Genomic DNA, 70,941 nt, shown 5'->3' on the forward strand with positions numbered 1-70,941 from the left:
GGCTCGATACCTACTTTGATAGAATGCAAGAAATGTACAAGTCTGAAACTTTAAGTTCCAGAGTCAAGTTCATGATCTTGGATGTCTTTGATCTTCGTAAGAGTAAGTGGACTTTAAAGCGTGGTAACCAACCTGCTCCCGCCACCATTGCCCAAATTCACGAACAAGCCAAGAAGGCCAGTGAAGAAAAGGAAAAGGAAAACATGAAGCGTTCCGGTAGCTCTCGTGGTAACTCATCTCATCCTGTCTCTCGTCAAGGTTCCCATCGTGGCGGTGGACGTGATATGCAACGTCAAGGTTCTCAACACAACAACAATGCTAACCAAAACTATAACCAAAACAATGGACCTGCTCCCGTCTCCGATGGTTGGAACACTGTTCCTGGTAGTCCTACTGCTGCTCCTCGTGCCAGTGGTCGTCCTAATGAACTCAATAACTTGGGTAAGGCTGAACGTTCCAAGTCCAGAGGTGGTAACATTCTTGGTCCTTCCACTAGTCCTTTCAACACTTTGGCTCGTACCAACTCTAAGGCTGCTACTGAAAAGAAGGGTACTACACCTACTGAAGCTCGTAGTGCCAGTCCTGCTACTCACATGAATATGTTCAGTGCTTTAGGTGGTGATGGACATGAAGAGGAGCCCACTGGTGAAAGAAAGAAGTTACAATTATTACCTCGTGGTGGTGCTGAAAACGCACCTGCATCTTCTGAAGAGGAGAAGACTGAAGAAAAGCCCAAGATGAGTGATGATGTTGTTGCTCGTAAATCTAAGAGTACCATTGAAGAATATTTCAGTCTTCGTGACAAGAAGGAATTAGTTGAATGCGTCAAGGAATTAGATCACACCGACTACCATGTCATTTTTGCAGGCAAGTTATTAGATTTTGTTGAGAAGAAGACCGAAGATGTTCAAGTTGTTTGTGACATCATTGCCGAACTTTACAAGGAAAACTTACTTACAAAGGAAGAGTTTGTCTTGGCCTTCAAGAAGTTCTGGGAAGGTTATGAAGATTTAGTTATTGATGTACCTCAAGCACCCAAGCATGTTGATATGCTTCTTGCTGCCACGGGTATTGAACGTTCAGAAGTTGAATGTGAAGCCCAAGATTTTTAAATACTATATATACAACCAATTAACTAAAATTTCATAAAAATTAACTGTAATATTTCCCCATCCCACACCTTTTTCCCATCCTCCCACTTTCCTCCCTTTCCTCCCCTTACCAAAATACAATTCACTATTTCCTATTTTTGTTCTTTTATTCACCCCTCCATATCATACATATATATATATTTTTTTTTTTTTTTTTTATGTTTTATTAGGCCTGCCCCGGTTGACCCGGCTTCTTCAGGGCAATAAAAAAAAAAGTTTATGAAACATATTTCGGTTTACATTTTAGTCTTTGTTCTGAATTTCAGTAAAGGGGCTAGGATTTCTAAAGGACCAGCCTTTTTAAGAAATTCGTGCTATATGACATAATAAACAATTAATATGTGTTTACAATGAAAAGTAGAAAAAAAAACACATGTTATATAATAACTTACGTTAATTAATTCCAAAGAATTGGCACGAGATCTTACATCCACACAGAGACAAACAGCCAAGAAAGATTTCAACTCACTTGATAATCTTTCGGGATTCTTTAAAGTTGGTGTACCATTGGTGGCAATCAAGTATAATGCTTTCAAGGGTTCTTCATCAAGATAAGGAGGTTCATTTTCAATCATCTCAATGGCCATAATACCAAGAGACCAAATATCGACTTTCGCACCGTATTCCTTTTGCTTCACTACTTCAGGAGCCATCCAATAAGGTGTACCTACCATGGTGGCACGCTTTCTTTTCTGATCTGTCAATTTAGCACAGAAACCAAAATCACTGATTTTAACATGACCTTGTGCATTTAATAAAATGTTGTCGGACTTGATATCTCTATGAATGATATTTTGCGAGTGTAAATGGTGAAGACCGGAGACGGTCTCAAGACAGACAGTGGCAATCTGTTGTTCGGTCATTTTACTATTGTTGTCAATAACATCGGTTAAAGCACCACCTTCCATAAATTCCATCACAACCCATAATTCAGCATTGCCAATAAGGAAAGAATCCAAATAATTCACAATGTTGGGATGTTGAGACTCCTTCATCACTAAAATTTCATTTACGATCAACTCTTTACGTGGTTGGTGAGCTAAATCCATTTGCTTCACAGCCACTTTAGTGTTGGTAGCTAAAGAATTGGCAACATAGACAGAACCAGAAGCACTAATAATAATAATAATAAAAAAAGATTATTAAATACACATGTATATCCAACAAGATAATCTATATTTACCCTTGACCAACTCGCTTGATCTTTTTATAACATTCGGTAGGATCACCCTTTGAAACTACTGAACGAAGCTTTTCCATGATTTGAGCTTCAGACATTGTACTGATTCTTTGTTCAACCTTCTTCTTGGAAGACACCTGAGCAGCAGCCTTCTCTCTTTCTCTTTCACGATGTAATCGCTCTCTTTCCTTTTCACGCTCCTTCTCCTTCTCGGTCTCTCTATGATTTTGTTGTTGTTGGTAATAGTCTAAACTAGGCTTCTTTTCTTCAGTTGTTTCAGGTCCTAGTAATTTTTTAAGCTTCATGTCCTTTGTGGACTTGCCAGTAGGGATCGGGCTTCCATTTGGATCTCTAGATGGTAAAGCATAATTTCCCTTTTTGAAGAGTTAATTATATATTTTTTTTTTTTAAATAGCAAATAAATTAAAATAGCTTACGGGTACAGCTGGTGTGATTAAGTTCGTTTTATGCGTGGGTCTTGGTGGTGGAGGTTGATCCTGTAATTTCATATCGGCTAAGCCCGAAGTAGGAGGAGGAGGGGCAGGTCTCATTGGTATAGTTTTTGGTGGTAATTTGACGTTGGGTTTCATTTGTTGTTGTTGTAATTGTTGTTGTTGGTCCTTTAACTGTTGTTCTTGCATTAATTTAGCCCAATTGACGCCACTCATACGTTCTACGGCACCTTGGAGCTGAGAAGCACCATATTCTTCCTCTTCGCGTTTGGTTTGTTCAGCATAAAATTCGAGTACATCAATAACAGCTTGAGGATTTTTGGCGGCGTCTTCTGCAGTAATAGCAGAGCCTTTTAATAATCGAGTCCATTGGTCGGGTAAGCCCTATTTGAATAATAACAAAAATAAATTAATCAATGTATATTTAGGGTTTGTTTATATGAAATTTACTGTAAATGCGCCTGTTATTGGATCAAATCCCACATGGACCTTGTGTACAAAATTAGTTGGGCCAGACGTTCCAACTGATGACCTCTTTAAATATTTATTAGTGTCCTTTCTTTTTTTTTTTTTTTTTTTTTTTTTTTTGTTCCTGGGATTTCTTACATTGTAAATTTCGTCCATCCAACTATATAATTCTTCATCATTTTTACAAGAAACGAAGTAAGTCTTGTCTTTAGCTGCAATTTCAAAGCAGTATGGTTTCAAGTCAATTCTTGTTACTGAGCCAATTTCCTTCAAAAACAACAAGCCAATACATTGTCCTGCCTAAAATATTAAAATAAGAATCGAGTTAAAAAAAGAACCTCGTGCCTCTCCATTGCATTTGAAAATCACCTCATTTCTATGGAATGTTAAAGACTGGTCTCGAAGTACACAATATCTCTTTGACCAAATCCATGCTCGTAGACCTTCTTCTTTCAAAGAAAGATAACCTTCTTTAATAATTTCAGGCATAATAAAATGTAAGGAGAGAGGAAAAAGAAGAAGAAAAAAAAAAAAGAAGAAAGAGATAATGAAATAACTTGGTTTTATTCGGAGATGAGCTTGCGGGGCGGTGTTGAACCTCATTTTATAATAAAAAAGAAGGAGGTAACAGCTTAACCAGGCTTAAAGCATGTATTTTTCATTTATTTATTATTTATGTTTAAAATAAAGGGAATGCTTAGACTTCATATTCTTACACTTTCTAATGTTTATCTTTTACACATTTGACATGTTTTGCATTATAACAAGAAAATAAAAGATCATGTCTCTCAGATATTAAGACGCTAAATATGGCATAGACGCAAAAAAAATCACCGGTCGGTGTGTAGAGTACGCACGCACACACGCGCGCGCGCGAAACAGAATAAATCGGATCAACAAATCATAAAAGTTTGTTTGTAATTAAAAAAATAAGGTCAGTGGCAAAAATAGAATGAACAAAAAGGGGGGATTAAAGTTTTCTCGATAATCATATGCATACCATGTGTACGTTATTGTCATTGAGAAAGTCTACTTTTTTTTTTAATTTAAGCGCAGTTCTCATCATCAAAGGAAATGTCGACGATTCACGCCGGTTCCGCGCAACACTCGTCATTTCACTTCCCCTTAAAATAAAAATTGCCACAAAAGTGGCTCGAAATGCAACCAATGGATAAATCTCACACTTTTCCTTTTTTAGAGCCTTCACACTAAAAGCTGCGGTCATGGAATTTGAGGTCGTGCAAAGACTTCGTATTCCGTCTGTCCCAAAATATGAAGTCTAGTTCTTTCATCTCTTTATTTTTTTGGAAGTTTTCTGTTGATTGAATTGTCAAAGAAATCCTACAGCCAGTGTTGATCTTCCCTGTTATTAATATAATAGGCTCTCCTACTAAAAATAACTAGACTTCTAAAAATAGGATCCTATAATTCTGTAACTGAAGAAAGGAATAGCGCTTTGCAATAAGTAATATAGTTCGATTTACCCTGGTAACGAAATTTATTCGGCATGGATACTTAGAAAAAAAATAAACCCCTAAATGCCTGTGGGGCTGCGAGACAATTACATATTTATATCCTACAGAGAGATGGGAGTACATAACATTACACAGACCCCCTGAAAGCGTCATTTTAAGAAAAAGAAAAGGTTAGGCCAATGATCTATTGGAATGGCGTACATATACAAAAAGATAAGGTTGATAAGCGTCTACATTCTGTTTTTCTTCATACTGCAAATGATAGTAAGTGGAGAGCGTATATTTACATGTCTTACCGTTTTTGTAAAAACTAATTTAATTTTCTACGCATCGAAAACAAGCATAAATTAAGATGGGTATTAATTCAGTGCGTTAAAAAAAATTGACGGTTGTGGAAAAGCAGTTTGATGGATGCATGAAATGTCAATATGAGTTAAGTACATTGCAGACCCTACATTATCCAAGTATAATAGGTTATTTTTTTATGTAATGCACAAAGTCAATAATTTAACAAAACAGGTTTTTTTTTATTGCACCTGTTTTTATATGGATAAAAATCTATAAACATATTGGTCAAACATTGACGCAAACCTAATTTTATTAATCATAACGGATGGTAACCCCTGCTCGTATTTTCTCTCTCTTCATACTTATTCCAAAAAACATTACTCTCAAATCAGAAAGTTAATTTATTATCAGGAAATAAGGCAGTTTTTCAGACTGTGCGCTTTCATACATTCAATTGCATCCTGGGTACTTTGTCTCTCCGTATACACAAGCTTTATCCGATGACTCTCCTTTCACCCACCCCCCTTTTTTTTAGAACGTCGTCCTCCGAATTCAAGAAGTGACGGGTAACAATATCTACCTGTAAAATATCATGGATTTAATTTTGGGTTGAAGAGCGCATTCTTGAATTAAACTCTATTATGTTGACTAGGATTCGTACGACATTTTAAACAAGGACATTCATAACTAATTAAAAAAGAATTCGGTACATATCACAGCCCGAATTGCTTGTTTATTGACTTGCTACGACTGTTCATCCTTGCTCTTCTTCTTCATTTAGGAAAATAAGGGAGTCATCACGATGAAAAAATTCGACAATAATTGACTGCATAAAAAACTTTGCTTAGAACATATGCTCATGATGTCCTTTACTTTTTAGACCCAACTTGAGATTTTACGAATTTATTAAATTATATTGATAAAAGCCAAGTTGTTTTATATTAGCCTTGTGCCTATTCCAATAATCAACACAATTATTATCTCTCGCTGACCCCACTATAAGTGTACATTTATTCACCACGAATTTAACTTGCTACACATTTTACTTTGTCTTCTTTTTGATTGATCATTAAAAAATTAGAATTATATTGCCAAACAAAAGAAAAAAGTACGGTATAGCCCTTTTTTAAAATTGAAGTGCATTTTATACATACAGCTTTTTTTTTTTTAGAATTTCCAAGATTGACATAAGATTAGATACTTGTCGTATACAAGATTTCCCTAAAAAGGGAAAATCTTAATACTGTCTTTCTTTAAGCAATTCAAGAAGGATAATATACTGTTAAACTTATGTCAGTCGGGATCATCACATCAATACACATTAAGCGTATCTTTTACCTAATTCCAAAAATTATCTTGTAATTTATACCAAGCAGTATTCCCTCCGTCTTTTTTTTGCTGTCTGTTATCTTTTATATTTTTACAATCACAGCATCTTGCAGAAACTCATTGAAAAAAATATTTTTCTTTTTACATCTAAAAGCACTATATTCTCTACTCGTCCTTCATTGTATACTGCTGGATCTGCATCTCATTTGTCCTATCCAATATGACGTCGTTTGAGATCACTTTCAGAGTTTTTCTTTCTTTTATAAACAATAGCTAACCTGAGCTGACTAATTGAAGTCTGGCACTCACTATCACATGTTATTTAATAATAATTGTCGCTTTTCTACATTTAAATTCGTACTAACGCTATATCACTACTACAAAGAAAATTTGATGCAGGGAAAGAGAACATCCTTTTCAAGCCCAAAATGGTTACAAGTTATACCGGCGAAGAAATATCCAAGCGGTGACATAAATGTATCTTCAGTAGACTTTACTGAAACATTTGGCTGGAGACAAAAGAAATCAAACGCTTTTTTAAGGGCAATGGCAATGGATGACGGTTGGTTAAGCCCATGCTTCCTAGATCAGATTTTAATTATTAATGTTTAAAAAATAAAATAAAAGTAATGAAGGCTTGAAAAAATATATATCATTGATGCATAGACTCGTCGTCCTGGGGGGGGGGATGGGCAGCGAGAACCAATGGACTATCGTCCAAATTTTGATGAAGATTTACTGTAGGATAACGACCCGATATAACTTCTTTTGTTTTTATTAGGGTTGAACCTGGACGTAGTCTATTTAAAGTCTCTAACGTAGCCTCCTTTTGAATGAACAAGGGAGGTATATCTGCACCAGGACCAGTGATAATACCATCGGTACGCAAAGCTTCGTATAAAAGAAGTATCATTTTCCCAAATTGGACCTTGTTTGTGCACGCAGTGTTTAAACCATCCCAGTTTTGTAAGAAGTATAAACTCACAAGAAAATCGAGTTTCTTAGTGGAGGGGCCTTGAGAAACATCAATGTCATACATTGGTGTCGTGCTCGCAGCAACGGAAACGGAGAAAAGAAGGCTTGCTACTCGATATTCTGACCGACCATAGTTGCTATTGTAAGATACAGGCTTACAATGTCTATAACGGGTGATGGGAAAGTCTTCATTATACAGAGGATTCTAGATTAAGCCGTGATCATAAAAAATGTGAGAATGTCCCTTTTTTTTTAAAAAAAACAAAGTTAATATTTTAGCGTTTTTTTTTAAAAGCAAAAGTTGTTATTAACTAACCTTTTCACAATATTTATTACTTCTTGTTAAAAAGCTAGTGTTATACAGGATATACACAAAAAGAAAAAAAATGAAAGGAAAAAGCGTTTACATGGCTTTTATTTGTAGACTGATAAATAAGCGCTCGTATACGTCATGATGATTCAATTGTTTATTTAGTCAGAAGATTGTGTGAATGAGTTTTATTTATAAACTGATAAACAAGAGCTGGCTTAAGCCAGGATGATTTAATTGCTTATTTATGTATTTATATGTTTGAGCCTTCACATACTAGAAAACAGGCGTATTCATAGACGTAAAAACAGGCGCATAAAAGAGTACGCAGAAAATAAAGGGCCGTAGATACAAATTATAGCATCTGTGTCACAATGCTCTACAACATTTTTACAGATAAGAAAACACATTGGTTAATCTCCATATGCAAATTTAAAAAAGAATTTCGATTGCTCTTATTCCATTTACTATATGCGTTGTCTATGCTTTAAAAAGATCTCAATCCAGATGAGTAATCTGTTTGATTAAAACTTAAAATTATGACTATATAAAAAATTGAGTATGTGGGACAGATAACAAAAACTTATTTTCTGATGTTGTGCTATCACGTTGGCAAGCTTATCATGAGTTGTTATGTACAATGTTGAACAGGCGAAAAAGTTATACTCTGTGGTTTATTATTTGTAATAGTTTATCAAGATAGTCATTGTGTGATGGAAATTAAAAGCGCATAAATTGATTAGCTGCCACCAACTTTCATTGGCTTAACAGCTACTTCGAATTAAACATGCAATCGATTGTTTCCACATTTGTGGGAATGGTTTTCCCTCATACTTTAGAAGTAGATAACGATAGTAATAAAGTATACTTTTTATTATATGAATCATTTTCAGCGTAAGTGACCATGTATGACAACGTTGATATAAAATCAAAAACTTAAAACTCTTCATATTTTTTAATAGACGTTATAGTGTAAAACTTATTTCCGATAAAGACATTTTGCTAAAAGCTTTCCAAGATTATGATTTAACATGGAAGATTGACAATATGAAAAACAAAAAAAGACCAATTATGATGATAGCAACTGGGGTGATGGAACAAAAAACAGCGTTGAATGCATTCTTAGGAAGGGTAGTCGAAGAAAAATTCCACATGAAGCCCCTCTCAATGTCTGTAATCCCATGTGTACCACTTATATCCAACAAATTAAAATATATGGTCCATCCTGAAGTCGGTCCAACGCAGCTCTCTGAGGGTGTGAAAGAGGGATATTTCCATGTAAACTTGTCTGCCACTCAAGATTTTGAAATCGGCCCCGATTTTTTCGAATCAACCTTTGGTGTGAATGATGATTTGGGTATATGAAATCCTTGTAATATTTTGCATTATTCTAACATAATCCAAACTCTAAATATCTGGAATCCTTAAATAATAATATGCATGATCGTGATCAACCCACCGTACGTCCAGACGATGAAGAAATTCAAAATCCGCAAGAAAACAATTCCACTACTACTCCAAATGTACACAACGACGTGGATGAGGATGATTCAAGCGATGAAGATCTTGAAGGGGATCAAGCTGCCCGAGAGTACTTTCGTTCCGGAAGAAGATTCTCTGATTCCAGCAGCGATGATGACTTCGAAATGGAGTCATCTAAAAAAGACGCGACGCCGGTATTGCTCGATAGCGACGGTGAGATCGTTGATGAAGAAATAGATCGTATGCAGGAATATGTGGATGAGGTAGAGCAAGAGCTTTTAAAAAGACCAGACGGAATGCAACAAAAAGGTGATTCCGCAAATGGAAGAAATGAAGAAAGGGCAGCAGAGAAGGAAAAAAATATTTCAGATTTAACTTCGCAAGTGGAAAACGAAAAAGCCACAGAATGTGGTACAAGTTCCAACCTTAAAAGTAATACCACCACAGCTGTAGAACAAGGTAAATATATCAAAAAAAAAACAATCTTTAAACATGACGAAAATTAGGACGAGTTATAAGAAATACTTAACTGCATTCAATTTTAATTTCGATTTGTAGAATACAGAACCAAAGACAATATTCAACCTTCAATTCGAAAAAGAAGAATTATCAAGCCAGAAACCGATATCAATGAGGATAGTTCAAACACTTTGGATACACAAATAACGCCACCAACCAATACTAATTCAAAAGGAAAAATGCCTGATCGACAAAATGTAGAACCTTTTCGTTTAAATATCAACCATCTTTTGACCCTTTCTTCGGCAAATATTGCGCCAACAACATCAGCAAGAAAAGATAATTTGCAAGCGCCTTTTCACCCTTTTTTTAGAAAACGTAATGCTTCCATGTCTTCAAGCACATCTGATATTTCAGACAACTCTGCAAGTACACACGCATCATCTGACACAGATACCAATATTGATAACCGTAACACGTAATTTTCTATAAAACAAGAATATTATGATTTACAAATTATTTTTACCTTAGGTCCAACAAGCAAAAAAAGAATGAATGTTGCTCTTGATAGTGGAAATCACCCGCATACAATGGTAGGATAAAGGAATTAATCATATCTGAATTAAGTAAATCTCATTTATATAATTTAATAGGGTAAAAAAGCTAAACTGGATTCACCTTCAAGATCATCCAATGAGTCTGACACTGACACGCAGCAACAAGAAAAACGAAAACCTGGTAGACCAAAAAAAAAGGGAGAACCATCTAAAAAAGGGATCGCTGATCAGCTACCAGATATCATAAAAAAGGCAAGAGGAAGACCGAAAAAAGATTCAGACAAGGAACCATCAAAAAGTAAATAGAACGTGATTCTCTGATATCAAAACCGGCTACTTTACGTATGCCACGCATAAATTTAAAATGAAATATTATTAGTTCTAAATATGACGCCACAACACCTTTTTTTTTATTTGATCATAAAATACGTATGTTTTTGATAAAACTTCCAGCCTCATGCGACATCCCCAGTTTTCTTTATTCACTTAAACATACTCGCTTCAGGCCAATTTTTTTCTATTAAACAGTGTGTATCCAAAAGGATTTTTTCTGACCTGCTTTGGGGAAAGTGTTTCTATTTTAAGTAAAGGTCCAGACATTATGAAAGATGAAACAAGTAATTAAATCATCCTGACATAAGCTCTTGTTTATCAGCCTACAAATAAAGCTTGTTCGCACACTTTATTCTTCTCCTTTCTTTTCCCTTAACATATTTCTTTTATCGTTTTTGAAAGTAATCGATAATGTACAAAGGTTAGTAAATAATGATTCTTGTTTCTTTCAAAAGACGCTAAATAAAAAAAAAAGAAATATTGCGACTGCAGCTAGTCTTTGCTATAGGAGGGCGACCCCTATAGCATGGACCTTGAGTTTTTTTTAGGAGCTCATAGGCTGTGGATAGCCGTGTTTTTACTGTGGATAGCAGTGTTTTCACTATGAGTAACGGTGTTTCACTGTGAGTAACGGTGTTTCACTGTGGGTAGGATTTATAAAGGGGCTAAAGCTTTAGTAAGTTTTGAGAGTGAGAGATACTTAAATGTTCTATATCATAAACTCTTTAAAATATTAGGCAGATTCTAAGACTGATACTACGATCCATGCGTTTGATGCTGCACAAAAAGCTACGGAGTCTGCTTTGAATATACTTGCGAAATCTTTTAATAATTGTCAAAAAAACCAAAATAGTAGCACCGCTACAAGCAATATTGAAATTAGTAACACAGCTTCTGATGACGATGAAAATGAATATATGTCTTGGAGCTCATTGAAAGACGACGATGAGTTGAAGTTCCATTATATTGCACATAAAAAAGTACTTTACATAAAATGCAAACACGCTTTGTTTACTAACCGTTATTATTTTTAAAATAACAAACAGGCCGAGTTTGGATGTAATGCCGAAGAAAAAAAATACTTGACAGAATTTAAAAGTAACGGAACCCCAAGGTCCGATCTTTATAAATTGTCCGCCATATTACTTCTTAAAGATAAGCTCACCTTCCAGGAGGAAGCACTTTTAACGTAAGTACAGAGAATACTTGATGATCGTTTTAATAAATCTACGGGTATATATACATATATAGACTTTGTTTATCCGGTATCTATAATTATTTTCATCCGTTCACAACAGCCATGTACACAACGTATCTTAACCGACCAACGCCTCCAAAACTTACAAGCATAGCCAATCAAGATTTGAACCCAAATTTGACAAGCATGCTTTTAAAAATAATATCAAATAATGATATTAATGAAATACTCGGCACAATTCAAGAAGAAAAATCAAAATTAAGCAAAGCAAAACAAAGACATGATGATTTGTACGTTATGTTGTCCATTATTGAAAAAATGTAAGTGCTACAGTAAAATGATGGCGGATTAATAATAATATTATATATACTAGCATTGAAGACACAGAACATTGGAGTAATGAACAAAGTGAACAAGAAATCACTTTCTATCGAAGGTTTGCAAGTTTATTAGATTCGTTATTTAATAACTGTGAAATTAAAATGGCTGAGTAAGAAGACTTATATAAAAAGAAAAAAAAAATTAGGTTATCTAACCGCATTTAACTTTTTTTCTTAGTGGAGAAACAGGATGTGAGAGCTCAAAAAAACATATTGAAGTCAACAAGCGCCTATTCAACACAGACGATAATTCTCCTTCGTATCCCAGAAAGATAGATCTTTTACTGAAATATGATGACAGAAGAAATATTGAACTGTGCTCGAATGAATGGAAACGAGCCAAGGTCACCAAAGGCACCAAAGTAAAACAGCAATCCAAGAACCTTCGGGTCAATGCATCAATCATTCAAAATCTCCAATTGGAACATGGTCGATGTTTTGATACTATTCTTGCAATGGATATAATAGGTAACTATTTTTTATATAATAGGCATTTTTATTTGATGTTTATTAATTTTTATATACTATACAGTGCATCTATTTTACAATGAACAATTTTCGTTAAAACGGACATTTTCAGAACTTAAAAGTCGGATTTTTAGACTGGTGATTTTCATATTTTTTGACAGAGAAATCTAATTTATCGCGGGAAAATGTTTAACCGGGATATATCCGTTGGATTTTTATGAATTTTTGCACTGTAAAACACCTCCCGGACATCTTTGGGTCTCCCCACTGTAAATGGCCAATTTTGTTTTGCCATCTGTAAAAAATTTTGTGTGAAAAAAAAAATTCCGGCTCTATTAGTCTGTGGAGAACTCTCTAATAAAGAATGTAATAGAGCCGGATTTTGGATACCTGTTGAATTCATCGAGGAGATAGAGTTTTTATTTTTTTTTGAAAAATCGGAGCCAAAAATTGTTCATTGTAAAATAGATGCACTGTAAAGGATCAAAAGGTTACATTTATAGTCTTACCAAGCATGAGGATTACTTTGTCGCTTCTCCATATTCAACAATCGTTATACCTATGAAAGTATCCGATATCTCTTTCTTGAAATCCACGTTGGCTTCTCTTTTTAGTTTTAAAGTAATGTATTTTATATTTTGTGTTTAAAATGTATAAAAGTTATTAATATTATTTTTTTGAAAAAAAAAAAAAAAAAAAAAAAAAAAAACTACCACAAAAATAGAGCTTCTACACCTCCCTCATTCCAAAACTACGAGAAAAAATTATGCAACATGAAATCAGTCATGATTTGGACGATGTTTGGATTATAGAGCATGACAATCAACTACAAAACAATACCAACCTCATTTACTTTGAGTCAAAGAAAAGAAAGTCTATCGATGATAATAATGATGGTCATCAAAGTAAGAGAGGCTCGAACCGCGTCTGAATGAAAACCAAGACAGTCTTTAAAGATATATATATATATATATGCTATGAATGTGTAAAACCCATATATTATCTACTTCGAGTTCGAGAGCTATTGTTGTGTATTTATTAAATTATGAGATCTGTCAAAAACTAAAAAAAGATGAATATCATGCTATCCTCAATCCGTTAACTTGGTACACAGTAGCGTATCATTGACAATTATCAATATAGAGACCCATATAAAGTAACTAATAGAAGCATGAAGGATGGTATAAAACTATACTTTATATGGATTTCATTGGATTTACATTTTGTGGAGGAAAGAAGAGAAAGTGTGTACTTCAGATTTTAAAGCACCAAGTATTATGAAATCTCGATAACCTATCTTTAACATGTTCTCGATGTCAGAAAAGACTTTTGCATCATTTTATATGTTACATCGTCTATGAAAGATTATGAGAACCGTGGGATTGGATCTTCTCCTTTTTCTAACGTATAGTATTGTAATGTATTTCAAAAAAGTCAACCATTCAAAGAAACAATAATACTAAATTATACTTAAAAAGAGAGATTAGGTAAACATATGGAACAACATACTTGGATGTATATTTAATACAGCGAAAAATGCCAGAAAATCTGATTTATAATTGCTCTTTTAAATTATTAATTATTTCTTAAAAGAATATGTGTGCCATCTATCGTTCACAAGGAAAAACAATGACTTATCATTGGGGTATGCCAATTAATGTATTCCAGGTTGCTGAATATTCTAAAGTGGTACTGACATTGGTACTTCGTTACTTTATGCTGACCTTTGGATGGGTACACATCTCAATACTCCGCTTCATGTCTAAAGAGCTAGTTATTCACTCATTTAATATTCATACGAAATTTAATAAATTGCAACAAGTGCTCACTGATTTTTGTATCTTTTGTTTCTCTAATATTAAATGATATTATTTATTCTTCTGTCATAAAAAACCAACAAGTACAATGATAACCTACTACCTTTTCTCTTCAAAATATAATCTGTCGGTGAAGCTTTTTTTTTTGTCTGTTCAAGCTCATCTTGATAAATTATTAGGCGCCCGCTTTTTATATTTTCTTGGCAAGCCACACATTATTTCTGGTAGAGCAGCATTTATTCTGACAGAACCACTTGTATGTCGTACCAAACACAATTGTTATCTGAACCATACTTTATTTTCATATTCAATAAATTATTTTTTACTTTTCCCTTAGATCTTTCTAAGCCGCGCAACATGGAATAACCAGATCTGATCAATAAGCTGAAATAAATGAGACAAGAAATAGCACATGAACGAATATTTACAGAAGCTCAGGTCGAACAGATCATTGCTGAAGTCAGAAAATGAGGTCAGGAAACACAAATTGAGGAAGCTGATCGATCTCAGGAAGAAAACCAATTGCCAATCGAGATATTTGAAGATTTGGAAGAGTATTCAATCAATAAACTACAAGGAGCATTACAAAAATTAAAGCACTCAACTCACAGATACAATAGAAGGCAATAGGTTACTCCCAAAACAATCAACCCAAACTTTATTTATCAACTTAAGAAACCAAAGTCGATATTGGACGGCTCGTCAACATCAATTACTGCCTTACCGAGAATACACGTTTTCAGGCTAGAGCAGCAACAGAAATATATAAATACTTCAAGTACATCTGTGATAAAGGATTGTCGCAACTATTCCTAGATTCAATTAAACAAACCAGTCGAATAACAGTCTATGGATTTGGAATTGCAAAACAATAAGAGGATAAAGCGAAGGACATTACTACAAAGGCCCTTAAACTTCCACACAGTCTTAACACCTCGAGACGCAGATTGGAAAGAAAAAATACGCCTTCAATGAAAAATTTGTTTCACAGTACTACGATAAAACATATGGACAAAAGCTTACAAATGGATCTTTTAAATCAAAATTAACGGAGGGAAATTAATTTCAGAGGAAGGGGATTGAATGGATTTAGACCCAACCATTTTTTTTCAAAAAGAGGCAAAGGAAGGGGTCAACGAGGACAAGAAGGGAATACCACCAACCCTAATCCCAACTCTACCAGTCAACTCTCCACTTAGGGGAGCCCAAACTAGCAATAAAATCTACAGAGAGCACAAATCAGTGTCCTGTAATTCTAAAACCGGTTCAACAGCAATTACAGTCAACAGATTCCTTTCAACAAGGGATTAAAACTCAAACAACCGATTATAGCTATTCAATACCTCAGGGTAGTATTGTACCAGATGGTCACCTATCTCAATTCATCCAGGCTTGGAAACAATAACTCAACATACAAGGGAATAGTCTACCAATACACATCTCCGGCCTTTGGTCTAAGTATTGTATTTTCAAAGATCATGAGATATGCTTTAGAGCCTTTGAGGTAAAAAGGATTTATTATCTGGACGACATTTGTATCCCTGAACAAATGGAAAAGACAATCACATTACTAATCTCATATCTAACAGTATTGTGTCTCCTAAAATGATCCTTAGTTTTTTACAATTTCCTCGACAAATAAAACGGTCGGACCAATACCATACTTTCCACCACTCTTTGGAATATATGGATTTCCTACTGGAAATACATAATTGACCAGGTATCTTTTCAACATACCACCATACTGTCCAAGATCAACGCTCAGATAAATCAACTACTTGTCTGTACAGAACTAGATTAGCAAACCATTTATAACATCTTCCTCCTTTAGTTTAAATACTCTATATCCTAACTTCCTCTAGTCATAATAGTCATATAATCAAGTTTAACCTCTCCGCGATGTGGGACTTCTAAAAAGTTAAAAAAAATTGTGTCTGTCGTATTTGGGTACGATCCACTTAAAGAATAATTAAGCAAATCGTCTAAATAAATAAACTATGAAATTAAAACAACCTTTGATGTTGCATATCAGCATACGCTTGTATACTGCTATACAACTTCTCCTACTTCGAGTACATACTTCTATATAAAAGATTGCATGATTGGCCTAAATATGATATACAAATGACAGTTTGATACATATTGCTATACCACTGAGTTACGATATCACCGATCGAGAAGAGAAACTTCTCGGATCAAATCAAGAATTATACGAAAGAGAAACTTAATATTAACAGTTCTCTCAATGGATTAGCTACCCATAGAGAGAATAGAACAGCTATTAATATACATGGTTCATTTACTTATATATTGATATAATTATACTGCTGATAAAGAGTATGACGAAATAGTGTATGAATTAATGGATACCTATCTTCTGCAACCAAATATTCAAATAACGATGAGACATTTTATAATTGGGATCGTATTTTATTCATTACAAAGATAATGAATAAATGATCAACTATTATGTTCTATTGCCAATTACACTTGACAAACAAGTATGCATCTTCTACAGTAACCGTTGCATGATCTGATAAATAAGTGTCTCGTAATACTAAAGATTTATTAGAATACTCATGCTCCCGTTTCACTGGTATGGGACAACGTTAACTGGAAACAATTCTAACGAGTAGTATTAATTTAACCCAAGGCGGGAAACAAAGTATAGATCTAATCCAAAACCAGAAAGGTAAACTCATTAAAACTCAGGAGAGTTGTGCAATATAAAAAGGATCAATTATTCCATAGCAGCAGAGTTCTTTTAGTCTATTTTATCCTTCAATAAAGATATACTTTTATCTCATTACTTTTCTATTGTAACTATTTTGTCAAATACCACAGTAGTGCGTGTAGGGCACCTAGTTGACGCTATCGAGATAAATTTAAGTCATCGTGACGCGTGAAATGAGGATCAACACAGAGCCGATATCATGCTTAACCGAACGAAGCTCAAAACGATTAATTTATCAGGGTGGACGCAACACAGAGATGGTAGATTCTGTTTTTAACCCCCACTGTCACTCACTCTCTCACTCATTGTCAAGATCTTTCGCAATGTCACTCACTCTCTCACTCCTTGTACTATGAAATGTCGTGCATAAAAAAAAAGCTTTATTTTTAAAAAAATCGTACATAGTACGCCCACATTTCATCTGCCCCAAAGACAGGCACCACAGGCAGTCTTTCCTCTCTGAACAATTCTGGTAAATTGAGCGTCTGCAAGTATGCCCCATACTCGACCAAAATAGCAGCAGGGGCTCTATTTAACTTTGCCGGCGGCAACAAGTCAACCAACATCATGGCCGTAATGCCGGCCTCCTGGGCCAGAGGATGAAGAAATGCCCCCAGTTTTAAAGCCCGACGGACAGCTTCCAACTCCATCCGAGTAGGGTGGGGGGAGTGGAGCACTACATTTTTGTTTGATAAAGATAGATAAGTTGAGGTGATTTTTAAAAACATCATCGAACAACTTACAGCCAAGTTCACGCACGGAGAGTGCACCATTGTTCATGGTGTGAAGAATGGTGGCCAGAAGGAGGTTTCTTACATGTTGGCCAATCATATTTTCCCGCAGGAAAATATACTCACTGACGATGGCATTGAGCTCCAAACCCCGTCTTGCCACGCGAGCATCGGACATCCCCATCGCCTGGGTGGTGGTGGTGATAACGTGCAAAAGAGAACCAGGAAAACGTTGATAGCGGTAAGATACTAGAGACATGTTTATATGTTATTTTTAAAAAAATCTAAAGAGTTATTGAAATAGTTGATAAAATACGAGACAGAAAAAAAAAGTGAATTTTATTAAAATAGGATAAAACCTGATATTTATACCAAGCTCGGAACTTCGAATATACCTGAAAAAAACTTACTTCAATCAAGTAATAGTAGACGCATGAACGAATGGCCGTCTGGGTGTAAGTATCCGTTCAAATCTGGGCGGATAACCGCCCTTGAGCGAGTATCTATTTATTTTGGGTAAATAAACAATGTAACTAAAAAAAATAAAATAAAAAAAAACTTACTTGTCCATTCATTATGATTAAATAATAAAGGTAGCACAAAACTTTAAACGTCTTTATGCGTTCCATTTACCTGCAGTAGACGAGTATCCGTCTATGGGCGAATACTTACTCACATTGAGTAAATAAAAATATCGTCCGTTCCACTTACCTGCAGTAGACAAGTATCCGTGTCGTATTTGGGTACGATCCACTTAAAGAATAATTAAGCAAATCGTCTAAATAAATAAACTATGAAATTAAAACAACCTTTGATGTTGCATATCAGCATACGCTTGTATACTGCTATACAACTTCTCCTACTTCGAGTACATACTTCTATATAAAAGATTGCATGATTGGCCTAAATATGATATACAAATGACAGTTTGATACATATTGCTATACCACTGAGTTACGATATCACCGATCGAGAAGAGAAACTTCTCGGATCAATCAAGAATTATAAGAAAGAGAAACTTAATATTAATAGTTCTCTCAATGGATTAGCTACCCAGAGAGAGAATAGAACAGCTATTAATATAAATGGTTCATTTACTTATAAATTGATATAATTATTTTGCCGATAAAGAGTATGACGAAATAGTGTATGAATCAATGGATACCTATCTTCTACAACCAAATATACGAATTTCAATAAGTCACTTTTTATTTGGAATCGTATTATACTCATTACACAGATAGAAAATATCACTATGATCCAAGGTATGGCAGTTATTACCAAAATCTGCATAAATTCAACAATTTTTTTTTGCGAACCTATGATATCTCGTATCAGATCTCTATTCACTTCTATATTTTTGGTGCGAAAAAAAAAAAGTAGCAAAAAAGACATAGTTTAATTTATAAACTATTACGGAATAGTTTCCTCAATGCACACGAACTTTTAAAACGAAAGTTTTTTGAATTTTGGAAGAGTTACAGCCGTTTGAATTTTTTTGTTTTTTTTTCAGCTTCAGGAATTGGTGATTGATATGCATACCAGCGTTTTTCCACCAATTTTTAGGTAAGGGGTATGTGTAACCCGACCGATTTTAGGGAGGTAGAACTGAAGTTCTCTTTTTTTCTTTTTTCTTTTTTATTTTTTTTTTTTTTTTTTTTTTTTTTGACCCTCTTCATCAATGTAATGTTGTTGACATCTGAACAATCATTGTGTGATCCCGAACTAGGTTTCAATTTGAAAGTTAAAGATTTATTTTAAAAATATGTGGATATGGATAAGAATATATGTAAAAAAAAAAAAGTTTGTGTGGATAAGAGATAAAAAAAAGCATGGGTTGGTGTAGAAGAATAATTAAATGTGTTTTAGTTGCCCAGCACTTTGTTTTACGTTTTCGTTGAAGATCTTGTATGGTGCAACAACTTTATATTCAAGTGAATTGGGTGATGACTGGACCAAACCTACTTGATGTTGGACGTCGTTGAGGCTGATCACAGCATGTTTTGTTGTTGCACTATCGCTGTTCATTTTTATCGTCGGTATAGTATTGTCATAGTCGGCAGCGTAATGTTCTTTCATTACTTCAACAAAAACCAAGAATTGTGCATTTTGAGGATCGGAGGTGTTGTTGTGCTCGAAGTAAAAAAGCACCGCCCCAATGTACCAACAAGTTTTGCTACATATAATTGGTAAGTAACCTACACATATTTAAGAAAAAATTGATGCTTACGATTTATAACTAGCATTGAATAAAACGAAGTGATTTCCACGGCGATGTTCCGATCGGATTCTACGGTACATATTGGAATTTATTACGAGGATGTACAAACGTGCGCGGGCAGCAATTTTGAAGTTCATATTGTTAATGGTAATATAAGAGAGAGGCAATGTTGTTGAACGGCCATAATAAATTTTTAGCTCTCGAAGAAACGTATCAATGGGGACCGATTCGACCATGTCTTGAGAAAATAAGGTGAACGGTCTCCATAGCTGATGATTTTGGCTGTGGATTGCTGTAAGCGGCAGCTCTATAAAATCATCCAGTGATGTTTTTATTGCCGTGATTGTATCCAACAAACTGACTATGTCTAAAGCCAAATTTTTATATCCACGAATCGAGAGTCTTTCCACCATATTCCCAGCGTTTTTCCCAGCGTGTACTTTGCTTTTGATCAATTTGGAATATTTGCCTATTGTTCTTTCCATAGATCTTGCACTATAAGATATCATGCATCCCACTTTTCGCACAATGTAGCCGATATGAGAAAGATAGTGATTGTTCGTAATTTCCTGATCTAAAAACACATACCAACTCTCGAAGCAACTAGGGAAAGCATTAATTTAATAGGTTCATGAATATATCTAATAAATGTAATTCTACCTTTCCATCTCCTGGATCAAAGGACCCGTAAGCTCCCACTGTAGTGCAATCGCACAACCTCTAGAAAGCATAATGAGTGCTTTTCTTACCGCAGTTCTGGCAAACAAAGGTACCAACAGAGTTGGAACCACGTACAACAAAAAATCCAAAAAGTCGATTGCCCGGGCTCCGTCAATTTTCTCGATTAAGTTGTCCCAACTTCCCTAAAAGACACAGGAATACTGGCCCTGGAACTGGTAATACAAGTTCCAACCAGATCAAGTTGTGCTTTTGAAACCTTAAAAGTGTAGCCATCCTTGTTAAAAATATTCTGTTTCTTGGCGTAATAACTTGTATCGTTGGTTTTGTTGACCTTTACAATAATATCAAAAATGAAGCGTCCAATGCATTGCCCAAGCAAGTGCATCTCATCCAAACCATAGAAAGAAGAGCCAGAGAAGGAAGGTAGCACGGAAAAAAGGTTGGCCTTTTTTAATTTGTGTGCCTATTATATGATTTTTAAATTATAGGCTCATTATCATAGATTGAAGAACTAACTTGATCTCCGTGCACAAACTGGGAAACTGTTCTTAACGACGCAGTTCTGTCTTGAAAGTACATGCCATAACCGGTGCATTCACGTTTTTCTCCTTTAGACAGGCAAATTCTGCAGCCGAAGGAAGCCATATGCCCGGCATGACCTGCAGAAATAGCTGAGTATGATTATGACCTTTCTTTTTTTCTTTTTTTTTTTTTTTCTTACCTGAGGGATGTCCCCGGTGGCCATGACCAAATGCACTTTTGCTATTACTCTCTCACCATTCCATCTTTCGACAATCAAGCCATGTTCACCCGGGCTTTTTATCTCATCAACAATCGGTAAGAGGAAGGAATCTAGATCCTTAGGCTTACCAGGAGTAATGGCAAGTTGAAACATGTACTGATCTGTATACCTATCATTTATGTCAATAATCACTTCTGAAAACGTAAAGCTAACCTTACCTTATAGATGGGTCAGAATTAAGTACCAGTACATGCACAATTGTCATTTCTTGCTTCGATTTTTTCTGATTGACAAATCCATCGACAAAGAGTACCAGAGCAATATCTTCGGTAGACTGAAAAAGGTTGGCAGCTTTTAGAGCCTTGTAGTCCTCACCATGAAAGTAATCAGAAATGATTCCTGGATTTTCCTTGCGATCATGACGGTAGCGTAACTTTTGTCGTGTTTCCTCATGGCTTAAAAGTTTAGAAAGCTGATCACCAACGGACATCATCTTCATTGTTTGGACTGGAATTAAGGCGGAACCAGGAACCCCGCTTTCGTATCTATTTTCTTTACATACAGAGCAAACTTTTTTATCTTCGGTAATATCAAAGAGCTGACAAAATTTTTTGCAAATATCATACTCATGCGCTTTGATTGTTGTTCTTTCCTTTAGAAGAGTAGACACAGGACCGGCATGAAGAATATGGGGGTTATATTCTGTGATTAATAGAATATTTAGTACTGTTTGTATGTATGAATATGGGTGTATAAGAAACACTGTACCTTGGGCTAATTTTTCATGATCTCTGATAACAGTATTCAAAAGGCGCACAATTGGACGATGGCTTTCAGAAGAGACTTGGAAGTATGTGATGATGCCATACAACTCGATACTCATAAGCTGTGATACAGTAAACGCGTGCTCTTAGATAGAAGCTTCATCATAAACGTGTTCTTCATCATCAGGGCTAAGATTGCAAGTGGCTTTGAATGATCTCTGCTCGTTAGGATCAAAAAAAAATCTAGAAATAAAGTTTAAAACTAGTATTTTGATTTTGTGTATGCCCATTGTATCACAACTGTCATACTAGATTGAGAGGTATTAGCCGAGGGTAACATTCTGGCTGTTTCCACATTATCGACCATAATGATTTCTTCATTCTGAACAGCAACACTGGGTTCGATATGATTAGCATAAATATGATAGTGGTTACGAAGATTTACACGGGTGTCGAACGTTCGGTTGCATTGGTCGCACGTAATAGGAAGAGAAAGCTTCATACGTTTAAATTGTTTTTGCATGGTAGAAGAGAAATGTAATGTTGGTTGTTATTCAATAGTAAAATTTAGCAATTTTCTATATATTATTTATATAAAAAATTGATGGCTTGTGCACGACAATGTATAAAATTAATATAATAAAGATTGTACATAAATTTATATGGCCAATTGTTTTTTTTTTTTTTTTTTTTTTTTTTTTTGCTGATTTATCCTTAATTTATCATTGTATTCTGTTTGTCCCTTTTATTTGGACGTTTAACTTATTAAGATGAATAACAATTCTAGCAGAAGCATCATGTCAACATCCACAAGCGATGATATGGTTAGGGCTGTCTTAAATGAGGTAATTGAACTCAAATCATCGGTTTTGAGATTGGATGAACGGTTTGCTATTCAATTTTCACCTGCACCAAATAACGAAAATGTAACCAATTTTCGCGCTTTCGCAACTGCAGGTACTATATTTTTTTAAAATTAAGTGATAATTATGTGTAACAAGTTGTCTCTCAAGGTATTGATTTGGTAGCCAAGGAAAGAGAGATGGCCAGAGTTAATGCCCATCCGGATTGTCTTGGTGCCCGAAGTATCGTAACTACCTTGCCAGGGGCAGGGATAAGGTTCCAGCCAACGCGCACCAACAAAACACCTTGCGCTAACGCACGTATTCATGCATTGATTGTCTATATGTTGAAAAAAATCACAGTAACTCTTCCGCAGAGATTGGCCATGCAAAATGTAAGGAAATCAGACCGCAGTTTCGGAGCATCACTCGCCGCTTACGATATGCAATGATTCAGGAGGGTACAGTTGCCACCAGTTGGGGAAGTCTCCCGCCTCAAGACAGAACGTACTATGCCTTGAGCCTTGAAAGCGATATCTTTGATTACGGTTATCAGATCTACAAGTGCAACAAGAAATGGGCAGCTAATCTACTCATTCAAGACACAATGAAGGGGCAACGTCAAAGTGAAAGACGAAGGGTAAAGTTTCTTTCAGTAGTTAAGTGAAACCTTATAAATCTCACGAATTAAAATAAAATTAGGTTGGGGTTTCCCCCGTCGTAGAGGCTCCAGTAGAAGAACTTGAAACACCAACTGAAGTTAGAAATACCAGACGTAGATAACATTCCTCTAATTTTTTATACAAATTTAAAAACTTTCTAGCTTTGCATTCTCTTTTCTTTTCTTCCTATTTTATTTTATTTTGTCTTTTATAAGGTATGCAATGCTATTGATCTATGGCATGTTCTGCTAAATGGTAAGAAATTTTATTTTACATTTCCCAAACTAATAAAAATTGTTTGTACAGTTACACCAGCATCACAAGCAGACTGAGGCACAATTGCGTAACACTTGCTATAACTGAATCTGTAAACTAGACTTTTGTCAGAATAGATGTGGTTATGAGTACTCTTGATTTCTTTTTTTTTTTTTTTTTTTTTTTTTTTTTTTTTTTTTTGGATATTAATATTATTATGTGTTTTAGATCTCACCCCAAGTATTGGCATTACGCTTTGACTATTGAATCTGCAGGATCTCATTTTCTGTTTAAATATCTTCATAGGTGCATATTTAATTTTGCACAATTCTTAAATTCGATTCCAGGTTGATAATTATAAGAATGCATTCCAATTCCCAATTTCCGAGGGGCCTTATATCATGGACGAGCATTACAATCAATACATTCTTTCATTTTCAAATTTTAATTGAATAAAATACGTTGCAGACCTATAATGTGCATCTGATATAATAATTTTAAAAAAAAAATTTGTAGTTTTATTTAACAATTACTTTAAAATTAGTAGTTTTTTTCACCAATTTTAAGCATCCATGTATCTAGACACCCCTATTTTTTTTTCGAATAAAGAACGTCCAATCGTTGATCCTCTATTCCTGTTATGTTTGCGCACGTCATATATTATACACCTCAAATTTTTTTTCCGGTCCAAGTATAATTTGGACCGCGAAAAAATTAGACCAGAGGTCGAGGTACATAATTTTGTACCTGAACCAGCGGTCGCGGTAATTATTTTGTACTTCGACCAGCGGTCGCGGTAATTATTTTGTACCTCGACCAGCGGTCGCGGTAATTAATTTGTACCTGAACTAGCGGTCGCGGTCCATGTACGCATGAAAACCGACCGCTACTTCCAGTTTCTAACGAATGAAAACATCATAACCTTATTATTTAACGAGATGGTATTGGAGGATATTCTTTAAATGTATATTAAACTAGGGCTATTGACCCTTGCAATATTAAATGGGTTTTACAAAAAATAACATTGGAAATAATAGAATATGAGGGGCAAAAATAATGTTTATATTGGTTTTTATTTTATAACGAAATAATTTATGAATGGTTTATACACGTATAAAAACTACGAAACGCCTGTTCAAATGGATACTGTGTAGTGTAAGGATGACAACAAACAGATACCATACATAATATAGTGTTGGTTGTCCTGGTTGCATACGGAGACTACCAGATGCAGAAGTGATAACAAGCTAGATATATGACTTACCTTTGATAAAGCTAGATTGAACTAAGAAAGATACAGTTAGAAAATATAAGCAAGGCTTTCAATTTTTTTAATACTCACATTGTAGTTGACAATCACATGAAGTACCTTTTGCTGAGCTGTAAACAACTATAAAATAGAGTTAAAATATATAAACACGGTTTTCAGTATTTTAAAAAAGGCTTACTCGCTTTAGGTGACAATCATCTATTTAGAGTGGACAGCAACCATGTACGCGAAAGAATGCAGTGGTAAGTTAAGCCATAAAAGCCAGTACGATATATAACAATATATCTAATAGCTTTTCAGTTAGTTATATGAGGATGTGATGTTTTGAGGTACTTACTATAATTTTTGAAAAAAAAAATTTTTAGAAAAAGAAAGAAAAGAAAAAAAAAAAAAAAAAAAAAAAACGAGTTTATTTAAAAAAAAATTAAAACCCAATGCGGATTAAGGCTTAGTTTTGCTACGAGAGCGTCCTTCTATTATCAACTCATCCCTTGCCCGTTTGGTTGCTGCCTTTTTTGCGGCCCTTTTTTCAGCTCTTTGGTCAATCTTTGAAGACGAAGTAGATGGCTCAGGGGGTGGAGGTAAAGAAGCAGGTGACAAGCAGACAGATGCAGACAGGCGAGGAGATGGAGAGGGAGAGGGGCGGGGAGATGGAGAGGGAGAGGGGTGGGGAGATTGGACAGAATCCGTACCAGGCACAGAGAAACTCTCATTCTGCGATGGGGCAGGTTTGTCTTGCTCATCTTGACCCCCTTCCAAATATACTGGTCTGAAATCATGCTCCAGATATGTATCCGATTCAGCGGAACGAGAAATAGTGGTATTCGTGTTGAGCGCAGCCATGAGGGAACGAGGAATGGTATTCATGTTGAGCGCAGCCATTGGGCCTGACATGGATCCAGAAGATTCGACACTTGCTACGGGGTTTGGGCGCTGATGAAAGATTGCAGTTAGTAACATCACACGTTTATGACCATTAATATCACGTACCAGTTTCTTGGTATTACCCAACAAAGAAATCATCATATTACGAGCAATCCAATTATTCATGGCCAAATGCAGAGGCAAAAAGGGATTTTCTGCGGCGAGGTCAGACATTCTACCGGACCCTGATGGCACCCCAGGATTGCTGCTATTGTTATTCCAATAGTAAACAATTCTCTCCAACATATACACCATCATACTTTGCTCATCGTTTTTCTTGTAATCAGTCCAGCAAGATCCATTCACCCGGTACTTGTCCTTGCAATATACCATAAGAAACATGTTTGCTATATGAAATGTATTGCTGTAAGCCTGGGTAGCCATTGCTTTATACATCGGGTTTTCTTTGACGGTTCCATCGTCAGCTCCGTAAACGAGACTCTTGAAATGGTTCTCAGTTACTTTTTTGACCTGTTCAACGCTGTATGCCTTTGGATCAGGTATAGTTCTCATGCCTAAGGAATTCAAATTGTTGTGATTTCCGAGAGCTATGTCGTTCGTCTGATAATATTGAATGGCCTTTGAGATACAGTTTTTGATCATACGCTGTTCTGCTTCGTGTTCTATTAAATCAATCATTTATGATTAGTGAATGAACAATATGGCTTCATTATATAAATCTCACCTTCTTCACTTCGACAAGAGCTTGAACCCAGCGCCGACTTGCTGCTAATCCTTTTACGTTTTGTTACCGTATTTCCGGGCTCTTCAGAAGCTACAGCTGTCTTCACCAAGTCAGGGATCATGCTAACAGATTTGTTAACAATATCGACCATTGTTTTCATAGAATCAACCATTGTCTTCATAGACTTGACCATTGATTTCATTGCATCAATTTGTTCTTGCATTTCATTGGATTGATTGGAAGGATAATTGGAATTCATTGTTCAGGACTAAAAATAAGATGCAGAAAAAAAAAATGAAATACCAAAAAAAATTATCCTTAAATATATGCATTTTCGGTCATGTACCTTTTTTTGTTTTTGTATGAGCCTTTCGGTCTTATGCTCCTTTTTGGGAAAGTATAAGAAATACCAATCATCACTCTTCATTACGTCATGGAATATCGCTCCATCAAACCAAAATAGAAATATTCTGTTACACGAAAGTACATTTTACTTGTGATTTGGTTTTTGACAAGGACATACGATCTAATAAGGCAAACATCTGTGAAAGATATTGAGTAGTGAGCGATTAAAAAAGGTATAAATCCAAAAAAAAAAAAATGCTTGATACTTCCTTTAAAATCATCCATTTTATCTTCATACTTTAAACAATGACAAACCCAAATTCGATTCAGAAAGCTAAACTAAGTCGTGCCTCTCAAAAAGGTTTAACTAGACGTCTTTTGAAAAGCATCCCTAAGTACACTAGTCCTGCTACTACTTGTGATATTCCCATTCTTCCTGCTACCACTGCTGACACCGTTGCCACTCTCCTTCTTCCAAATACTACGGTTACTGCCTCTGAAGACTATGATGTAGACATGTCCGAATTTTGCGATTTTGACGTGGCCGGTATCGATCCAAACAAAATGAACATGCTGACTGAAAAAGAGATAGCCGAACAAGAAGAAGAGCATGTTCGATATATTGATGGTGAGATTTCGGACATAGAGAGCGAAGATGACGGGGACAGCGAAGAGTTCCAAAGAGCACGAGAATGCCAGCTTGAAGAAGTTGACGATGTAAATGAGGTTATGGAAGGTAAACTGTTTTTTATATTTGATGATTTCATACCTTAACTAATGATCACAAAATTATAGATGTCCGTGTAAGTAGCGACAGTCAAGATGATTCAAACATCAGAAATGTTTTTATACCAGATTATCCATTTGACCAAGATGAGCTTGATACTTTACAATTCATCTATCTCTGTATCAGTAATAATATGACAGTCCAGTCTTCAAGAAACATGAAAATGTTTATCGAAATGATTATTAACCGAAACAAAACTCGTAAGTTACAATTGTTCATACAGCCAAAGTTCATCTACTTACCATTTTTTTCCTAGCTCATTCTCGTAAAAAAAAGATACTTCTTCTTAAGGAGTGCCTTGCTTTGATTAAAAAGAAAATACCCAATTCATTTGTCCGCACCCATGAAATCTGCTCGGGTAAAGGGTGTTATCTTTTTGATCCTGTTATTGATGCTGATAAGCTTGCTTGTCCCCACTGCGGTGCTTCCAGACGGCCCGGTTCTGTAGTCAAAATGGTTGACATTGGTGATCACATAAGCCATATGCTCGCGTGCGACGAATTCCGTAAAGAAGTAGAGCAATACCGGGAAGTCATCGATGCTAGAACAGATGATGACCCCTACACAGATTTCTTCTCTGGTTCCGCATATCAAGAGCTTCTGGCGAAAGATCTGTTTGCTGGTAAGTATGATATCGGAATAGTTCTCTGTGTAGATGGTTTTACTTCTCGTGTCTCCAACCAAAGTATGGTGATGGTCCATGTCATCATTCCTAGTATAGATCCATCAATCAGGTAAAATATAATCTTTTTATATAAACTTAAAAATCAGTATTAATTTCTTATTTTTACAACTAATTTAGATACACAGATGATTATACCTTCCAAATAGCAATTCTTTTTGGTGATACCAAGACCGACTTTGATTCGTACTTACGCCCAATTATTCAAAGTCTTGATCGGTTGAGCCGACAACCCATCGTTGTCAAACGTAATGGTATCTTTGTTGCTAAATCGCATGTTTACAACCTTGGCGTCATTGCAGATGGCATCGAGATCAACCAACGGTTGTTAAAGTTTGCTGGCCATACAAGTTGGTATGGGTGTCGATTTTGCCTTGGTAACTAAAACAACTCAATTGAATACACTTTCAAATTCTAACCCTCCTCCTTAGTAAAAGGTGGCCACCCCGCCGAGGAAAAAAAGTCCGGGATGTATTTTTTCGAAAGAGGTGCTCCTATTCGTACAAGAGAGTCTTTGATCGAAGAAATAGTAAGTGCTAGGACAGAGCTTCATTTCAATATAATATTAAATACCTCTTCTTATTATAGCCTGCTGGAACGGAAAGATACGGCATCAAGGAACCCACGCCTTTCGGACAGCTGAGTACCTTCCTCTCTATTGACTTTTTCATGTGTGATGAGCTTCACATGTTCTCAAATGTTAGCAAGCTTTGCTTCGATCTCTTTTCCCCAAGATACAATGGTCGTTACAAGTTTGTTGATAACGAGGCATGCTACCCCTTTGCTCTCACCATGGAAAACATCCTCAATGTCAAAAGATCGATGGATGAATCTCGCTGCACAATCCCCTCCGATTTTAATGGCTCATTCAAAGGTGTACTTTCAGAAAACGCTCCGTCCATGTACCGTTCTGTGGACTGGATAGCTTGGTTGGTCTACGTTGTTCCGACAATAATTGCTCCTCTGTTTCTTGCTAAAGAAACCAGGATTGCGGTTGTTGCTCTTGCTCGTGGAATAAAAATCAGTCTGCAATGGTCGATCTCGTCTGCTGAGGTTCAAGAAATCGATGGGTACTTAATTTATTGATTTACGAGCAACTATATAATATTCAAATTACCTAACTGTTATTTTCTATTTAGGTCCTTCGAAACATGGTTCAAGTATCTTGACACCTGTCTTGCCAATGATACGATTTCCAGGACTGTTTTCAGGTCAAACCTCCATCAGCTTCACCACATACCCTACATGATCCGAAGAATGGGGTAAGCCACTAATTACTTAATCCTTATTCGATCATATACTAACCAACTTCTATAGTCCATTGCGGTGTTATTCTGCTAGGTCCCTTGAACGGTCGATTGGTACATACAAAAAACGTATCCGGTCTTCTCTTCATCCTGGTATTAATGCTGGCAACATCATGGAAACCAAGGAAATATTTAAATTCTTCAATGCATCCGGTATTTTTGACTTCTCTGCGTTAACGGCATCCCCTGACAGCAACGAGAAGAACTTCGAGCAGCATCCTCAAGATGCCACCTATCCTCAACTCTGGTCCCCTTTTGATGATTCTTTTACTAAGGTTGGTGTGCTCTTGCAGGGTTCTTCGGATGTCCTCATTTGTGGTCTGTATCGCACAATCCCTTGGTGTCGTGCGTTGATGGGTTGTATGACAAGGCTGACTGGCATGAGGCAACGAGTTGTATTGCCGTTTCATCAACAACAACACCTTCGGATTTCGACAAGGTTATTCCATGAAAATCAAGTCTACATTTCGGAGTTGTACAAGAAGAAGAATAGGTCATGCTCTCGTGGTGGTGAATTCGTCATGTTTGTGCTAAAACCACATAGTAAATGCTACTGTCTACAAAAGGAAAGATGTTTCACGGATAAAAGATCGGGAATAAGTAACCCGGCTTTATGGAAATTTCTTCATTACAACACAACTCTAGGCTCCGACCAATGAGAGATCAGAGAATTTAAGGAACAATAATAAATCAAGGACAGCTATCTTACGATCTTCAATAAACCAAATGAATGGTCCATCATATAAAACTACGATGGATCTGAGCTGTCAAAAATACAAGCCACAATATCTTCAATCTTCTATAAATATCAGGGCAAACCTGCCCATCTAGTTAGCTCTTAATCAATTTTTATACAAATAAATCGACAAGACTTATAATTGTATTCTCTTTGTTTTTTATCTATTTTTTTCTGTAAAACTATTCTCTCTTAAAGTCTACTTTTACTACAATGTTCGAAGCGATACATAAGAACAAGTAAGTATATGTTTTTGCTATCGCCGTATTGCATTTATTGACACTCTTCAAATTTAGTCTATTCGTGCCAGTTAAAAACTGGTTCGTTTGTAAGATTCTGTTCTTTTTCCGTTTCCAATTCTCCGCCAATGAACCAGGGTCCCATTATGTGTATGGTGAATTGGCAAAAACACATGGCGTGTCTCCTATCTCAAAGTCTATCCCACGGATTCAGCTCTTTGGTGATAGCGAGCAAAAATTCGTTGTATTTGACGCCAGGGATATTGTATCTTCTGTTGGATTGCTGAATTCCTCAGACAATTCAGCATACAAGTATGTCATCAAAACTGGTGATGCGTTTGCGAAAGACATGTCAAGTTCTGCCGGAAAGATTGGGACTCTGGAGTAAAGAGCTATTTTTTTTTCTTTTTTTTTTTGAATGTAGTAAAGGCTTTTCAACATCCGAAAAAAAAATTATCGCTTCATTGTGTCACACAAAATAACAGTATTTTCTTCAAACATCATCTTTGCCATCACCAAGGAACATATTTATCATTTTTTTTTCATAACACAACTTCCAATATAACATATTATCTTTATATAACAATTTTTTACAATTTTTATGTCATTTGCGTTTTTTTGATTTTGCGGTCCAAGTCTAAATGTTACTTGGACCTCTGGTAGAGGTAATTAGCTAAAATTGGACCGCGACCTCCGGTCCCGGTCTAAATTGTAAATTTACCACGACTAAGTTTTACGGTGATATCCAATTGGGACATGGGAATATCAGTTTTTATTAGCGGAAAATTTACCCTGAGGATAAATAGTGCCAATTATATTAGTATGTATTTGTCAAATAATGTGAAATAAACACCAACAAAATTGGGGGGAATTTGCTCAAAAGGAAGAGAAACTACCAACAATAATAGTGTATTTGTCACTGGTATGATGGAAAAAACTACCAAAAAAATTGGTATCAAAACCCCCGTTTGGTAGTTTCACAAGCTCACATCCACCAATATATTTGGTTATGCGTAGGGTGGAAAAAGCAACAGTAAACATTAAATTGGTGATAAAACTACTATGCTTCCATTTATATTGTTGGTCCGTAGTCTTAGTTCCGACATGCTCTAGTTCGACACTTTGGTTCCGACCCATGGTTTGGTTCGATACACGTTTGGTTCTGAACATTGAAAGTGTTTTGTTCCAACCCACCTCTTTGTTACGATACACACATTTGGTTCTGAAGGAGTGAACAACATGCTTATACACATTTGGTTCTGAACGGGTGAGCAAAGCTTATTTTTATTAAACAGTCGGAGGTGGAGGAGATGGGGGAGGAGGAGGAGGAGGGCCAAAACGCTTTAAAAATTCTTCCATTGCGGCCTGGTTTGACTGGTTGTCGGGTTAAGATTTTTTAAATCGACCCGTTACGGGGTCACGTAGAGTTCTTTTTCTTGTTCTACTTCCTTGTGAAGATTGTAATGATAGTGATGGAGCGGCGGAAGGAAAACGTGGTGGAGGAGGTGGTGAAGGAGATGGTAGTGGAGGTGGTGGTGAAGGGGATGGTAGTGGAGGTAGTGGTGAAGGAGATGGTGGTGGAGGTGGAGGTGAAGGAGATGGTAGTGGAGGTGGTGGAGAAGGGGACGGTAGTGGAGGTGGTGGAGAAGGGGATGGTGGTGGTGGTGATGGACTCTGAGTAGGCGGAGTGGCTGTTGGTGGTAGGGAGGGTGGTGTAGGGGTGTCGTTACCGGTGTCACGTGCCTCAAATGGGGGCAAGCGAGGTGGATTCTCACCAAGATTCAAGATAAAATCCCTTTCAGCGGGGCCGGGATCTAAATTCATGGGACCAACAAAGGCATGACCCACCATATCTTCATTGATGGTAGCTGGCATCGTCGTGGGGAGCACAAAGAGAGACCTAGCGAGGACACGAAGTCGCGTGTCGGGCACCAAACCCAAAAAATCCGCCATGATGGTGCGTGGCATGATGTTACCGGTCAAGAACACAAAGTGGGCAAACGCTGTTAGCAATGGCACTTGGGCTTCATACATTGTGCTAGGTATCTCTACCTCACAACATACAATACCCGTATAGGGATCGTACAAGTTCGAAATGTAGCTGCTGCCATTCAGTCGTCTGACTGATGACGGAATGAGAATGGCGACAATGAATGTCTGGAATTGCTGCATCTTGTTAGAAAAAAAAAAGAGAGACAATGGAGGGAGGAAAAAGAGAAAAAAAAATAATGAAAACGATGACAAGAAATAAATCCATCAGTGCCTGATAAATTAGGCAATGATGTAAGTTTAAAAGAAATAAATCCATCATTGCCTGATAAATTAGTGTCGTGAGCCTAGATGTCATCACTTGACTAATCGGTGTTATAACTTAACACATACTAAATTAGACAGATCAAAGAAGCCAACGCTAAATTAGTATAACTTAGCGTTGACATTAGTTAGAAACTAATATAGTATAATATTCAATTCATATAAAAACCCTACACAAAAATACAATAAAACATTATCTTTATTTTCATCAAAAATCTCGTTAATAAGTTTAGCTACGAAGGAATTTAACTACAAATTCCTATCCCTATAAACTATCAACCAATCATCTGGTATCACTTTAACGACCGACTTCCCTCTTATTTTATGGTGGAGTAGCTGCTTCTTTCCTGCGCCTACATATCTATATCTATCTATCTGCTCTATACTTACCTCGTACTCTCGCTATCAATGCCCGAATCTAATTACCCCGAAGAGGTCAACTCTTTTGCGTCTATGTTGGCTGAACAACGTGTTAATAACACAACACTTGTGACTCCTTTCCAACCCGGCCAAGACATATCACAATGGATCAAACAATTTCATCTTTCAGCTAAGTCTCTTGGGATGTCTAACGCCACGGCTCGAAACATGCAAATGCTCAAATATTTGCCCCAGGAAGCTACTGACTGGTTGGTACGCGTCGCTGATTTCTCTGATCCTCTGGATGTCAAGGCTAAACTCGAGAGCGTTTACGGTATTGACCCTTTCGTACAAAAATCTCTTTGTCGCCAACGCTTGGAATCTCTCAAACAAGGTCTTCGTCGAGTAGCCGAATATCGAATGAACTTCGAGACAATCGTCTCTGATTTTCCTGAAGAACATACTCTGGCTGCCGATGTTCTGCGCAACATCTTCTTCAACAACCTACGACCAGAACTTCATACTGCGTTGCTTGGTATCGTTGATCCCGCCGATACTTGGAAGACTCTTGCTGATGCCGCTGCGATTCGTGAATCTGTTCTCTCGTTGGGTAATGATCATTTTCTCACTCCTCAACCTCAAGTCCCTACATTCGATGGCCCATCGCCAATGGAAGTTGATGCTATCCAAAAGAACAACAACCATCGTCGCTCCGGTCCCCAGGAAAAACGTAAGGAAGATCCCATGCGTCGTTGGGCTGCTTCTGGTAAACCTATCTGTGGTATCTGCGGTACCGAAGGCCATCTCACCAAGAAGTGTCCAAAGAAAACAGATCGTGTTCATGCTGTCGACAAGGTAAAGGATCAACCCTCTACTCCTGCTCCTACCACTGTTCAATATGTGGCTTCCATCTCACCTAGTAACAGCCAATATGCGGTTATTCCCATTGAACATGACCCAATTGCTTCATGCCCCGAGAGTATTCATGCGATCTCTACACCTGTGGATGACTGTTCTATTCCCCCCGTAGTACATAGTATCTCAGTACCTACAGATGCATCTTCTAAACCAAAGATCCGTGTCCACTTCAAAGGTTATGCAGCTCTTGGCCTGATCGACACAGGAGCTTCTGTTACTGTCATGCGTGAATCTCTTGCTAAACAATTGAACTTGGTCCCAGACGCTAAACATCGTATCTATTGTACCACGGCCGGTAATCAAGTACACACCTCTTTAGGAATGGTCCAGGTCTCGGCTTTACTTGGCGAACTTCCAGTCATCCTCGACTGTCACGTTGCTACAGAACTGGCTCATGAACTAATCATCGGTTATCCTGTCTGACGATCTTTAAAGGCGATCATTGATGCTGGTACTAACGAAGTGCGCCTTCCTAAGGGAATCAAGGCTCAACAACCTAAACAGCCTGCTGTTGCCTCGGTTTGTTCCATGACTACCTCACTGGACCTTCCTGGTTTCCATCATGCGTATGTGGATATTCAAGGACCTCCGAACAAGCTGGCATTTGTATCTACACCACAAAACTTGGCCATGGAAAAACTCTTGTCTGTTGCTGCTGGTGTGGTCCAATTTAATGACAAAGGTGTTGCTACGGTGAAAATTGCTAATCTAGATACTTCAAATATTTTAATTAATAAAGGTCAGCATATCGCTTCTTATGAGTATTTACCTTCGTCCCCAAAACTATATAATATTTCACCTTATCCTTCTATTATCTCTAGTATCCAGTCTTCGAACACTCAAATCTCGAGTCGTCCACCAGGCCCTAGTCTCGATTTCGCATCTTCTCTTGGCGATAGTCTCACTGGAAACGAAGCTGATACTTTGAAGAAGGTTCTGGGTGAATATTCAGATTGCTTTGCGTCGAAAGCATCTACGGTCACTCCCTTGGTGCAACATCATATCGATACTGGAGATCAACGACCTTTATCTCAACCTCCGCACCGTGTCTCTGGCGCTGAGAACGATACTATCAATGGCCTACTGGAAGAAATGCTCGAACAAGGAATCATCCGCGAAAGCAATTCACCTTGGGCATCTGGTGTTGTCCTCGTAACAAAGCAGGATGGGTCACCTAGATTCTGCGTCGATTATAGACGAATTAACAGTGTTACTACTCGTGATGTATATCCATTACCACGTATAGATGATACGGTTCACAGCTTGGGTAATGCAAAAATATTTTCAACATTAGACCTAACATCTAGCTACTGGCAGATCGAGTTAGACAAGGAAAGTATCCCCAAATCGGCTTTCATTTGTCGCAACGGTCTCTATGAATTTGTTCGAATGCCATTTGGACTATGCAACGCACCTGCTACCATGCAACGCCTCATGGATTCTGTTCTCGCCGGTCTCAAATGGCAACATTGTTTGGTCTACTTGGACGATATCGTCGTTTTCTCACCCGACTTCGATCAGCATATCAAAGACCTTCGTTCGGCTTTAGATCGTCTTCGCGAGGCTCGTCTATCTATCAATCTCAAGAAATGCAAATTCGCCAACAATAGAATCTCTTTCCTCGGCTATGTAATTTCACCTGACGGACTCCATACTGACCCTGAGAAAATTCGAGCTGTTGCTGATTTTCCCACACCTTCCAATATCGAAACCTTACGCTCCTTCCTCGGACTAGCTGGGTACTATCGAAGCTTCATTGGTCAATTCTCTATCCTTTCTGCCCCTCTGAACCAATTACTCAAGAAAGATACTCCTTGGGAATGGTTACCTGAACACCAACGAGCATACGACGTTCTCAAACATAAGCTCATCTCTGCTCCCGTGTTACGCTTTCCAGACTTCTCTGTCCCTTTCGAACTTCATACCGACGGTGCTTGTACCGCTGGGATTGGTGTCATTTTATGTCAACGTGATTCTCGCAACAACAGGGCCTACGCAGTTTCTTTTGCTTCTCGTTCTTTGTCTCCGGCTGAAAAGAATTACGGTGTTTCGGAAGTTGAAGCTCTTGCTATTGTTTGGGGAATAAAAAAGTTTGCTCATTATCTAACAGCTACTAAATTTACAGTCATCACAGATCACCAAGCACTCCAGACTCTTCAGAACAAGAATACAGATCTTCGTGGTCGTTTAGGACGCTGGGCTCTCAGTCTACAACAACATGACTTCAAAATTGTCTATCGTCCTGGTACGAAAAATGCTGGTCCCGATGCCCTTAGTCGTTACCCTGTGGCCACTCCAAATGGTTCCCACGATATTTTATGCAACCTGTCGTCTAACGATTTCATCAACGCACAACTCAATGATGCTTTCTGTCAAGAGATTCAAGCCCAAGATCCACTTCCAGCCCAGTACTCGATCGAGTCCGGTGTCCTCTTCTTTTCTTCCCGACCCGTACTTCCGCAAGCATTATGGTTAGAAACGTTCGAATTGTTACATGCAAATCCTACAACTGGTCATCTCGGTGTTGGTCGAACTCTACAACGATTCAGTCGACTATACTATTTTCCAGGTCAAAAACAATGGGTTCAGGATAAGGTAAATACATGTCAAGTCTGTCAGAAAGTCAAACGGTCACACACAACACTGGGTTCTACAAGTCTTGTACACTCAAGTCCATCTTCACATCCCTTTGACACAATCGCGATTGACTCTTTTGGTCCTCTTCCGGTATCCAAGATGGGTAATAAATACATTATCGTGATCCAGTGCATGTTTTCAAGGTATGTTATCATCACGGCGGTGCCTGAGAATACCGATAAGCAAGTAGTCAAATGTTTAAGCAAGGTCATTTCTGAACATGGAATCTTCCGCCAAGTGCTTAGTGATAACGGACAACCATACGCCGGTACTCTGCTGAAATCGCTATGTTTACATCTGTCAATTAAACAGAAATTTGCCCAGCATACCATCCTCAGTCCAATGGTCTCGTCGAAAGGTTTATGGCTACTCTCAGAAACTTGATCGTATCCTTCATGGACCTGGATTATCAACAAACCACTTGGGATGAACACTTAAACGAGTTTCAATTAGCCTACAATTCAAGCATCCATGACTCTACTAAATTCTCACCATTTTCTCTGGTACATGGTCGTGAATCTCGAACTTTAGCTTCACCGGATTTTGGGGTCAAGTCTATTCCAGCTCAAGAATACCAACAACAAGTAAAACAGTTCCTTGGTCGTGCACTAGCTCTGGTTCAACTGGAAAACAACGCAACACAGGCCAAGAACGCGACAAGCTTCAATGAGCATCGACAAGAACCGGGTCTCACTCTTGGGAGTTTGGTACTCATTGATTTTCCGGTACAATCTAGCGCTGCTGGTAAAAGGTCTGCTAAACTGGTTCGTTCATTTCGAGGTCCTTTCAAGATCGTCAAGATTTTATCCGCTGACCGATTCGACGTGCTGGAATTGGAAAACAACAAGACTTGGTACAATGTGCATTCCAGTAGAATGAAGAAGTATATTCAAGAAGACAATTCCATTGCTTCTCTCTTAACCCCCCGGATGTCGTGAGCCTAGATGTCATCACTTGACTAATCGGTGTTATAACTTAACACATACTAAATTAGACAGATCAAAGAAGCCAACGCTAAATTAGTATAACTTAGCGTTGACATTAGTTAGAAACTAATATAGTATAATATTCAATTCATATAAAAACCCTACACAAAAATACAATAAAACATTATCTTTATTTTCATCAAAAATCTCGTTAATAAGTTTAGCTACGAAGGAATTTAACTACAAATTCCTATCCCTATAAACTATCAACCAATCATCTGGTATCACTTTAACGACCGACTTCCCTCTTATTTTATTAGGCTATGATGTAGTTTAAAAGAAACAAATCCAACATTACCTGATAAATTAGGCTATGATGTAGTTTAAAAGAAACAAATCCAACATGACCTACAAATCCAAGTTTAAAAGAAACAAATCCAACATGAACTACAAATCCAAGTTTAAAAGAAACAAATCCAACATGACCTGATAAATTATTGAAGAAGAATGCTAGATAAAATACATTAATCACATAAATATGGGGGGGATGCCAGTTTTTTTTTTTTTTTTTTTTTTTATATATTATTTTCTTTTACCAACAAACACAACAAAACTCATTATGAACCAAGACTTTGATGTTAACGCTATTGGTGATTTCATTGAGTATCCTGAGATCCCTCCTGCTACTACAGCGCCACCTGTAGCACCTTTGTTTACAAGTCTGGCAGACGTGGAGGGTCATATGCGGGGTGTGATCAACGCTATCGATGGCCTGTATGGGGAGGATGGTTTGGCAGTAGTGGCAAACGTTCTCGAACAAGCTCGTGCAAAATATGTACCCCACCGACTTCAAGCTGCAGTGGATCGTATTAAGGCGGAAAAAGAAGGCATGCCCGCCGTGAACACGGTCGGTCGGACGGTGGAAGAGGTGTCTGCTTCGTTGGCTGGCTGGCACCGTCTTTGTGCTGCTGCCCCAAAGCCCCATAAGTGTATGTACTGGGTGGAGTTATTAACGATGATGAAAAGCGACCCGGTGAATTGGTTGCTTTGGGGTTCACTGTTGGTGACCATGTTAGGCTGGAAGAGATCCAAATACTTCCGTATCATGAGAGCTTTACGTCGCCTAGACTGGATGGTTGAACATGTGGGCCTGTCGGGCGCTCGTCTCATGATTGAGAAAGTACAATTTGATTTTGTTGAGGGTTCTGCAAACCGAGACTGGGAGGATTGGACGGCGGTGATTCGTACTGACGAGGACATTGAGTTCATGAAGACGGTGGATTGCTAGCTTTTTTTTTTCTTTCTTTAAATATACCTTATTTTCTTTATATCAGTATTAAAAACCCGGATGTCATTGCTATCATTTATCATAAAAAAAGGAACTATCATTATAAAAAAATAGTGTGTATTATATTGAAAAAGATTATTTTATTGTTGAACGCAACGGGGTGCTTGAGTATAAAAAAAAAAAAGAAAAGTTATTGCATTTCTGCATCTTGTGGCGGGGTAGTAGTAGGTGGTGGTGGTGGTGGTGGTGATGGGATAATCAAGGCGGATGCATCCATGTTCACATTCAAGTTAACAGGTGGGTAGGTACCCAGAACAACTTCTTTAACCGTGCTTGTTCTTGTTCCAGGGCGCAAACTACCTCTGGTTTCAATGGTGGCATCTTGAATTGAGACTGGTGGAGCCATTGCCCCGGGTCCTTGAATGATAGTGTCGGTGTATAGCTTGTCATGAAGTTTGATCAATTGCTCGGCAAACGCAACCTTATCGCCACGTGAGCTTTGTATATCTTCCCAATGTTGAAGACAATAGAGATGAATCAAGAATTCGAGCTTGGGTGATGATGGGTACACCACGGGAAAATCCAAGTGTTTATAGGTGTGATTCGAGTGATCATTTTAACACTTATTTAAACACCTAAAGAAAGTGTTTTGCGCCAATTTTTTGAGTGATTTCCCCCGCTTAAAGAATGGTTAAAATCACTTCAATATCACTTTAATATAACTTAAAGCCACCTATTTTACACACCCTAATATCACTTTTATACAACTCATTGTCACCTATACAGCGCACACCTTAATATCACCTTAGATCTACCTTAAAATCACTTTAGATCCACCTTAAAATCACTTTAGATCCACTTTAATATCACTTTAGATCCACTTTAATATCACTTTAGATCCACCTTTATATCACTTTAGATCCACCTTTATATCACTTTAGATTTCACTTTAAAACTACCTAAATATCACTTTAAAATGAACATTTTTACAGTTATAAAAAACTTTATTTGAAGAAAAAACATTATTTGGAACTTGTGGGAAAGTACTGTTGTCAATACAGCTATGCAACAGCAAGAATCGTTCACTATCATTGGAAAATATGACATGTTAATAATACTATCAAAATGGTTATATAGTAAGCCTTACATTACATTATTGGTTAGAAGCCGAGTGCCGTCTCTTACGGTTTTTGTTCATTTTTGAGGGAGCCTTGTTTGACCAGCAGCTCTGTAACATGAAGTAAATGGCCCAGTTATCTTTACAACAATTGACAATGTCTGTAATGTTTAAAAGATGAGCTTCCCTGGAGGCTCTTGATATTAACTCCTTCTTGGTAACACCAGATAACGTTTTCCAAGGTACATATTCATCCATGCTTGACCTCAGGACAGGATTACAAATGGAATTAATATCCTTGCTTAGCAGACGATACATACCTTCTGCTGTTTCGGGCTGGCCAAAAGAATTCAACAGAAAAATTCCGCTATCGCTATTCTTTAGTATGTTAATGATATCAGTAACATGAACAGTTTCTGGCTTTTTGATCAAGTCAATCTCTTCATAATTGACTTGCATTTGATCTTGACCGCTATTTGGAAAAACGTTCTGGGGACTTGTAGTAGCTATTTTACCCAAAATGGTTTCTAATCGATCGAATCTTTCGTTAAAACTTTTTATGGCTGAATTTTGCTCTGCGATGATAGTTCCTTCCAACTTCTCTATTTTTCAAGCACAATATTTACCCATGCAGGTTGTCTAGACATATTGATGGAAATTTTTAGTTGGTATTTTATTTAAAGTAGAAAAAAGAAAAAAAACCCCCCACGTCTATTTCGGAATTTCATTGTTATTGTTATTGTTATTCTTTTGGATGGCTTATGTTTGCTCTATTTAGAAAAATATGTTAACTGAAATCATGATTCATGATGGGAAACCCTATTTTAAACCGCGAGTGCCGCAATATTTGGAATCCCTCTTCTTTCACATTTAATTATCTATTAACGAAAAATATGCGTTGCGATACTTGCCCAAACAGACCATACGTTCGTACTCGCGATATAGAATCTCATAAAAGAAAGCACAAAAATATGGATTTGGAAATCGAAATGAAGGTTAATATCATTAGACGACGACTAAATATAACAAATGACAGCACTGCTGAGTCATGCGTCAATGGTTTGCCCGTAGAAGAACCTGCCAATATTCCTGATCTTGAATATGGTATGACTGACGATGACAATTTTGATCCCGTTCCCGCTTCTGGTATTGCTTATATGGATATCAACGCTGCAACTGAATTAGAAAATTTATATGAAAGTGATAGTGGAAGCGACTCCGACATCATTCTCGAACGTAGCACTATTTTAGATACAGAATACAGTAGATACATGACCGATAGTGAAAGTGATATTGAAAGTGATGCTGATATTCAAGACTCAAATTATTCCAAGAATCAGTTAATAAAGTACTCTGAAATGGCAGTCAAAGGTGATCCTGAGGAGCTATCTGCAATTCGTGATTGCAATTTGGAAACATTGGATGATAAAAAAAGTTTTGAATTTCATGCATTGATGGAAAAGTTGAATCTGAAAAGATTTCAGAAAGAAGAGATCATCAGATGGATCAATGAAAACTACAATGATACTCATCATAATCAGAGTAAGCCTTTTTATGCGTATTCACTACATCATTACATGATAACTAATTCTTCTGTAAATTAGACGTGGCAGAAAAATTAAAGTCCACTTATTTAAATAAAAAACAAATCAGTGAAACGGTACAGCTGAAAGAAGACGTTCACGGCATGTGTGTGAATGGGTGCCAAATGTTCATCGCCGAGGATCAAGAAATGTGTTCTCACTGTGAGGAACCCAGGTTTCAACTAAACGACAACAGCGTGTTAGAAGCTCGTCAAAAAGAAAAGCTTCTGGACATTGACGATTTCATTGCTTCATACTTTGTCTCTGACAAAAGCATGAGATCATTGTTGCACAGATCGGAGAAGGTCCAAACAAGCGACGATATTGTAATGGAAGACTTTTTTGACGGCAAAAAGTACCAAGAGCTTTTAAGAAAAAATTGCTTTCAAAACCAGTATGACATCGCCCTGGCGTTGTATATAGATGGATTTGTTCGTGGCCAAAGAGGAAACCAGAGCCTCACCATTGTCAAAGCTGTGAACATGAACTTAAGTCTCGATGAAAGGTATTTTAAAGATTAAAATAATTCCATCAAAAATACTAATTGTCATTGTCTGTTACAGAGCAAAAAAAGAAAATCAATTTGTTGTCTGCATCATCAAAGGACCCAAAAAACCAAAAGATATCTATAGCTTCTTATATCCTTTATTAATGAAGTTAATTAAAATGGAGTCTGCTGGTGTGATTGTCAAGGCTCACGACAACCAAAAAAATCACATCACACTGTGAAACTTTTTATCGGTCCAATTTTTTAAAAAAAAATGAAAAAGTTAGACCGGCGGTAACGGTCCAAAAATTGGACCGATTTTATAAAAAATCGGTCGCATTTTTGGACAGATTTTGTAAGAAATCGGTCGCATTTTTGGACCGATACTGATGATTACAAACGATGGTTTTGGCAAATAATTCTATTGGATAATAATACAGTTTACGTATTCAGTTCACGAGTTGCTATCCTTGTAAATCCAAAAATTTAGACATCATATATTGAATAAAAAAAAGACATTTTATTGAAAAAAAAAAGAAAAAGAAAAAAAGAGCCACAAATGTTTGAATAAATAAACGCATAGATTGGTTTTACAGATGAAAGACGAAACTAACCCGCCCATACCAACTTATTGAGCTAGTAGTTACAACTGTTATAGACAAACGCGTCTGGGCGGTACTTACCTATAATAAGAACTAACGTTAATAACGAGTATAAAAAAGATAAAAAAACACATCATACCTTAATAAAGAAACAGGTCGTCCGGGTCTAAATTTACAAGCAGTAAACGTACAGTAAATCTATAGACATATATTGATATTAATAACAGGAATGAAGGTGACTATAGCGATAAATCTTACCTCGAAAAGAATGTAGTTCATCTACCATGAACGCAAACACAATATTTATTATTCATAAACTACATCAAACAGAGTTACATAACTGTAAAAGATTAATTTTATGTTAAATTATGGTATCAATTATTATACATACTATTTCATGGTCATTTGTCAAAAAGAAAACAGAAAAAAGGAAAAAAAGAAAGAAAAAAAATATTAGATTTATAAATAATGATTTTTTAAACTCAATAGATATTACGTACAGGAACGGTACACACAAACATAGAGTACTCTTCCAGTGCGTTTGATAGGTATTTTCGATGACCCTTTGACCACTCTTTTGTTTCCTATAACTTGTCTCTTTACAAGATGGAAAAAATGGGGAAACTAGAAAGAAAAATCTAAGAAGGAGGGTGATTTCAATAAAAAGTGTTGCGGCTATTTATTGAGTGGTAAAAATTTGGACATAAAGCCCATGGCTTTTAATACTATAAACATTTTATTTGTAATATATATGTGACAAAAAAAAATGTCAATACTTTGTCATAGAGACATTTAAAAAGTGAATATGTTTTGATAGTTATTCGTCCGTTAAAACTAGCGAAGAAGTGAAAAAAAAAAAAAAAAAAAAAAAAAAAAAAAGCGTAAGTCAATTGAAAGCACGATACAAAAAAAGCCTAATCGTGTAACACCAAACGCGTAATGAACAAGATACACTTTTTGACCCCCTGTTGCGGTCACCGTATTAACTTAATAAATTTTTTTTAATCATATAAGTTATATAGGTATCGTAATATATGTTTATTAAACTACAAAACTCGATTTTGCAGTGATTTTCATTTTTTTTAAAAATCGGTATCGGTGCAATCTTTAAAAAAGACCGCCGGTATCTGTAATTTCTAAAAATTGCACCGATACCGGCGGTATCGGTCCAAAATATGTTTAGACCGGTAAAAAGTTTCAGGGTGTCAAGGTGTATACTTGTCTGTTTCTCGGCGATATTCCTGCCATGGCGGATACTTTGTTTCACACTGGCCATACAAGCAAATATGGTTGTAGAATATGTGATATCATGGGTAGTAGTAATGATGGTAAAGGGATGTACTTTAGTCATAAAATTTGGACAATGCAGTAATTAGAAGCAATGAAAGTTTTAAATCAGTAGACGAGCGGGTATCTGGGGTAAATGCGACGACAATACTAGTATTCGGCCACTATGACTAATATTTAATTTTATTTGATAACATCAGTTTGAAAACAAAGGGATCACGAAGGTTACTCCTTTGACCGGATTTACCTCGTTTTCGGCAACATTCGCTGGTCTTGACGAGCTTCATTTGATTGGGCATAACGTATCTAAGCAAATTTGGAAATTTATTTCTGATGACGATAGAAAATATGGTAACAATAACCCATTTCTTTTTGGCAAAATGTCATAGAAAAACGCTTGGAATAGCCATGGAAAATTTAGGTACAACTTGCAGAACGAATATTTTTGAAGGGGCATTTTTAAGTATGTAATTGAATTACCCCAGTAAAACAAAAATCGCTAAAGGGAATATTGGTCACATAGATTTGAACACTCGTGGTGGGTATGGACGTGCAGTTGACTGGCAAATGTTTATCTTGTTTCTGGTTCCTACCATTGTTTGTGATATGATAAATATGCAGGCTAATGATAATAAGAGGTATCTAAATACTCCTGGTAGTAGCTTGCGCAGAACTCAATCGTTGATTGGTGACAGTTATGAGCAACATAATTTGGAGATTGAAAATCGATGCAGAGATACTGTTAGTGCTCTTAAAAATTTGTCCAGTGCTTGTGCAATTGCTTTGCAATATAAAATCAGTCAAACAGATATCAGCGAACTCAAAAGGTTAGTTACAATTAGATAAAGGTTTAAAAATACTTAAACCCAATTTTTTTAATATTTGACGGTATTCAGTAAGCTGCAGATATGGATGGATTTTGTCGGAAACACAGACAATATGACACCAAACGCAGTAACAATTAGCCAGCATTATCTATCACATATACCATATGTGATTGAGGAGCTTGGTCCTATGCGCTCGTTCAGTTGTCGACCTTTGGAACGCATGATTGGTATAGTTAAGCAGAAGATAGGGTCATTCTCCAAACCAGCGGAGAATGCATACCAAATCATTCGTACTTTGGCAGAGCAATCTTTTTTGTCCAGAAAAACACCAGCTTGCTCCAAAACATCGCTTACTGGAATCATATAGGCAAAGCTAACTCGGAGCATCGGCGTATTGCTGAATTCAGGCACCTTGGTGCCAACTTCCTTGAACAAGTTGAACTACAAGTTCAATGCGAGAAAATTCGAGTTGTTCAAAGTATCACAATGACGGGAAGAGGGTGCAAGCAATTTTGTGCATCAACACTAAAAAAAAATTCCAGCATGTTCCTCGCACACTTACCCATTAGTAATTTCGGTGGAACTGAGAAGTACTATGTCGTTCAGCTGGAGTTCATGTTTGTAGCAAAGCCGTTACCAGTTGCGAACATGTTGAACAATGATGTTTTTGCTTGGGCTAGAATATGTTCCAATATTGAGTCAACTGTTGACGGGAATACTGTTTTATTTTATACTACTAGTTCCAACAGCATGCCACTTGCTGCAGAAAGGGATCATATGAGAGTTCTGATTAACACCAATAATATCATCAGTCCCATAACAACAATACCTTCACCAATAGAAGAAAATAAGCACTACCTTGTTTGGCCATCTATGTCATTTAAAAAAGATGTGTGTATAAGCAATACGCCGTTTTGGTTTTAAAAACAAAACGTAACACGCATATATCAGACTTACTAAATAATAATAAAAAAATATTGCAAATGTTAACAGTTGTTGGAACACCCCTGAACACCTCAAACGCAAGTGATAAAAACAAGCTCTTATTTTAACACTCATTTGTCACCTTATTTAAAAGTGACCGAATTCACCACCTATTTAATTACCTTTTAACACCTTTCTCTCAAGTGATAACAATTAACACTTATTTTAACACTTATTAGTCACCTTTACCAAAAGTGACGAAATTTAACACTTATTTTAACACCTTTTAACACCTTCATTCTAAGTGATAGAAATTAACACTTATTTTAACACTTATTTGTCACCTTTATTTAAAGTGATGGCGAAAAACACCTGAATAAACACTCAAAGTCACTCAAAGTCACTTATTTATTAATTTCATCACTTATTTTTTCCCGTGGTGGTAGGCTGTGTCATTAACTTCAATGGCGTCGGTAGGTGTCGTGCTGCGATCGACTACGACCGGACGTAACAAGGAAGGACTTACTCTAATACTTAGGATTGCACGGGTAGAGGTTTGGGAAATATAGGCCGAAGCCGAAAAGACACCTGTCACGTGGTGGTAGCTTCCAGCCACCATATTTTTAATCATGTAGTGTATCATTTGAATCGCGTTGGTATAGATGGTGAAGCTGATGCCAGCCATGGAAAGACGACAGCTGGCACTGACACGGGTACCATCTACCTTAACATTGCAGTTATCATAAACGCGGGATAGTGGAGCGTTTATTTCCATTGTTCAAGTGGTGACGAGAGAAAGTAGTAAAAAAAAAAATTTGAAGAAAGAGAAAGTGGTAAAAAGAAAAAAGATAAAGTAGTAGAAAGAATAAAGATGTCTTGTCAATTGAAGAGAGAGAGAGATAGAGTAGTAAAAAAGAAAAAAGTAGTATAAAAGTAGTATAAAAGTAGTATAAAAGTAGTATAAAAGTAGTATAAAAGTAGTATAAAAGTAGTATAAAACGGAAAGAGATGAAAAAAAAAAGAAATGAGAAAAGGGGGGGGGGCGTGGGGGATGGGGTTGACTTTTATAGTCAAATCAAATCCCATGAGTCCCATAGGAATGGCGTGAGTCCAATAGGACTATAGGAATACTCTGACCGGTTTTCAAATGAGAGCCAGTCACACTAGGTATCACACAGCTTTGTTTTTCCTGAACCAAAGCGGTGATGAGAAAAACGCCTGTTTTTTCTTCTTTACCTTTTTCGCAATTTGCACACACACACATACACACACAGACACACACACACAGACACACAGACACACACAGACACACACAGACACACACACACACACACACACAGACACACAGACACACACAGACACACAGACACACACAGACACACACAGACACACAGACACACAGACACACACAGACACATATTACTATGGATCGTGAATTCGATAAACGCCGAAACGAACTTCATGTGATTTTCACTGCTTTCTGCCATGGTGAAGCTGGATAGGGATGTGGGGGGGGGTGTGAATCGATAAGAAGGGTGTGTGAGTTACTGACAATGTTATTTTTTGGGGTGGCTGTAGATTATGGCCCACAGGCTTCTTCTGCTATTACCCGCATGTTAACCGATAATGACTTTTTTTTTCTGGCCTAGAGCCATTGCCCGTAAATGAAGGTTATCTCTGTATGAGCTATAACCAGTTGAGAGCTCAAATGAGCCAAGTACCTCTGCCGGTGCGATATGGTAGGAATGACAGCAAAAAAAAAAAACATAAGGGGTAATATCGAACTAACAGGAAAGTTAAATTAGTGGACCAGGTAGAGGATGACGAACTTTTGGGGACTCCCCTCCACCTGCTGCTCCTCCTGCTCCTCCTGTCGTGGCTCCTCCTGTCGTGGCTACTCCTGTCGTGGCTCCCGAGGCGGCTATTCCCCCTCCCCTTGTTGGTGAGGTTCCTCGTTTGATTTTGCCCCCTCTCCTCGCTCCCCATGACTACTTCGCACGTCAATATGAAGGTAAGTTTGTCACAATGGTAATGGTTTATGGAAAAAAAGTAACATGCATCTCATGTCGTCTTTCTATCTCTAGTGGCCAACCGGTTTCTTAATTACCCCGGTGCTCTTGTCCAAGCGGTTTCAAATACAGCAGAGGCCATGGGCATGCCTGTTGCCGAGGTGGCCAGAGGTGAGTTAGAGCTACATTCGGTGGTGACCGAGCACATCTTTTTGCTACGAAACATGACCGCATCCCAGGTTCGAAACCTTCTTCTGGCATTGATCCTGTACTTGACTAATGACAACGTGCGCAATGTACGCCAGCTTGCTTGTAAGTCGTTTGTGTGGATGATGTTTTTAAAATCAATCCCATCTTAACTTATCTTTATCATGTGAAGTGCTGCACTCCGACCACCCAACTCGGGTAGAGTTGGAATCGATTCGACTGGCGTTGAAACTGGGGGCATTTCTTTTTCCTTTGGTCCAGGAGGTGGGGATCACCGTGTTGTTGTTGGTGGACTTGCTGCCGCCGGCAAAATTAAAAAAAGCGCCAGCGGCCATATATCTGGACACGCTGAACTTACGAGAGCTGTTTGGAAATGAAAGGTTGCCTTTGGTGCCTGCCTTTGGGGCACATGAATTGTGGGCGTACTATGTACGATTTTTTTAAAAATAAAGCTTTTTTTTTATGAAAGATCTTGACAATGCGTGAGAGAGTGAGTGACAATGTGTGAGAGAGTGGCAATGCGTGAGTGACAATGCGTGAGAGAGTGACAATGCGTGAGAGCGTGACAATGCATGAAAGAGTGACGAGTGACAATGTGTGAGAGCGTGACATTGCGTAAGAGAGTGCCATTGCAAAAGATCTTCACAAGAGAAATTGATTGTATGCTTACCAAGAAAGATCTTATCACACTTTGACAGGACCTACGTTTATCTCCATAGCATCAACTAGGTGCACTACATGCACTACAACTGGGGAACCCGACATATAAAAAAGAACTAATTTGCAAAAAAAAGTTGTTGGAGTTTAACATAAAAAAAATTAAAAAAATTACAGCAACCAGTATTCCCACCATAGTACTGACTGGTCCAGATATTGCTTAACTGCGGAGATCGGACGGGATCCGGTGTTTTCAATATTGTATGGCCGTAACTTATTTTTCATGTAATTAAAACAGCCTTAACACTAAAAAAATATTTATAATGCCAAAAAATACTTTTTGATAGACCAGACACCATACTTTTCAACAGAAAACAACAAAAAAAAAGGTTTTGCAAACCAACCACCAAGCAACCACTAACAAACGAAGCAACGAAGTGAATGTAACATTGTTGAGCCGATAACACTAGTCAACCCAAACATTAAGACAATTAACAACCATTTGCCAACATTTGCCAACATTTGAAGCAGCTAAAACGCAACGATTAAGACCTATCAGTGGTAGTGGTAGAAGTGAGGGTGATGGTAACAACAACAACAATAACAACACCGGTAATGGTACCTGGAAGGATTACTTTATCAGCCTTGTGGAAGGAGGAGATATCGAGATGACAGAAGGGGGTGAGGTACCAGAGACGATGACAGTCAAGCGTATCCGTGAGTATGAAGGCATGTACAATACCCCCTTAACCCCTCCGCAAGACCTCATCTTTCGGCAAGTTGTGCATAATCCCACCGCGACGTACCACTTTGTGATTGGAGCTGCCGGCACCGTAAAATCCTAGTTGCTGGCGAAATTGCATACCTAATACCGTCAACAGGGCTCACAGCAAAAAACATTATGTCCGATATGTCGTATAATAGTATTTTGATGTCTTTTTGATGTCATTTTTTTCAAGCGACATAAAAAAATAAGTCTCTTTTATGGAGGAGCACAAAAAATAATTTAATGAAATAGAAATTCTATGTCGGCCGCAAAAAGAACATGTGTTGTATGACAATTTATTGACCAGGGACATAAAAGTAATATTAATATTATGGTCGCTTTCAAAAGGACACAAAATATATGTCTCTCATACGTTCTTTAAAGATATGTTTTTTTTCGAGGCTGTATAAAAAAAAACTGATGGTATTTATTGTTTAAATGATAATTAGAGCCAAAAATATAGAAATCTACTAAAGGCTTTAACTTTTGCAAGGCACTGTGCTATATGTATCACAATAAATTAATCATAGTTAACGCATACTGTATATTCGCAAAATTATACAAAACTGTTGAAGGGCATCAAGAATAAACGATTAATCATATTTGAGTAGGCTTTGGATCAAAATTACATAACAAGATACTTCTTTTTCGGGAATGATTCGATAATTGTACGCAACCTGATCGATTAGCTTTTCGGTAGTGTCCAAATTTCGACATACTTTTGTCTGATTATGTGAATCAGTTATGAAAGGGATCTCTCTAACAAGGAATATCGTTGTCTCGTTAGATTTCCAAATGCTGTACACTACACCAACTATTTTTTTCAGTGGCCACATCGAAAGTAACTATTCTTGAACTACCCAATTGATTTATATTTATCCTTAATTGTCGAGAATCTTGTAATCGTTTGTATCCTCCAAACAAAGTAACCAGCATATTCATGTCAAAATCTTGGCCGTAATACTTAAAAGCAGCCCTTTTTTATACGCGTTGTTCCCAATAATATCTTTTAAATTGCAGGTCTTCTGTTTTAAGTAGAATGATCCTGATTCAAATTTATCTTCTAGTTGGATGATAGCTGTTTCAGTATATTTCGCCTGTATGTCCTCAGCCAAAAAGTTATTAATGCATTCAGACGGCTTCGGTGATGATCTGATTGAACTCTTTATCATTCCAATGCTCCTTTCTAAACACCTCGCGCTGGCATAACGCATGGGCCCTAACTCTCTGATCGTATCAGCGACATGATTTTGATAACGTTGATTGATAGTAGAAACATTAATGTTTTGAGAGAAATTAGCTTTTAAAAAGTATTGCCATTCAATAATACAACTTGATAAATATTTAGTACTGTATATGTATCAAAGGCTAAAAGTATGTACACGTACTTTTCTATCTCTTCAATGTCTAGATGTGAGATCGATTTTTTTAAGCATAAAAAGCAAGCTCTTGATATTCTACTTAGTGCTTTTTTATACTTAAGTTCTCTTCATTGAAACGTGTACCAGGGCGTTGCTTTTCATACATTTCTGGCAAGATGGTAGGCACAACATATAGTAGAAATTGTATCCAGTCGACACCTCTGCTATATCCAGATTTACAAGAGATATCTACACAATATCATTAATTATTATTTATACTTACTTATAAATATGGCATGTTCGATAACCGATAAATTTGCCTGTCAGCATTTTTGACTCAGAGATCTGTAGCTTTGCCATATGCGAGTCTAATTCAACTCTAAATCGCTTCTGCAAGAACAAGATATTTTTCCACCCGTGTGGTGATCTGCTATATTGTTGCTACATTAAATAAATCCATATCTATGACATCAATACATTAAGAATGATTAAGGAATCAATTACCCAATATAGATAGTTAGTACTATCATATCACAAGGTTACAAGAACACAGTGACTAAGGCTTACTAAAGATATGGAAGTACAATGTGTCTAAGATGACAGTAATTCCAAGTGTAACATATTTACAAAATAAGCAGTTAAAAGTAACAGGATACACACTGGGAAAATGATAACAACTTCAAAGATACACTAAAGATAGTGGTACAGCAGATAGTCTTTTTTATATAAATACTTGTTCATTTTATTTCATAATAAAGACAATCTTATAAGCAGTCTCAAATTATTCATAAACTGCCTTATAATTTTTACTTACCTCAAAACACAACAACCCGTATTTATAGTTGTTATTCTCAATTACTTGCCATATTTGCCTGGCAATATTATGACCAAAAAGATGTAACTCGTCTGTACTTTAAAACATTGGAACATGGAATGACTTAATTATGGTAAATGGCGACGGATTTCTGAGTCCTTCACGCTAAATATAATTTCCACAAACATTAAGTCACTTATTGATGCAATAAACAAGTATATCTTACATTGTTAGCCAGCTTGTATTCCTCGATGGTTCTTAGCGGTGGCATTTCAGACATATTTTGGGGCAGGGGAAAGAACATTCCTACTTTTTTCATAGTGATCTGGTCTTCTGAATCTTTTTGGTGACTGACCCCTTCCATAGGACATATTCTACAGCCATACTTGCTAGTATGGGATGAGCTTAAGCATAATTCGGTCTGACCCGGAATGTCTCCAATACAATTTAAAACGTGAACGTTAATCTTGTAACTGGTATTTTCATTGATAATTATTATCCCCTTAGATTCTAAAACTAACAGTTCCTTAATTAAAGGAGTGAGATAGCTGTATATATCCGCCTTGTTTGGTCCAGGAGTCACACCCAAGATCAATAGATTTTCTTTTTTATATCTAAATGTGCACATATCAGTATTTCAATAAATATAGCGGATAACTATGCCTGGCTAGTAATACCTAATCTCTGGTAAAAAGTTACAAATAACTGCCATTATTAAAGTCATTGACCTTCCATTTTGTTTAAAGGGTGCAAACCCATCCACGCATAGACCAATAGCTATGTCATACGGATTTTGATAGAGAATTGTTTTCAGACCTTTGTAAGCATTTTCATCGAATATATCTTGCAACTCCTCGTGTGATTCAGCGCGATTTGTACGATATAATAATTGTCTTCTACGTTCATTGCACTTGAAAAGCATCGCGATCTGTTGGTGTAATGGAAACATCATTGTTTTACCTTCATGATAAACCCTGCATTTTGTGTTTTTACAAAAATCGATCCCATCTGTGAAAATGGTGCAACCGTTTTCACATGTTCTATACCCCATTGGAACTATGGGACAAAGCTGCTTGATCAACTTTTTGCCTTGATATTTAGACATAAGCAATCTGTTATCTACGTTGCATTAGTGGGAAGTCATAAATTTACAATATGGTTGGCCTTACAAAAAAACTTACCAGGACTAAGCAATGTTATATACTCGTTCATTAACGTGCGCAAAATTTCTTCATCAGTATTGCTTATGTTTGAGGTTGCCAGTTGTTGTTTTATTCGAAGGTCCTTATTTTCCAGCACAGCGAGCTCTTCTTGATTTTTGTCATTTAAATTTATTTTGAAACATTCAGCAATACGAGATTTGTATCCAGTAAGCAAAGTGAAATATTTATCGTATACATCGTTCAGTGCAAGAAACAGTGTCTATTTGTATGGAACTGGTGCAGGATTTTTGGAAAATTTGTACCTCTTTTTTTAATAAAAAAAGAGAAGCCGGTTAAATAGTTTAAGCCATCAAAAAATGAAGAGAATGATGTCGTACTCAAAGAGGAGCTATGGTGTATGATATCTAATAATCGTTCAAATGGGTATCGCGTTGTAGTGAACAGATTCTTTAAATTCAATATAAAAGTAGTTTTTGGAGGCCGTAGTATCAATAAATTCTAATAGATGGTCATCTGAAATCACAAAAGGGGTTAGACCAGAAGAGTAAGAGCACTGCAGCAGTTACACTTAAAAAAACTCTTACTCTTCGGAGCACTAAAAAGGTTGTGTGTACCTGAACAGATTTTTTTGTTTTCTCTGTACGATTTCTTCCTTGTCAAAATAGCTGGCATTGTTTATTTTATCGAAGAAAGAAAAATGCATGATTGTTGCTACATCAATTTTCCACTTTGGAAAACGTGAAGGTAAGACAAACAAAACATTCAGGACATTGCTCGAGGCAAAAACCTTAATTTTACATTTTAAGCCCTACTGCTAGGTGCTCTAAAAGTAAAACAGGTTGATTTTATATGATATTAAGATATCGTGAATAATATAGACTTTAGATCGTAAATACACTCTATAATAACGAGGAAACTAGTGATGGCGCCAACTTTATTTAAGAAAAAAAAAAAAACGGGTCTCTTAGGGACAGCCAAATTTTCTTAGGGACAGCCATTTTTCTTAGGGACAGCCAGGGTGCACGTAGTCGTAATGTTGGGATTATGATACTTTAATAGATATCAAGAGGTCAATAGAACTTAATAACTTGAAATACATACACATTTATCACAAATAACATAGTTTAAACCAGTATATGTATTTTAAAGCTAACTTTCAGCTTCTCGTTTGGACTTAACATTAATATTTCTGCGTAAGATTTAATTCAAACGAGCTCAAAGGCGAAAGAGTGATAATAGAATTGTCAAAATAAGTATAAATCGTTTGATGTACATTTATTTGTAATTTTTACATTGTTTTTGATTGTATATCCTTGTTCCCATGTCTACAGAACATCCAAACCATAGATCTTACGTTGCGACTACGTGCACTTTGGCTGTCCCTAAGGAAAAATTGGCTGTCCCTAAGAAAAGCGAAAAAAAAAAGGTCTTTTTTCCACTTTCAGTTTTTTTTTTTAATTATATTCTGCCAAAACAATTCTTCATCTTTCTAAATGCGACCAATGCTTAAAAAAAATTCTCAAGGAGTCGAGCTCCGTATCACCAGCTACAACTACTATTTGAAGAAATAACTTTTTATTGTTTTTTAGATAGATGCGTATGTTTCTATCTGTAATATTCAGACGTTCGGTACTTAAATAGAAAGTTAAGATAATAAAAATAAGATACTTTATTTAATAATGATTGTTTGGAGTATTTATAGTTTAGGGATAATTGCTGCGGATGGGATAAGTATATGTGTTAGTGTAATTCAGGATAAGTATGAAGTGCTGCGGTCTTGACGACGCAGTAGGTGGATAGTGATACGAGAGTGAGAGTGGCTTGACTGGATATTCGGAGTTTAGAGTATTACACTATCAACTGCTGAAGTTGATTTAAATTACTGATTGAGCCTTGATTAAACCTTATTTGAACGTCCATTGAATGTCCCTTTTTTTTCTGATTAAATAGGATTTATTTTATTTCTCATTTATCTTCCCTATTACATTTTTTTTTTCAAAAAAAACTGCTATAAGACTTGCAAGGTAATTATTAAAGCACTGTTCTTTTATGCACTCTAATTGTATCATGTATTATAGATTATGAGGTTGATCAACCATACATCTGTGGATCGAAAGGTGACCTAATATTTTACAAATACCTTTTTTACCGTTCTGTCTATCCAAAGGTATGGGGTTATGATTACAATTGCCAAGTTTGCACAACTAATTGTTTTATTTTCAGAGTCATAATAGTTCTTGTAGAGGAGATGTATCCTGATGTATAAATGTCTAACATGGTATGTGATATAAACGTTTGATTATTGTATTATTATGAAGCCCTCCCTAAATCTAGAAACGGCTGTCGAGAATACCAAGTGAATTATTATCGCTTAAACGTTTATGAAGTTCTGCCACTTTTTTACTAATGTCTTTTACAAACATGTTCTTCACTTTTGGCTGTTCCGACAGGCAATGGGGTAGGGGGGTAGGGGGAGTTTGCGTAAAATAATCATAAAAATAAAGATAGGATTCTTTTACAATATAAACTGCTAGACCCAAACTGTTCTTTAATCAGGGGTTACGTTTATAGATAAAATCATTTATTCTATGGCTTTAATATTACATTTTTCTATAATAGATCGTTTTTTTAGATACACCTAATTTACCTACTGTCCATACATTGAATTCTCAGTGAACTGATATTTGATCCTTTTTTTGTTGTTGTCCTATTTATCATCTGTGGTATTTGACAAAATATTACCTAGAAAAGTAATGAGATAAAAGTATATTTTTATTAGGGGTAAAAATAGACTAAAAGAACTCTGCTGCTATGAAATAATTGATCCTTTTTATATTGCACAACTCTCCTGAGTTTTAATGACGAGTCAACCGTTCTGGTTTTGGAATAGATCTATACTTTGTTTCCCGCCTTGGGTTAAATGGATACTAGTCGTTAGAATTGTTTCCAGTTAAGGCTGTCCCATATCAGTGGATCGGGAGCATGAGTATTATAATAAATCTTTAGTATTACAAGACACTAATTTATAAGATCAAGCAACGGTTACTGTAAAAGATTCCAACTTGTTTGTCAAGTGTAATTTGCAGTAGAACATAATAGTTGTTCATTTATTCATTATCTTTGTAATCAATAAAATACGATCCCAATTATAAAATGTCTCATCGTTATTTGTATATTTGGTTGTAGAAGATAGGTATCCATTAATTCATACACTATTTCTTTATACTCTTTATCAGCAGTATAATTATATCAATATATAAGTAAATGAACCATTTATATTGATAGCTGTTCTATTCTCTCTCTGAGTAGCTTATCCATTGAGAGAACTATTAATATTAAGTTTCTCTTTCTTATAATTCTTGATTTGATCTGAGAAGCTTCTCTTCTCGATCGGTGATATCGTAACTCAGTGGTATAGCATTCTGTATCCAACTGTCATTCGTATATCGTATTTAGGCCAATCATGCAATCTTTAGTATAGAAGTATGTATACGAAGTAGAAGAAGTTGTATAGCAGTATACAAGCGTATGCTGGTATGCAACATCAAAGGTTGTTTTAAATTTCATAGTTTATTTATTTAAACGATTTGTTTAATTATTCTTAAGTGAATCGTACTCAAATACAACAGAATCCATCTCTGGCGCAACAAATCCAGCAGTATATTCGAAATCATTCGAGTTGGTGAAAAATGCATCTTCAAAAATTTCATCATGCTCTTCATGAACACACTCATTTTGGTCTAACCCTTCAAAGTTGGGATAGCTAGGAGGACTTTCGCGGGGAGTATCCTTAGACATTTTATGGATATCTGTTGGAACAGATGACAAATCAACTTGTGCAAGACTTTCAGAGTACCTGGACAGGCATTTAAAAAGCACAGCCGTAGGAGTATGGGTTCGAGCTCTTTTATATTTTCTTTGACTAGTGTTGTTTGGGGACGTTTGCATTGTAAATATGGTGGTGGTTTCATTTTTCGGTCGATTTTCCAGATCCTTTTATATCAAAAAATAGACGCTTTGCTTCGGGCTTGTTCTGTATTAGATAATTTGTCAGTTTTAAACACGCATAACGAGCTATCACTCATAGTACTTTGACGTAGTTACGGTGCGTCGTTACCTCCTGTGGAACGTTTGGTATAAAAAGAGTAGTCGTTGACATTACAAACAAGTTTACATTTTTGTAAAACGACAAGATTATTTTTTTTTGCTGTCGGAATGACCATCTCAAATATTCCCATGTAAGTTAGTAACATACCCAGTGCATTGCTTACCAGCCTTTTAACATCTCTTTATTTTATAACGCGTTATCACTGTCAATAATTACGAGTAATCCTTCACTGCAAAGTTTCCGGTAAATACGTCGCAGAATTATGCCAAGCCTGTCAAATTGCCTGATTTGTGATGACAGCCGGTTTCCATCTTAACCTATTTGGGACAGATTACCGAATTGGAAAGTACAAATGCATTTTAATTTTTTTTTAACTACATCTTTTTATCATCTCTTCAGAAAACTACTTAGACTATACTTGATTCCAAATAATGCATGACTACGAAACCTCTTCTACGCAAAGATTATATTCTTCCTTTGATAGTCTCTTTAATTCTGCATCCAACTCCTTTTTCGGTCACGATCCTCTTGTAGCTGAAGTGCAATCTCTTAAGCATGAAGTTATGGAAATGAAGAACACCATTACAGAGTTAAAAGAAATGATTAAACACATGGCCGATCACTCACGAGTTGCTGGTAAGATAATTTTAAAGAAAGAAATACCTCATGCAATGCTAATTCGGCTCCAAGGTATGCCTGGTTGTACTGATCAAGAAGGCAATACGGAATTAAGAAACCTGATCAGCAATATCTACACCGAGGAGAAAAAAAAGCTTTGTTACAGAACCCAAATTGTTTAGGCCAACGTGTTGAAGCTAAACCCTCAGGTGTCTCTGCAAAGAACCCGGTCATTGAGGACTCGAGAACCTACATCAAAAGCCACAACAATATATTGGAAGGTGGTCCTATTGCAATGGATGATTTCGAACCGGAACGTCGATACGATTAGACATACACCGCGATGAAAAATTTCGTTACCGTTTACGTCCTTTTTCAGTTTACACTGTTTCCAGGTTTTACTTGGATGAAGATTGGGTTTGAAAAAAGAGAAATGCTCGCATTGATCGCTGACGATCATATGTTCTCTTACCTTGGAGCTGATAACGATCTTCCTCTCTTTGCTTTTTCCAACAGTTGGGGGTCTAAAAACCTTTTGATTGCTGCAATCAGAAACCGTGTAAAGTAAATTTTTACGACGAAGGTGAATACTACAATTAAAAATGTAAAATTGGCATTGAACTAATATTAAAACTTTATCTAGAAGCTAGGTATCCATTAATTCATACACTATTTCTTTATACTCTTTATCAGCAATATAACTATATCAATATATAAGAAAATGAACCATTTATATTAATAGCTGTTCTATTCTCTCTCTGGGTAGCTAATCCATTGAGAGAACTATTAATATTAAGTTTCTCTTTCTTATAATTCTTGATTGATCTGAGAAGTTTCTCTTCTCGATCGGTGATATCGTAACTCAGTGGTATAGCATTCTGTATCCAACTGTCATTCGTACATCGTATTTAGGCCAATCACGCAATCTTTAATATAGAAGTATGTACTCGAAGTACGAGAAGTTGTATAGCAGTATACAAGCGTATGCTGATATGCAACATCAAAGGTTGTTTTAATTTCATAGTTTATTTATTTAAACGATTTGCTTAATTATTCTTAAAGTGAATCGTACCCAAATACGACAGAGTAGCTGCGCAAGCAGCCTCCTTGAACTTTTTAAAGCAATCTTCTTGAGCTTGGGACCAAACGAATGCACGACCCTTCTCCAGCAAATCATTCATTGGTCCAGCGATATGCAAGAACTGTTGAACATGTCTTCTAAAATAACCACACTAATTGACAAAAACCTTAAAACGGGTGGGATCCTTGGGACGGGGGTATTCGGCAATGCAATTGAGCTTGGGCTTAGCAGGTTGCACTTGATTATTAGAAATGACAAAACTTAATAGCTTGACCTGGTCCAGTAAATATTCACACTTCTCCGCGTTCAATATTATGTCACACTTCATTAATCGTTGGAAAAACAACTCCAAACACCCCAACTGTGTTTCCACATATTGGTTGAATATGCAAATTTCATCCATGAAAGAGGTACACCATTCTGTGTGAGGTGCAATCAAAGGCTCACACACCTAGTATAGGCGTGAGGGGCGTTGATCAACCTAAAGGGCAGTAGACGATGACTGAAATTACCCGAGTGAGTTGCAATGGTACGTTTTGGAATAGAGTCCTTTTCCACATTGATTAAATGAAATCCCTTCAGCATATCACACGAAGAGTAGACCTTGCTTCCCGAAAAACACTCGATAACATCCACCGTATTGTTCATCGGCCAGGTATCTCTCTTGGTGACTTGATCGAGGCCAATAAAATTAGTGATCAACCTTCTTTGACAATTAGCTTTCTTGATGTACGGGCAAGGGAAAGATCAGCCTGTACCAGAAGAATTGTACGGGGTATGGGTGGTGAGAATCAAAACAACAGCTTCCACTATTTCTTGTAGTTCTCTTTTCATGAAATCCCTTTCTGATAATAGAATAAATGCATACGGACGGTTGTAAATTGGCTTACTGTCTCCTGTATCTACGCCGAATTCTACTAGATTAGTGACCTTGAGATGGCTGTATAATGTTCCAAAGCATGTGGCATACTTCAATACAAGAAACAACAATAGTTTCTTGTGAGCGAAAGTTAAGTTGTCATGAACTCATTTCATCATGTCCTAGATTATGCCTTGATTTTTAACCCTTGTGAAACCTTGTCCTACAATTTAATAACAGTATATCTTGTCCGCTACCAAACTCCCTTAAATCCTTGCACCCAAAATCATATCTGTATATCTCGCCCGCTTCCTGAATTCCTTGTAAAACCTACCACCAATCTGTATTCCAATATATTTTCCGTATCTTGTCTGACTCAACTTTAGTAAACCTTTTTCCGATCATCTATTACTTTATATCCCAATTCAGTTTTCCCACCCGTGTCCAATCAGAGATATTTCCCGAACCATCTAATTATTCAATGTCAACTAAATCCAGCCTGTTATTAATCGTCGAATCTCAATTACTCATGCTTGTCAATAATCTGCTCATGATATCTGTTCCGTAAAGTCCCTTGTTAATCTATAATTTAAACCCATCGTAGCTTTTCCCATGTATAAGAAATAGTATAAATAGATGCTAGTTATTTATTAGAAAAACGTTTTCTGGATCTTAGTCCTAACCCCTCCCCCTCTTAATAAATAAACATATTTTATTTTAACCAATCGCCCCCCTCGTGTCGCCGAGTAGTTTTTATGTCTTGTTCCTATTTCGTCTGTGACAATATCAGTGCTTTCTTAAATGCGACTTTTAGAACTGTTATGTAAACAGATACGATATGCTATACGTTATCTTAGATTATTCAAAATTAAATTGTTGACGATACAGTACTAGGTGCACAAATGCATAGACTTGATAACGAAGTGGATCATATGATGTCTAAATTGAAAAAAAAAACTGTAGAGTGAGAAATAGGGTACGTCGCCCATTTGTCAGCGTTTCCTTAATAAAATCCAAGACAAAAAAAAATTTACATGGTAGATGTTCTCTTTTTTATAAAATTGCAACGCTTATAAAGAACATACACTGTCGTATTTGGGTACGATTGACATAAGGATAATTAAACAAATTGTTTAAATAAGCAAACTATGGAATTAAAACAACCGTTGATGTTGCATATCAGCATAAGCTTCTATACTGCTATGCAACTTCTCTTTCTACGAGTACATACTTCTATATTAAAGAGTGCATAATTGGCTTAAATACGATATACGAATGACAGTCGGACACAGAATGCTATACCACTGAGTTACGGTATCACCGATCAAGAAGAGAATATTCTCAGATCAGGAATTAAAAGAAAGAGAAACTTAATACTAACTAGTCTTTTTCAAAGCGCAGCGTACTGAACCGTCGTGCAGGTTAAACATTTACCGCAACGCAGCGAAGGTCAAAATTTTTACTGAAACGAGGGTTTGGTTCGAAAAAGCCTAGTGCTGCCGTAGGCCTGTTTTTGAAATAAAAAACTTAACATGTATTAATTAACCATGAAGCCCACGCAATATTATAGCATAAGCTACACTGCCTATTATCAGTTTGGCGCTGGAGAAAACTTTGATGTTTCTCAATACATGTTTAAATATTTCGAAAAAGACGATATCCCTAGACCCAGGCAAGAACGTTGATCTACGCAAAAAGTATTAATTGTTTATCTATCTGATTAACTATTCTATGCACAGTGTTTTTGTTTCATAATGAAAGACTTGATAATCCAAAATATGAATTTCAAAGGCGACCCCTTCATCGACCTAAAACAATCAATTTTTCAGTTGTTCTCGAATAATAATATATTGTTTGTGACAAAGTGTTCATAGACTGTTTCTATAACCTCGATAATATAATGCTTAATGCTATTGGATGTTATACTAGGGCGAAGGGTAACCTCTACCCCGAAAACCCCCATAGTAACAATTTTTTTTTTGCAATAACGTTTTTTGTGAAAGTCACTTTTATATTATGACTTTCTCCAAACAATCAGTTTTTATATATGCTCTTTTCTTTAGTCTAATGTTTAATATTATGGGTCGTATTCTTAGGAGGAGTGGTTTTCCCATCCTCTAATTTTGTATCTCGGCTCAGAAATATTACGCCATAAAAAAATTCATGCTTTAAAAACACAGCGCAGTAAAAAAAAAGGATTATTGTTTATCCGAAGATAACAATTTTATGATAAATATTATGGGCCGTATTCCTGGGTAGAGGGGTTCCTCCTCCCCTCTTGCGGGGAAAACACCCGCACCCCCCAATTTTTTTTAACTGCTTAAAAATTACACTGTTAAAAAAAAGCATTGTTTTTTAAGATATCAGTTCTTTCATGCTTAATACTATGGGCCGTATTCTTGGGTGGAGGGGTTCCCCCTCCCCTCTTGCGGGGAAACCCCCGCACCCCCTCAAAAAATTGGTAACCTTGTGACTTTTTTTTACAATTCCTAATTCTTATTATTTTTATATATTAATATTTCTTGAACAATGTATACACTCCCCTTATAGGAAGATCCTAACTACTATTGTGAAATGTTAGATCCAGGATCCTACACTACAAAATTTTTAAAAATCTTGTAAGACATAATATATTTGTCACAGTATAACCACTAATCTAGCATATTTCTCATGGGTAGTCTTAATTTTATTTTGCTTCAAGAACATGACCTAAATCTCATGGACTAATCAACCTTTGATCAGAATATCATGGCCCACTTCAAGGTATTATGATCAAAGAAACGTTGCTGAAGTTTGTTGGCTCGCACAAGCCCAAGCCAAAATTTACTAATGAAGGGTAATGGAGTACACACATATGTATGGATTATGCTCGGTAACGTCGGACCTAGCTGAAATCGACCAAAACTTTTCACTTTTTTTACAATCACTTTTATCATTCAAAAAAAAAATGTTTTTAAAATAAAATCGAAGGTGTAGAAGTGTTATCCAATTCTTTTAAAGGCGGAAACTAATAATGCATCTGTCATTTATTTAAAAAATATTATTAATAATAATCGCTTTATTATTTTAATGATGTTTTAATTATATATTCAACCGACTTTTAAATAGAAGCGTTCTTTCCATTACGAATGCTTATGAAGGTAGGGATTATATGCCACCATTAAAAATACGAGCGATATCGTTCCCTTGGACCAATATTCGTACCCATAATACAATTGACCTAAGAAACAATGTAAGAAACTACTTACTACCTCGAATGCGTTGGAAATAAGTGACATGTTTTTCTTAAAGGAGGTTGGAAGATACTCCAATTGATAGAGGGATTAGAAAAGTAAGTAAGTAGTGTTAAGTGTATGGTAACCTACTTATGCTCAGACCGAAATAAGCAGTGAGTGATAGAGAAATCTGTAACGTTAAATTGGTGAGGCACTAAAAAAAACCGCAAATACTAAAAACGCGTACCATTTAATCTTTGAAAAACCGCACACAAAAATAGTTTCAAAAGAAGATGGAAAAGGAAGTCGAAAAAAGCTGATGTATCTATAAACATGCGTGAGGTAGAGCACATTAGTTCCTTCTATACGTGTAGTCAATCAAGAAAAACTTACGATAATCAAAACTTGTTTTCCCTTTATAGGTATAAGCCTAATAAAGTCTTCATATCTGCAATGATAAGAGCGCGTTTAAGGATGCTTTAGCCTGACTACGCCAGAAGTTGTAGTTTAAATAAGTCTAACAGAAAATAAAAAATGTCACTTACAGATGACATGGAGGTAAAAAGTAACCAAGGTATTGGAATGACAAATTAACTTCATTCCGACAGTAAATACAAACCAGCACTATTAGTACAGACAAGCAATACGGTAGGTAGAGAAAGTTACAATTTTTTTTTAAAAAAAAGAAAGTAGAAAAAAGAAATAAAAAAAGGGAGTTCAGACTTAGGAAAGAGGTTATATTTTGATATGTCACTATTTTTTATTTTCAATACAAATATTCTTTACGGCCGTGTTTTGGCTTAATGATGGGGTCTTCATTCATTTCTGCGGATGATCCTAATAGTTTTTCTTCATTTTGGAGGAGCCGAAGAGACAGGGGAAGGACGAGCGGAAGAATTAGCAGAGGTAATGGCAGAGGTAGTGGTAGTGGTAAAAAATAAAGTGTGAATAAATGATAAGGTATGTGTGAATTAGGCTTAGAGTAGAATATAGTGTTACTATTCCGAAAAAAGCCCACTTGTTAAAATTACGTACAAGTTTGGTTACAGAGTTACCGTCAGTTGGTTGTTTCGCGTACAAATTAGTTTTTGCAAACAATTGCAAAATAAAGTAAAAGCAGTTTGGTGACAAATCGTACGAATTCAAATGCAAAATCACCAACTGTTGTTCGTTTTGCGTACGAATTTTATTGCAGCAAATAACTAAAAATAAAATAAAGAAACAAACAAAACCAGTAGGTAACAATTCGAACAAATTTGGCTGCAAAACAACCAACTATTGTACGTTTTACGAACAAATTTATTTAAGTCAAACAAAAAATCCGCCATAGTGAAAGTCGTTGAAGATAAAATCGATTGACTTGATGGTTTTCGGATAATTTATTTATGTTTCACCATTTATTTACCACTCTGTTCCTCTAACACAGCCGCGGACTCGGTAGCGGAAAGACGCAACATGGTGGATAAAACACGCAACCACCGGCATATAATTTTTTATTTATATTTATTTTTATTTTTCCTTCCTTTCCTCTTTTTAAATTTTTTTCTTTTACAAGTACTGTCATTAGATCAATTGTTGAAAAGAATTTAATTATAATAAAACTTGTCTACGCATTACAGAGAAAGATACGACCAACTTACAAATCAGCTAAAGAACCAGCAGGATAATGATTAACCTTATGAGTATAGTTAATTTAAGGCAAACAAGCTTTATAAGAAGAATATAACTCTTCTTTGACCAATAAGGAGCAAATCCGTAGAAAAATGGATGATGTGCTTCTACAAAAAAGTGTTACAATCAGCTACTGTAGAAGATGTTTTAGCGTGATTCGCACTTTAAATAATTTGCTATAGATTAATAAATTTGTTCATTTAGTTTTCTCCCTTTCTTTCTCTTATAACTTTTTTTAAGGCAGCCCGGAATTCTGCTTCGTGTTGTAAGTGCTGTTATTTAAGTAATAGATACCGTAGATTATACAAACTAGGTAAATATGACATATGAAATACAAATTATTATTATGTCATTACACTTTAAAGTACCAAGAATTTGTGTGTATACATTGCCATATGCTGAAGGTAATTATCATTTGAATTTCCAATACGGTTTTTCTAAAGAGTTGTATAGATTTCGAGCCGTCTTTGGACTTGAAAAGCAGGTTTAGGCTGTGAAAATTTTTCAATTAGACTATATTTTTTTCTTTAGGCTGTAAATTTTTCTTTTAGGCTGCAATTTTTTCTTTTAGGCTGCATTTTTTTTTAGGCTAATAAAATGATTTGGTCTATATACTGCTACATCTCGCGGGACTCTCGAATGTTACCTGTATCTATAGGCGGCTGTTTGGCTAGTATGGTGTTAATTGGGCCCGTTAATAGTAAGTGCAAGAAGTATTATGGAGGTAAGTGCAAGAAGTATTACGGAGGTAAGTGTACCTTATCAATTTGGAGATGATATGTACAAAAATTATAATAAATAAAGTAAAATACAAAATAAAAATTGAATAAAATAAAACGTTTTCATTTAAACCCTGCTTTTTTATTATATAATGTATTTCTTGATTGCACAACAGTATAAAGGTTCATCAGCATCAATAATAATATAGTTTAAGTGATGTAATAACGTACGTACTACGTTTTGAGTGAAAGGACGCTATATTATGGTAAAAAGACGCATCAAGTGGAATTTAGTAGCTACTAGAAGTGGTATAAATACGCAACATGCGGAAGAAACCCGCAACACTAGGTGGTAAAAACACGCAACATGTAGCAAAAACCCGCAACATTAGGTGGTATAATTTTGGAGTTTTACCACATCCGGTGGTAAATGAACCACAATTCCGCAACATTCGGTGGTATAAAATGGACGTTTTTACCACCAAATGTTGCGGGTTTTTACCACATGTTGCGGGTTTTTACCACCCAGTCCGCCACTGTGTAACCCAATTCCTAGAATTCTTAGATTGAAAAGGCGTCTGACTAAAAGTGAAAAACTTTTTTTTTATAAATTAAATTTAAAAGCAAAAGTTACTAGGGGTCCTCAGTCGTCGAAGTTTTAAAAAGTAATATTTTTTGAATAAAAATAATTAGCCAATCATAAATATCATTACATTTTTACGAATGCGGACCCCAATTACCTCAATTTCAGTTACACTGGAATTTTTAGTTACGTAATTTGTTTTTTTATTATTATTTTATTATTTTTTTTGAATGAACAAGAAAAAAGTTGCTCGTTCGAATAAAAAATTCAAAAAATTCTGATTGGCTAATTTTTATTCAAAAAATATTATTTTTTAAAACCTCGACGACTGAGGACCCCTACTGTATACAAATATTGTTTAATTGAACAATAATAATATAAACGTACTCTTGTGCGTTTAAACCAAAAGCTGATCGAGTTCATAGCTCTGCAAGAAATACATAACAATTTACGGATTTGCTTCAATTGTATTGGTTGAAAGGCTATAATGAGTTTAAAATATAAAAGTTACGCGTGTTCCAAAAATTTATGCCTACATCTAGTTACCCGTTTAAATTATTTGTTACTGACAAACATTGGCAATAATATTGAATAAAGTTGTATATGTGTAAAAAAACCAAGGGGACACACAGTGCACAAAATTGGTTGATTTACGACAAATATGCAGGGGAAAAAAAAAATGGGGCTCCCCTTCGGGTCGCTGATCCCATTTTTTAAAGGCGTATTAGACAGTCCCTCCTGACCATATATTTTTGCACCTACGCTTGCGCTTCGGTAAAAACACATGGTTCCCAGGAGGGTAAATCAATTGGGTATGTGCATGAATGCACAAAGCTTATACATTTTCAATGATACATAATAGCGTTAACAAAAAAATAAAAATAACTTGAAGATTGCATCATCATATTTGAAGGAGCCTTGATGATTATGTAATGTAAACCCTCTTAAAATGAAATCATTTTCAGCTTCAACTTTTAGACCAAACATTAGAAAACGCAATGATAATGAAAAATACAAGTACATTTTTATGCTTATTTGAGTCTTATCATATTACAAGTCTTCATTACATGAATCGTTGCACATCCTGAACAATTAACAATTAATCGCTTGTTACAAACTTACGCATCTGGCTTCACAAATGCTATGTTTCATCTTTATTTGTATTAACAAATTTTCCTTTGATAACTCAGTATTGCATTGACATCACTTAATTGTAAAATAAAGCTTTCTTTACGAATAAGCGAGTGTCCAGGATAACTATATGTGAGTCTATATATGGTAATTTAAATGTTTATTTACTTTTTTTTTTTTTTTTTTTTCATCCATTTCTTAGGCTACTAGACTCGTAAACTCCGTCTAATACGCCAAAAACAAATAATTTGGTTGTTTTACGACAGCCCTTGTAAGTTTAACGTTCACTGTTAGTAAAAGAACCAAAAACACTTGTTCGTTTAACGACAAAAGTTGCTTAAATAACGAATAACAAACTTGTACCTTTTGCAACCAAAGTTGGTGACAGCAGACAACACTTATATGTTTTGCAAACAAACTTTGTTGTTTAACAAACAAGTCAATTTAGACGCTTTTTTAACAAACTTGTAGGCAAATAATTGATGCCACACAACGGCGAACCATTTATGTAAAAAACCAAAACTTGTGTCGGGCGACCAAAGTTTTGGTCGCATAACACAAATTTGTCAAGAAATACACAAATCTTAAATCTTGCGCTTTTTTTTTTTTACCATCCTCTTTTTTTTTTTTTTTTTTTACATGTTGCAAATTCCAGACTCCAAAAACTGAAAATATTGAGCTCTGTCTAAATTTTTTTTTATTCTATTTACTAGTAATCAGTTGTTTGGCCACAAAGTTTTCGGTCAAGCTTTTTATGAAATTGTGCTTTTGGCCACACGACTTTGAATTTACTTTTTGTAGCCGAGTACTGCACAAGGCCAACACATTCAACAGTGACGGTCACATCACACACAGCAATCTTGCGATAGGCTTTATCTTTTGTGTTTTCAACCACAACAGGAACACCATGACTGTCAAGACTGTGCTGCTCCATCACCTCAATCACTGCCAAGAAGGCAACCTCATTTTCCTGCTTATGCTGAATAAAGCACTGCACCTTTCCAACAAACCAAGCATTTCGGGTCGAGCTAAGGACATTGTTTTAATATCTCTTTTTCGTCTCTCTCTCTCTCTCTCTCTCTCTCTCTCTCTCTCTTTTTTTTTTTTTTTTTTTTATAAATAAATGTTATGAAATCTACTAAAATCACACTAAATTTCATTAGACCAATAATTTTGTAAAAAATCACACTAATTTACGCTAGGCTATTTTTTTTAAAACTAATGGTGCGCGATCCGTCGTTTTACTATTTTTTCTCTTTCTTTTACATACTTTACAAAAAGACTTTAATCAATCGGTAAGTCCTGCTTTTGTTTTTTGATGTAGATACTAATGTCGTTACTTATTTTACAGGCTTTCTATACTATTGAGTTCGCTCATTCCCTACCTGTATACCCTTTTATTTTATGTAAGAATCTTTTATGTTGATTTAAGAAGCTAATATCCATTTTTTATGTTCTTTTTATACTACATTATCTTGAATATTGGGATCATAAAAGTATTATTTATTGTAGATATGTAAAAACTCACATAAAGGCATATCATACGCTCGAACCCTAAGGTACTTTTTGCACCTAACATATATCATGCTACCTATACCGTATAACTAACCTCCCTTACTAGTTTAAAATAATTTTGAAAATACACATTCAAATATATCTATATTTAAGGTATGATTACGTAGAGGTCGTATAACTAACATTATTCACTAGCTTAATAACACTTTAATTGACCCATTTAAATATATTATACTCTATATCCACATCCATTTGCATCCTTTAAATAAAACGTTTCTTAAATTATATGTTATACTTATAAAATATTACAATTGAATGATATATTTCGTATGACCAAAATGTTTTTTACTTATAACCAAAATACATGGCTTCTTAATAAAATTTTGATGTGTCAATACAACATATTTGCATATCGTTACAGAAATATTTATCATGCAACATAAATACTTGTCTTATGACACAAACTATGGTCATGAAACGCAACTTATTCTGATCGATTCTGGTTCTGTGATCAAAGCTTATGTTAAAACCCCAAAAATTTGTCAGATAACACCAAAATATTTTTCATTTTTTGTGTAATTACACCAAATGTTTGGTATATATAACAAAAAGTGATCAAAATGCTAAAATAATTTTGATCATATTCCTGAGACGCCAAATAATTTGGGTTGAATTTGTGTTCGGGAAACAAAATTTAACCAAAACGTTCGCCGTTGTGCCAGCTATTTTTCAAAAAAGTATTTGACTGTAAAATTTATATTTTTGTCACCAAATTTAAACGAGTTGTTGTGCAAAACCTCATAACCTAGCCGGAATAAAAGTAGATGTAATTAACATAAATGGAAATAGTCTGTATCATGTAAAGATCCAGTTTGTAACTTCGTGACACCCTTTAAATTCGTTATCAATAACGAAATTCACACTTCTATCTCAATTTAAAACTTATTTTCTTCAGAGTCGTTTATCGTTTTTTATTTTTATTACTTTTTTTTTTTACTCCTTCTCTTTCATTTATATATTAGAAAACATCTGTAATAAGAAACCTTCAATATATAGCACGATCATGTATAGTAAACCTCTGTTATAAGAAACCTACATACTTAAGCAGTCGAGATTAAGCTCGTCTATCTACTTTGCTTATTCTAATGCATAACAAAACCTCTGTCAAAAGAAACGTTCTATGTATAAGTTATTAGATTTTGTATGGTAAACTTCTGTTACAAGAAACATACACACTTCAAACAGTCTAAGTAAATTATCTCTTAACCCTTATTCATTCATCTTCTACTCTTGAAGACATACAATATCTATCACCTTCAATCCTTATACTCAAATTGACGTAAAAAGCTCCAATAGTATAACTACCTTCCTAAAACCTACTTTATTTACTACTCATAAGAAGGCGTAATCAAACCTAATAACTTAATTTGGTGCTCACTATAAACTTTACAAACTCCTACATAAATCACTTAAAACCACCAACCAATTTATAATAATCACAAATCTATCGGTAAGTAATGTAAAAAGATCTAGTAACATTGCAAGAATCTTAGTATATCCATTCCGACATAAGAACACAAACTTGACTTGTATATTCGACAGTCAAAGAAAACATTTATTGATGACTAATTACTGTCAAATATGAAATTAGGTTCCAGCTTTCATTTAGTATAAATAGAACCCAAATTATTATCTTAACATCTTGGTCAATAATCTATAAAGGAATGATAAACGTACTCATGTACTTTGTTTTATTTTTTATTTTATTTCTTATTTCTTATTTTTTATTTTTTATTTTTTATTTTTTATTTTTTATTTTTTATTTTTTATTTTATTAAATTACACTACCGATTTATTGCAGTCTTTACCAAATTTTCCCCGATAGTGTGGAAGGCGCAGCGTTTTTAATTTCATTAGCATGGGGATATTTTGCTGGAAAGAATCCAGTTCTTTTGTCCATGTTTGTCGATGGAACTTCATAATTTTATCACAACTATATTTGGATAGCAGTCCAAATCCACTAAATTGGAGAATTTTAAGTACGTCTATCTCTCTACGGCCGAGAATTAATAATGTTTAGTGCTTACTTACGGAATTACATTTGGCTTCCAGACGAGCTTTAAACTGATCCGCTTCATCAAGAGCTTCATATTTATTGGGTGGATGTTGGCGGATGTAGACCTTACAACATTTGCTCCCAAAACCAGGCCTTTAGATCTTTCGTACATATCAAAGCTTGGCTACAGTCTGTGACCCCAAGTGCAAT

General features: G+C 36.0%; 16 protein-coding genes across 16 annotated transcripts in view; 6 read left to right on the forward strand and 10 right to left on the reverse strand.

Annotated features, from left to right (window-relative positions):
* The window catches only part of EV154DRAFT_527678 (armadillo-type protein), a 2,933-nt gene extending 1,578 nt beyond the window's left edge, over positions 1–1,355 (forward strand). The window contains exon 1 of the mRNA XM_051603507.1: positions 1–1,355. This exon is cut by the window's left edge and continues 1,578 nt beyond it. Coding sequence (XP_051451833.1) covers positions 1–1,112 — 1,112 coding nt within the window. The 3' untranslated portion in view covers positions 1,113–1,355.
* On the reverse strand, positions 1,218–3,849 carry EV154DRAFT_527680 (kinase-like domain-containing protein). The gene is made up of 7 exons (XM_051603508.1): positions 3,621–3,849; positions 3,390–3,551; positions 3,234–3,317; positions 2,769–3,167; positions 2,335–2,705; positions 1,544–2,264; positions 1,218–1,465 (listed from the first exon to the last, which is right to left on the reverse strand). The coding sequence occupies exons 1-7, from the start codon at positions 3,738–3,740 to the stop codon at positions 1,388–1,390; spliced, it is 1,935 nt and encodes a 644-aa protein (XP_051451834.1). The 5' UTR covers positions 3,741–3,849; the 3' UTR covers positions 1,218–1,387.
* A 2,659-nt stretch (positions 3,850–6,508) lies between these two features.
* EV154DRAFT_487064 (uncharacterized protein) lies at positions 6,509–7,771 on the reverse strand (the record flags this gene model as incomplete). Its single annotated transcript, XM_051598929.1, has 6 exons — positions 6,509–6,600; positions 6,622–6,651; positions 6,789–6,925; positions 7,012–7,523; positions 7,635–7,668; positions 7,767–7,771. 6 exons carry the CDS (start codon positions 7,769–7,771, stop codon positions 6,509–6,511), a joined length of 810 nt encoding a protein of 269 aa, XP_051451835.1.
* A 703-nt stretch (positions 7,772–8,474) lies between these two features.
* EV154DRAFT_527685 (uncharacterized protein) lies at positions 8,475–9,459 on the forward strand. The gene has a single exon (XM_051603509.1). It carries the CDS (start codon positions 8,676–8,678, stop codon positions 8,991–8,993), a length of 318 nt encoding a protein of 105 aa, XP_051451836.1. The 5' UTR covers positions 8,475–8,675; the 3' UTR covers positions 8,994–9,459.
* A 2,300-nt stretch (positions 9,460–11,759) lies between these two features.
* On the forward strand, positions 11,760–13,436 carry EV154DRAFT_430620 (uncharacterized protein; the record flags this gene model as incomplete). The annotated part of the gene is made up of 5 exons (XM_051596552.1): positions 11,760–11,977; positions 12,031–12,147; positions 12,216–12,381; positions 13,019–13,126; positions 13,230–13,436. The coding sequence occupies 5 exons, from the start codon at positions 11,760–11,762 to the stop codon at positions 13,434–13,436; spliced, it is 816 nt and encodes a 271-aa protein (XP_051451837.1).
* A 6,205-nt stretch (positions 13,437–19,641) lies between these two features.
* Positions 19,642–21,112, reverse strand: EV154DRAFT_578595 (uncharacterized protein; the record flags this gene model as incomplete). Its single annotated transcript, XM_051606562.1, has 3 exons — positions 20,669–21,112; positions 20,018–20,611; positions 19,642–19,963 (listed from the first exon to the last, which is right to left on the reverse strand). The coding sequence occupies exons 1-3, from the start codon at positions 20,737–20,739 to the stop codon at positions 19,642–19,644; spliced, it is 987 nt and encodes a 328-aa protein (XP_051451838.1). The 5' UTR covers positions 20,740–21,112.
* Positions 21,113–22,992: 1,880 nt separating this feature from the next.
* EV154DRAFT_487067 (uncharacterized protein) lies at positions 22,993–24,214 on the forward strand (the record flags this gene model as incomplete). Its single annotated transcript, XM_051598930.1, has 6 exons — positions 22,993–23,152; positions 23,197–23,314; positions 23,401–23,677; positions 23,740–23,796; positions 23,915–23,954; positions 24,183–24,214. The coding sequence occupies 6 exons, from the start codon at positions 22,993–22,995 to the stop codon at positions 24,212–24,214; spliced, it is 684 nt and encodes a 227-aa protein (XP_051451839.1).
* Positions 24,215–25,587: 1,373 nt separating this feature from the next.
* EV154DRAFT_578601 (uncharacterized protein) lies at positions 25,588–27,092 on the reverse strand (the record flags this gene model as incomplete). Its single annotated transcript, XM_051606563.1, has 2 exons — positions 25,588–26,771; positions 26,834–27,092. 2 exons carry the CDS (start codon positions 27,090–27,092, stop codon positions 25,666–25,668), a joined length of 1,365 nt encoding a protein of 454 aa, XP_051451840.1. The 3' UTR covers positions 25,588–25,665.
* A 235-nt stretch (positions 27,093–27,327) lies between these two features.
* EV154DRAFT_88414 (uncharacterized protein) lies at positions 27,328–28,209 on the reverse strand. Its single transcript, XM_051607822.1, has 3 exons — positions 28,208–28,209; positions 28,031–28,111; positions 27,328–27,952 (listed from the first exon to the last, which is right to left on the reverse strand). Exons 2-3 carry the CDS (start codon positions 28,040–28,042, stop codon positions 27,542–27,544), a joined length of 423 nt encoding a protein of 140 aa, XP_051451841.1. The 5' UTR covers positions 28,043–28,111; positions 28,208–28,209; the 3' UTR covers positions 27,328–27,541.
* A 4,106-nt stretch (positions 28,210–32,315) lies between these two features.
* On the reverse strand, positions 32,316–33,101 carry EV154DRAFT_569924 (uncharacterized protein; the record flags this gene model as incomplete). Its single annotated transcript, XM_051606165.1, has 1 exon — positions 32,316–33,101. One exon carries the CDS (start codon positions 33,099–33,101, stop codon positions 32,316–32,318), a length of 786 nt encoding a protein of 261 aa, XP_051451842.1.
* Positions 33,102–38,702: 5,601 nt separating this feature from the next.
* EV154DRAFT_569926 (uncharacterized protein) lies at positions 38,703–39,371 on the forward strand (the record flags this gene model as incomplete). The annotated part of the gene is made up of 1 exon (XM_051606166.1): positions 38,703–39,371. One exon carries the CDS (start codon positions 38,703–38,705, stop codon positions 39,369–39,371), a length of 669 nt encoding a protein of 222 aa, XP_051451843.1.
* A 190-nt stretch (positions 39,372–39,561) lies between these two features.
* On the reverse strand, positions 39,562–39,986 carry EV154DRAFT_487074 (uncharacterized protein; the record flags this gene model as incomplete). Its single annotated transcript, XM_051598931.1, has 2 exons — positions 39,562–39,868; positions 39,943–39,986. The coding sequence occupies 2 exons, from the start codon at positions 39,984–39,986 to the stop codon at positions 39,562–39,564; spliced, it is 351 nt and encodes a 116-aa protein (XP_051451844.1).
* Positions 39,987–46,622: 6,636 nt separating this feature from the next.
* On the reverse strand, positions 46,623–46,973 carry EV154DRAFT_487075 (uncharacterized protein; the record flags this gene model as incomplete). Its single annotated transcript, XM_051598932.1, has 1 exon — positions 46,623–46,973. One exon carries the CDS (start codon positions 46,971–46,973, stop codon positions 46,623–46,625), a length of 351 nt encoding a protein of 116 aa, XP_051451845.1.
* Positions 46,974–57,390: 10,417 nt separating this feature from the next.
* EV154DRAFT_487077 (uncharacterized protein) lies at positions 57,391–58,469 on the forward strand (the record flags this gene model as incomplete). Its single annotated transcript, XM_051598933.1, has 4 exons — positions 57,391–57,413; positions 57,768–57,919; positions 58,084–58,218; positions 58,297–58,469. 4 exons carry the CDS (start codon positions 57,391–57,393, stop codon positions 58,467–58,469), a joined length of 483 nt encoding a protein of 160 aa, XP_051451846.1.
* A 9,400-nt stretch (positions 58,470–67,869) lies between these two features.
* On the reverse strand, positions 67,870–68,538 carry EV154DRAFT_487081 (uncharacterized protein; the record flags this gene model as incomplete). The annotated part of the gene is made up of 2 exons (XM_051598934.1): positions 67,870–68,188; positions 68,510–68,538. 2 exons carry the CDS (start codon positions 68,536–68,538, stop codon positions 67,870–67,872), a joined length of 348 nt encoding a protein of 115 aa, XP_051451847.1.
* A 1,976-nt stretch (positions 68,539–70,514) lies between these two features.
* Positions 70,515–70,903, reverse strand: EV154DRAFT_487082 (uncharacterized protein; the record flags this gene model as incomplete). The annotated part of the gene is made up of 2 exons (XM_051598935.1): positions 70,515–70,728; positions 70,767–70,903. 2 exons carry the CDS (start codon positions 70,901–70,903, stop codon positions 70,515–70,517), a joined length of 351 nt encoding a protein of 116 aa, XP_051451848.1.
* Positions 70,904–70,941: the final 38 nt, after the last annotated feature.

Source organism: Mucor mucedo, assembly GCF_025094135.1.
Source record: "Mucor mucedo strain NRRL 3635 chromosome Unknown EV154scaffold_169, whole genome shotgun sequence".
Lineage (NCBI taxonomy): Eukaryota > Fungi > Mucoromycota > Mucoromycetes > Mucorales > Mucoraceae > Mucor > Mucor mucedo.

Bases quoted from the DNA above. Each gene is read 5' to 3' on its own strand.
- EV154DRAFT_527680 (XM_051603508.1), bottom strand. From the start codon at position 3,740: ATGCCTGAAATTATTAAAGAAGGTTATCTTTCTTTGAAAGAAGAAGGT. The intron at 3,552-3,620 runs GTGATTTTCAAA...TTAATATTTTAG, and splicing joins TAACATTCCATAGAAATGAG to GCAGGACAATGTATTGGCTT. The intron at 1,466-1,543 runs GTAAGTTATTAT...TATGTCATATAG, and splicing joins ATTCTTTGGAATTAATTAAC to CACGAATTTCTTAAAAAGGC.
- EV154DRAFT_527685 (XM_051603509.1), top strand. From the start codon at position 8,676: ATGAAAAACAAAAAAAGACCAATTATGATGATAGCAACTGGGGTGATG.